The 63,322-nt window shown below is 35.5% G+C and overlaps 3 protein-coding genes across 5 annotated transcripts; 2 read left to right on the top strand and 1 right to left on the bottom strand.

Annotated features, from left to right (window-relative positions):
• The first annotated feature begins 11,694 nt into the window (after positions 1 to 11,694).
• LOC107788138 (DUF21 domain-containing protein At4g14240-like) lies at positions 11,695 to 17,576 on the top strand. Its single transcript, XM_016609798.2, has 13 exons — positions 11,695 to 12,388; positions 12,506 to 12,582; positions 13,329 to 13,412; positions 13,508 to 13,621; positions 14,192 to 14,275; positions 14,464 to 14,535; positions 15,084 to 15,151; positions 15,693 to 15,780; positions 15,877 to 15,950; positions 16,020 to 16,398; positions 16,665 to 16,711; positions 16,853 to 16,925; positions 17,377 to 17,576. Exons 1-13 carry the CDS (start codon positions 12,139 to 12,141, stop codon positions 17,413 to 17,415), a joined length of 1,449 nt encoding a protein of 482 aa, XP_016465284.1. The 5' UTR covers positions 11,695 to 12,138; the 3' UTR covers positions 17,416 to 17,576.
• Positions 17,577 to 19,141: 1,565 nt separating this feature from the next.
• Positions 19,142 to 20,023, bottom strand: LOC142173508 (uncharacterized). Its single transcript, XM_075239113.1, has one exon. The coding sequence runs from the start codon at positions 20,021 to 20,023 to the stop codon at positions 19,142 to 19,144; it is 882 nt and encodes a 293-aa protein (XP_075095214.1).
• Positions 20,024 to 22,473: 2,450 nt separating this feature from the next.
• Positions 22,474 to 28,753, top strand: LOC107788139 (uncharacterized). Of its 3 annotated transcripts, none has more exons than XM_075237791.1 (9): positions 22,474 to 22,608; positions 23,140 to 23,210; positions 23,864 to 24,026; positions 24,184 to 25,025; positions 26,011 to 26,184; positions 26,277 to 26,393; positions 27,218 to 27,397; positions 27,500 to 27,546; positions 28,188 to 28,753. In XM_075237791.1, the coding sequence occupies exons 2-9, from the start codon at positions 23,163 to 23,165 to the stop codon at positions 28,498 to 28,500; spliced, it is 1,884 nt and encodes a 627-aa protein (XP_075093892.1). In that variant the 5' UTR covers positions 22,474 to 22,608; positions 23,140 to 23,162; the 3' UTR covers positions 28,501 to 28,753. The 3 variants fall into 3 exon arrangements, with proteins under 3 accessions (XP_075093892.1, XP_075093893.1, XP_016465285.1); XM_075237792.1 differs by having other exon boundaries at positions 24,190 to 25,025; XM_016609799.2 differs by having other exon boundaries at positions 22,540 to 22,677.
• The last annotated feature ends 34,569 nt before the right edge of the window (positions 28,754 to 63,322 follow it).

Here is a 63,322-nt window from a genome sequence, read left to right on the forward strand (position 1 = left end):
CATACGAATTTCTGACTTCTCCTCCTTTCTTCTGCATTGTTTTAACTACAAACAAAGCATCAGTAAGTGTGATTTGCTACCGATTTTGTGTTCGCTGAAACATTGGTGTTTGAAGTATCGCTACACCAGTGTGTAATTCGTTCAATCCTAAGAGGAAATAATCCACAACCTTGGGTACTAGGAGGGGATTAAATTCCTTAAGGAAACACTGTAAATTCAGTGGGCTCGGATCAAATTCTATTTCATTTACATTTATGTTATTTTATCTTCTCCATAATTATTTTACAAATACAGTTGAACATAAGAAAGTATTACAATTGCATTTTTAACAAGTTCCTTTTCTCCTTTTGTCACTTCCGATAAATATTCAGAAAATGTATATTATACTACCCTCTTTTATTCCTTCACTCTTAGGAAGATGTGATATGTTAATGTTGGCGTCAAATGCATATGTAATATGATTAATTCGCATACTTAACGTTTAGATTCTGTATATACTTATATTTTACTTGAAATAAGATAAGTGCTTTATGTATTTAAGGTTATTTTCCAACTATTGTTTATTATATCGAACTCTTTTTTCTTTGTTCAAGATTTGTGCATGTATCGTCATCTTTTCTCCCTAACTTCCTTTATTTTATTCCTTGGTTTTTACTAGTTTTTTTTGTTTTTTAGAATGATGGACATTTGGTAGAAGAAAATCATAAATATTTGATCAAATCTGTATTGAAATATAATTTGTTGCAAAGAGGTATATATGTGTGTAGAAATTATTTTTTATATCTATAAAGGTTTTTATTTCTAGAGTAAAGAAAACGATTTTGAAATGAAGATTTGAGAAGTGGATACTTCTATTTCATTAATTGTATATTTTAAAATCATCTTTACATATTCTGAAATAACATAAAAGACTGAATATATAATTATTTATAAATTTATGTGAAGATGGTATTAGAATGTGTGGGAGTTACATGTAAAATTTATCATAATTGCACGATTAATGCGCATAAGATTATTTTTTTTTAGTTTTTCTTGGTGGTTCATATTTTTTATATACATCTCTTATTGGTACTTATCTTTTGGGACAATATTTTGCTCAACATTAATCTTTGTAGAAATAATGGAGTATTATTGAGTAATTTTGATGCTTTAGAAAACATCATTAAATCCGGAAGATTAGTCAATCGTTATATGATCTTCAAGGAATAATATTAAATTTTATTTGATTCTATTTTTGTTAATGTTGAAGGCACTTAAAAATTCATTTCTTATTGATAAATTATTTTAATAATTCACACAGGTAATATGTTAAATTCATGTACACAGAGTGAATTAGAAATTATATAGATGCCAAGAGTTCTTGTCATAACAGATTATTCGAAACGTCAGAATTAAATATACACTAAGAACGTCGTCTAAAAGGAAGTATTAGTTGTGCTATGACTGTACCCAGTAACATCAAAATTAATCTCATCCAGCATACCAATGTAACTAAATATAGTTGTTAAAATATAGTTACCAACGACATCTAAATATTTGTGTTCAAATTTCATGTTACACGTCTCATATATTTAATATTATTTACATCATTTTAATAAAATTATACTCATTTATATGGATTACACGTGTAACACACGTATCGAGAAACTAGTACTATATTATAAGCATGAAGACTTTTAGGTAAAGTTAGTTTATTATAATAACCTTCAAAATTGAATGACCAAATTGTCCTCTGCCTAAAATTAAAATTACCTCTTATTAAATTGTATTTTGTACTTAATGCCCTATAAAAATTCATAACATTAATGAAAGAAATAACTCCAATATTGGGCATTACCGTACACTTTTTAGCCGTTATTGTACACTTTTTACCGATATTATTATAGTTCCTTTATATTATTTCCTTCTTCTATTCAATTTTCTCTCCTCTTTTAAATCCTATATCACATAAAGTTTCAGTTATAACACTTTTATATTCTTTCGGTTACAACTTCTTGTATTTGTCACTTAATTATAGAATTTAAAAGGATTGTTCACCATTAAATTTTGAATATTGTACCACTATATAAATAGACCGACCATATACATTCACCATCTTGCTTCCATTGTGACCAAATTCAAATACTGTGTAGTGCGAATGAAGAGAAATAAGTTAGATGCATAGATTGAATGAGGTCAGAGAACAAGGCATTAACAACCAACACTTATTTGTAATTTCATGGCATTATCAATACTACTACTACTATCTTATCAAATAGTATTTCATTAGCATCATATTATATTATATCAATAATTCTTCCTTCACTCATAAAGTCATCAAGCATCGGTCACATGGCATAATAAAAGGTTTCCCCAGGCTTTCTTTGAGGAGTTTAAAATTTCTTAAAGGAGATGAAAACAAACAATGTGGAAAAGGAAAAAGAGATCGAAAAATTACAAGACAAAGAAAGAAAAAGGAAAGGAAATGAAAACAAATAATGTGGAAAAGGAAAATGAAAGGAAAGATTCGATGTACGTGTGAATGTTATTTTCTTCTTCTATCCTCTCTCCCTGTTTCATTCAAGTACTTCAAAATTAAAGGAGAAATGATAAGAAAAATATTTTAAAGGATTTTGCATAAAATTACAAGGAAATTAAATACAAAATGTAGGTATAATGTGGGGAGTAACCGTGGCGGAAAAAAAATAAAAACAAAATGGAAAAGAAAAATTACAAGAAAAGGAAAGACAAGATTCATATAAAGATTCGACCAAAAATTAATATGCAAAGAGTAATTCATTTAGTTTGTTCTATGTATAGAGTCGGCCAAAATGAGAGCTTTGAGTTAATCGAAATTCTCTACCTTTAACTACTTTTTCTTTTATCAAATTTTTTTAAAATAGAACAGAGCACGGAAAAGAAAACGAACATACGTGTCCAAAAGTTAGTTGAAATATAAACTTGTGAGTTGTAAATGAATTATGACAAGTTATTTGGTACACTTATAAAATATTTATTTATTCAAATCCATACTTATTGTGATAGCATATATCTCTTAAAGGTCGATTAATTATCCCGGTTATTATTTCACCTTTTCATATGGATAAAATAACACTACAATCCCGGGATAATTAATCCTGAATTAGTTATACTATGATTTTCTATCTCAACCAAACGTGGAATAAACTCATCTCAAATTTAATTTCGGGATTAATTATCGCTTATTTTTCGCACCAAACAGCCCTTAGTCTATCGGTGTTTAGCACATAAGGGGTTATTATTTTTTTTTATTTTTTATATTAGTTGACTGATTTAAAAAAGGGTGATATAAAGAGGATGTCATTCAAGCTGCTTAAACATACAGGAATATCGGAAGAATTTGTGGGTTTACTAGTATATGCATATGATCTCGATTGTTATTTACGAGAATTTAAAAACTCTTTTAGTGTTTGGGTTGTCCAAGTGTTTTTCTAGTCCAAAGTCTGATTTATGTTATGCTCTTTAATATTTTCTCTAACTATTATTTACAAGTAGAAGATCTAAAGTTGGATTACAATAGATGGATTCAATTAAGATCGACAAAGGTGATGTAATAGTTAGAGCTGCAATCACAATTATTTTAGCTTCTGGGAGTACTAGTAATTTAGCTTGCGAAAATCAAATATCCATATATCACCTTATACCAATAAAGATCAAGAAAGAAAATTTTACATGAAGAGTATATTGAATAGAAGTACTGTTCATTGTGTGAGTCAGATAAAATTAATCCAATATGCGTTTTTTTGAATTGAGTAATGCTCACAGAAGAAATAATTCTTTGCGCTCAATCAAAAATATCCCCGTGCATGAACAACTATTGATTTTCTTAGAAATTGTTGGCTTTAGCGAACAATTTCGCAAGATTATGTCACATTTTTATGGGTCAATTGATGTTTGGTTATAATTACATATTTTTATTGCATTACTTACCTTATATTTTGCGGCTTTAATGCTAAACTATACTATATTTGTGCTTAACTGAGTCTATTTTATGTGTAGGTGAATTGGAGATGAAAGTAGAAGAAAAAGGAGACCTACAAGTTGAAAGCGTGCGCAGGAGCAGTGAATGAGAGAACCTGGCGACGCCAGGCTTGAAGCTGGCTTTAGGCTGGCTTTGCAAGGCTAAAGCCAGGTTGAGGCTGGCGTTAGGCTGGCGACATCAAGCCTGGGGCCAGGTCCAATCCGAGTTTTGAAGACTTAATTCGTTTCCGGATTTGACTAGGACTTGTCCTACACGTTTAGGTCTTTTCCTATACATAAATAGACCTAAAAACGCCATCGGGGAAAAGGAGAGAACATACCGGAGAGAAGACGCGACTTTGAAAGAAAAGGGGAGGCGCCAAACACTCGGGAGCAAGGATTTGATCAATTCTTCCATCCCTTCCCTAGTACTCATTGATTTTATGTTTGAAACTATTATTTTGATGATTGTATGAACATGAGTGGCTAGGAACCCTATTGTTCTAGGGTCATGGGTATACATGAATGTTGACGTTTGAAGTTTAATTTGACGAAGTTGATTTTATCATATTGGGTTGTTTATTTAATTCTGTTTTTAATTATTTTGCTGAGTAGCTAACAGTGAAATACTATCTACGAATCTAGAGTTGAACTCGAAAGTGGGAATTCTAGATTGCATATAGAATTAAATAGAGCAAGTTCTTAAACCCGGGCATCGGGGAACGGATTCGCAATTAGGATAGACATATACCTAATTGCCTTGCTCGGTTGCAATACAGGAATTGTAAATGCGTTCTTGTTAATCTTAATTCCATAGACATATAGGTATTAAGTTAGCTTAAATAGGCGAGTAAGGACTCGACAGATTCTTATGAGTAATATCAACCCTGTCAATCAACAATCCAGATAAATCAATTAGTTATTTTAAGCTAAGAATACAACATGATTGTTAGATAACCCGTGACCCTGAAATATTATCTCCTATTGATTGTTATTCAAAACTATTTAAGTGTTGTGGTTGATTTCTAGTATTTCATTACTTGATAGTTTTTAGATAGTAAATTAGAAAATTATCTATTTTGTAAGAAATCACTTGAATCGATAAGCTATTTAAGTTTGAATTAGCCAAAAGTGAATCATAAGTCTTCGTGGGAACGATACTCTACTCACTACTCTATTACTTGACGACCACGTATACTTGCGTGTGCGTTTGGCCGCAACATCAGTCGAGTCTTTCATCGATGCTTCCACACGGTGCTTCAAATTCAGCGTACAATTATCCAAGGTTTGCATTAAGTAACTGTCACGATCCAAAATCTAACTAACCGTGATGGCACCTAACCTCACCCGCTAGGTAATTCAAATAATAATAATCCGATTCAATTAATATTTAACTGACTCTAATACACTCCCCAAGGACTGGTAGTACAAATCATGAGCTTCTAAGATTAGAATTTACAAAGTTAGTGTGAAATAAAAATACATCATCTGTTTGAAATATATATAAACAGATTAATAATTCTGAAGCTACCATGAACAAGAGGCAGCAATGACTGAAACACAGGTACATCTTCAGATCCAGCTCCCGCCGTACACAGCAAAAGCATCAAAAATTTACACACAAGATGCAGAAGTGTAGTATGAGTACAACCGATCCCATGTACTCAATAAGTAACAAATTTAACCTTAGGTTGAAAGTAGTGACGAGCCGAAACAAAGGTCAGCGTACAATACCAATAACCAGCAACAGTTCATAACAATATAATGAAAGTAACACCAATAATAACTCAATGATAAAATGCTCAGCTCGTATAAAATTCCGAAAAATAAATATTTTCTTTTCAATTATAACAGTAAAACTCAAATCCTTTACCGAAATCACCGAAAATATGAATAAATCTGAAATTTGTGATTTTTCTCAAAAATTTTAACAACAGATAAGAAATTTCATTATCAGATGGCATGAGGAAAAATACTTCTCTATGCTTACATATCAAGTATGCATGTCTAATGCAAATGCAGCACAGTGATGAACTCATGTACTCACACTCTCAGAGTACTCAATCACTCAGTACTGTATATAGCCAATCCAGCTCAGGAAAAATCCATCCCATATATATATATATATATATATATATATATATATATATGACATTCAGTCACTCAGTACTGTACAGGGCCAATCCAGCCCAGGGAATTCCATCCCAAATAAAATAAACGATTCGGGCAAGATCCATGCCCAGGGAAATTATAAATAAATAAGGCAACTCCATGCCCTGGGAAGTCCATCCCAAATATCATATCATCTGCGCTCACTGTGGAGGTGCAGACTCCGGAGGGGCTCCTTCAGCCCAAGCGCTATATAAAGTCGATATGGCATACTACGCCGTATAGTCCGATCCCATAATAATAAAACCTATAAGGCCTGCTGCTTCTGGCCTCCCCGATCTATTTAATAATAACATATATAAAGCCAATATGGCCTGCTGTGGCGTGCAGCTCGATCCCATAAATATCCTCACAATGGACGTATATGACTGAGTGTGAAATGTACATTTTTAAAACAACTAATTCAAAAGTAACACGGCCCCATGGGTCCCAAAATATCGGCATGTAGCCTAAACATGATCTTTAATAAGCCTGAAATGATGATGTGGTGTATCAATAAATAACAACTGAGGATGAGAGATAATATGAAATGAATGAACATGACTGAGTATGAAATTACAATTTAAACAAATAATTCAACAGCAATACGACCTCTGTGGGTCTCAATTATATCGGCATATAGCCTCAGCATGATGTTTAACATGATTCTCAGCTCAATTTCTCTAACACATGAAAGTACATGGAAATGCCAAGATTATTTGACTGCATAATTTCACGGAATCAATTACGTCACAATTTCTACGGTGCACACCCACACGCCCGTCACCTAGCATGTGCGTCACCTCCAAACAAATCACATAACATGTATATTCAGGGTTCATACCCTCAGCCCCAAGTTTAGAAATGTTACTTACCTCGAACAAACTGAATCCAATGCCGAGCAAGATAAACAATACTCCGAAAATTTTATTTCGCGCGTATCAACCTCCGAACGCCTTCATATCTCCGCAATTCCAAGACAAACGATTCGAAACTAGTCAAACAACGTGCAAATTAATCAAACTATACTCCAATGCTTATAATTTATAAAAATTTCCAACTCTGCTAGAAAAGTCGGCAATGGGGCCCACGTCTCGGAATCCGATAACCCATTCAACCACGAGTTCAACCATACCAAAATTACTCAAATTCGACCATAACTCGGCCTTCAAATCCTCAATTAAAGTCTATGAAATTTTCTACCATTTTCAACCCAAAACACTAATTTAATGATATAAACAACAATATATTCATGTAATTTAACCAAAACCGAGATAGAATCACTTACCCCAATTCATATGGTGAAAATCACCTCAAAAATCGCTTCAATCCGAGCTCCATAACTTCGTAGCTCCAAATATATTAAAATGGCCGAAACCTCAAAATATAGCTTCTGTCCAGGTATTTACTCTTCGCGATCGCGAAGCACAAAATTTTTCCTTCGCGATCGCGAAGAACAAACTCTCCAACTCTTCCAGATAGCCTCTAGTATAATAGTCATAACTTTTTGTATATAATTCTAAATGACAAATGGTTTGACTTTATGAAAACTAGACATCAAGGGCTACAACTTTTATTTTTAGATCATCTCCAAATTCCTTATAGATTGCAAGATATAAGCTTCCAAAGTCGGGTCAGTGCAGTAGAGATTTGTTCTACGCGATCGCGGAAGAGCTTCCACGATCACGATTCACAAGGCCCCAAACTGCTGTTTGCTTTTCGCGAACGCGACCAAATGTTCGCGATCGTGATGCACACCTCTGTAGACAAAAACTAACAATTTAAAATGGCATAGAAATGGTCCAAAACCACCCTGAAATTCACCTGAGCCCCTCGAGACCCCGTACGAACATACCAACAAGTCCCAAAATATATTACGGACCTACTCGAGGCCTCAAATCACATACAATAACATCGAAATGACGAATCGTACTACAATTCAAACTTAAATTTTTTTAAATCTTTTGAGTTTCAAAACTCGTGCCGAACCATATCAATTCAACTCGGAATGAACTCAAATTTTGCGCACAAGTCATAAATGACATGACAGACCTATGAAAATTTTCAGAAGTGGATTCCGACCCCGATATCAAAAAGTCAACTCCCCGGTCAAACTTCCAAACTTAAATTTCCTATTTTCGCCATTTCAAGCCTAATTTAACTATGAACTTCCAAATAATTTTTCGGACACATTCCTAAGTCAAAAATCACCATACTGAGCTATTGGAATCATTAAAACTCTATTCTGAAGTCGTTTACACATAAGTCAATATCCGGCCAGCCTTTCAACTTAAGCTTTAAACCTTGAATTTCATTCTTCCAAACTAACTTCGAAATACATGAAAATCAAAACCGACAATTCACATAAGTCATAATATATCATATGAAACTATTCAAAACTTCAAATAGTAGAAAGGAGCGTAAATACCCAAAACGACCGGTCGAGTCATTACAGTAACATTCTAAAATATTTAATTTGTAATTAATTCTTAAACAACAATACATATTATTAACTTTGGGGTTCGTGACCGGAATGCCTCAACAACACAAAATAACTTGATTTCTATTATTTTAATTTGAAGTGCACTTATGTGTTTGCTGGTCGGGAAGGATCTACTCATAACTCGTGTATATAAAATACATTGGAGAAACCACAAGGGTTTCACGTCCCCAAAAGTATGTTATTCGATATAAAGTAGTTTATTGAAAGAAATGAATAAATAATGTATATTAACGTAGGATCTTTGTGATCTACACATCTTTCTATCTTATATTTTTTATTTAATAAAACACTATCACATAAAATGGAAAAAAAAAAAAAGAATAATTGACCAAGTGAAGGTCACTATCCTTTGAAGTGCTTTGTGACTTTTGAAAGGTGGGATATCATCTGATATGTCATCACTAGACAAATCATTTGAAATATTTTGTTATTATTGATATATTAGCTTATCATATCAAATATGAAATGCTAGATAAATAAAACTATCTAAATTAGAAACATTCTTGATCATGTCCCAGACTCACACTTCCATAAGATAAAAATATATAAATACGTTATAAGGATTCATTAAGTCAAAATATTAATGCCAGGGGTGGACATAGTTTGGGCAAATCCAAAATCCAAATTGAAATCCGATTTTTTTGGATTTTAGTTTGGATTTTTGGATTACGGATTGGATTTTGGATTTAGTTTTTAAATTTTTTAGATTTCGTATTGGATATTGGATTTGGTACTTCTGATTTTTGGACATTCGAAAATCCGCAATTTTTATACTTTATATTTAGTCCATTATCCATATGCCAATAGTAATAAGTTCAATACCTCACCCATTAGATATTATCTCATATATTCAATATTAATTACTAAGTTACTGTCAGAATACTTTCTATTTGGACATGATTTTACTATTGCTACTTCTTATTCGCCGTATTAATGTATTTGTTGTATTTTTTATTTATAATAATTTCATTACTTGAATACTTTATTTGGATGATTGAGGCAAGAATGAGGAACTTTTCAACCAATTTAACATGAGTAATTCATCTGGATATTCGTTTTTTTGTAAAAAGTAGAACCATCTCAATTTATACGCTCAAAGCTGAAAATCCACAATATCCAAACCGATTAATCCGAAACCGAACTTAAAAAATCCAATCCAACCCGAACTTATTTGGATTGGATTTGAATTATCATTTCTTCAATCCGAAAATCAAAAATCCAAATCGAAATTTTCATATCCAATCTAAATTGCCCGAACGCCCACTCCTAATTAATGCCTTCATATGTGTCAATTGGGAAAATTCGTCTACAGGATTAGGATGAATATTTTGTATCGCAAAACAGTGTGCCCCTATTAGTCCTCAATAGCTTAATTTTCCTCACGAACTACTTGCAGTAAACTCTCCATTTTTACAATTTATAATAAGCAGTTCAAAATTATTTTAATTTGTCAATATGAGTATTTTGTATAGGTAACGTCCCCACATAACTTTTAAAGTTGAAAAAGTGCAAGTAGCTACTACTCACTGTTTAATTATCACAAGGGAGGCAATTTGCATGACTTGCCAGAATTCGTAAGTAATCTAGTTTTATTTGACTCTTCCTTATTATAAAAAATATTATTACGCTTAAGGTCGTTAACGAGTCATGCCTCTTGTCTAGTAAGTTTTGCCTTTCATATAAACAATATATACATATTTATTTATTTAGAAGAAGAAAACACAAATCGTTTGGACATAAATAATATTTTGCAAAACAACGAAACACAATTTGCTAATCAGTATTTGTTTATAATTTGTTCATTATTTCAACTTGAGAATATAAAATTTGAAAAACTGGTTTGACAAATATTACAAGTGAAATATTTATTTCCACTAAAAATTTATATTCAAATATAATTTCAACTTCACCTTAACTAATGTTATTTCAACTTCTCCTCTCCCAAATACTATTTGGACGAACTTCATCTATGAGTTTAAGCTTTATGCACGATGTAAAAAATATTTACACTATCAAATCACGTATAAGTAATAATAGGTGATAATCTGATATAAATGATTACTAAAATTTAAAGTTAAAAATTACCGATAATGTAAGCAAATATTTATATTGATAATACGTATTACTTTAAATCCCATATTCTATGTAAAATTTATTTCAATATTAGTTAATACTCACAAAAAAATATAAGATAAATATAATCTCAATTTTTTTTTATCAAGATTAGTATTCTTATTGCGGTAACCAAACGACCCCTAACAACTTGTTTGAATGGTTGTTACCCTTTGTATCGTATTATATTGTTATCTCAAAACAATATTTGTTTTGATTGTTTCATTAAAATTAGTTGTATTGTATTGTTAAATCCATTATTCATCAACGATGAAAAGTCCCATTTTTTTAAACAACCGATTTGGTGTGGTGAAATTGTTTCCTATTTTTCTTTTCAAATATGCCCTAACTTATTACTCCATAATTCTATTTTACCCTTTACCTTTTTTTTTTTAATTTTATTTTAACTCCAAATCTCCAACCTATAACATACATTGTCTTAGTCCCTTTTTTTTCCGGAACTTCTGCAGCTTCCAACTCCAACATAAAAGATATATGTTTTGTCTTCTTTTTGTTTCGTTTTTTCTTGTGATTTTAACTCAAATTCTAATTACTTTAACTTCAATTCTTTGTTCTGCCAATTCTCGTCCCTTTCTTTATCATAGCACTTTATTTTTTTTTCTAATGATAGTTAAAGACATATATGGTGATAAATTAGTAGAAATGAATTTTCTTAAATTATTTTTATGCGTAATTCATGATAATTTTAATATTTAAATAATTGAGGGTATTTTAGTAAACTTATCAGTTACAGTACAGTACGATACAATCAAATCAAATAACAAAATGTTATTTAACAATAACAAACAATACAATATATCCAAACGTTGTATTCATAAAACGAAATAATACAATACAATATAATATAATACATTATAAAACTATTTGTAACACCCAAACAAACTAATTGCATTGATGTCTTTATGTCATTATATTTCTTGGTACCAAAAGTGTAATGTACATGAATTTGCCTTGCTTCCTTGACTCAAACAGACGTCTTATTTGGTCCCACCCTCAGATTTTCCTAGTCCTTTTTCTCATGAAAAACTCAATTGCCGTGGTCCCATTTATTTAGCCCAAAAAGTACAAAGTCCTATAATAATAAACCTCACCAAATCCGGTCGCCGTCTACGGTGGCCCTCAGCTCATCCCCACCGTTAATTAACGTAGTGTCATTAAAATAGAAACCATCCAAATAACGTAAAGCTATCGTCACTTCACTCCTATTTTGACATTAATTAAACACCATTATATACTACTCCTTCTTCTTCTTGCCGTTTGTCACCAACTCTATTTCTCTCTGTTTCTATATATTGTTTTGCTGTCACTTCCACACAATAGCAGCAAAGTCCACCGAAAAACAAAAAAATTTCAGCTTCTGAAAAATTTCCATTGTCATGGGTTTGCTAATGAATGTGGTAGCAATAGCCCTAGCTGCTGGCCACAAAACAAAGAGACCCTTTGGTGTAGATGATCAGGACATTGAATTTGGGAACCCCTGGTGGTTTGTTTACGCCGGTGTTTCTTGTTTCCTCGTACTATTCGCCGGAATTATGTCGGGTCTTACGTTGGGGTTAATGTCTATGGGACTTGTTGAGCTTGAAATTCTTCAACGAAGTGGTACTTCTACGGAGAAGAAACAAGCAGGTTTTGTTTTAATTTTTATCCCATTGATTTTGCCTGAATACTTGAATTTCTTTATGTGGGGTATTGATTATTTAAGATATTAATGTGGTGTTTGAGTTGAATATTTGTGTTTTTCAGCTACTATTTTTCCTGTTGTTCAAAAGCAGCATCAGCTTCTTGTGACTTTGCTTTTATGTAATGCGGCTGCAATGGAGGTGAGTGATTTCATAGCAAAACATGCACGGGTTTCTCATAGAGTTTCTTTACTAAAGTTAATTGTAGCTTGTTTAAAATTTCTTTATAAAGTCACAACAACAACATACCAGTGAAATCCCATAAGTTGGGTCTAGGGAGGGGAGTGTATGCAGACCTTACACCTACCCCGTGATAGGTAGAGAGGCTATTTCCGATAGACCTCGGCTCAGGTAAAGCATTTTCAAAACAATGAGTAAAAAATTGTGGTGAAAATACTGTAGAAAGGAAAGGAAAAGTATTGCCATCAAAAGTAGTAAAGATACCCAAATAAAAGAAACAACAATAATGAATTTGAAGAATAAGACGGTAATAGGATAATAATAATGATGCTGACAAGCATAAGGTGGAGCTAATAGGGTAAATGTTTCCACTGGGTGTACTCAGTGACGGATGTAGTGTATTGAATACGCGCTCAACCGAACCCAAAACCAGTAGTTTTTTTTTATGAAATGTATATATTATATGTGAAAAATATTAAAATTTCAACAAATGTTAAATTTTGAAGCCATAATTTTAAAAGTACAACGAGTTCAGTCTTAAAAACCTTAAGGTTGAACCTATTTGTCTCTGAGAGTACTATAAGAAAATCGCACAAAAACATTGCATGTTTATTTTGGCTCTTTTCTGCAATGTATAATGTTGTTTTTTTTATCAGTAACATTTATAAGTGATACTACAATTTCTGTTATGACCATGGACTTTGCAGGCTCTTCCAATATACTTGGACAAAATTTTCCATCCGGTTGTTGCTGTTATTCTCTCTGTTACTTTTGTTTTAGCTTTTGGTGAGGTAAATTGACTTCCATCCACTGTGTATAACTGCAAGACAAATATTTTTGAACTGGGAACTCTAACGATTTCTTTGCTTTTCCCTTGATGATATAGATTATTCCACAAGCTATATGCTCTCGGTATGGGCTTGCCGTAGGTGCAAACTTAGTATGGCTTGTCCGTGTTCTTATGATCATTTGCTATCCCATTGCTTACCCAATTGGAAAGGTAGTTTTCGTTTTTCTGTCGCCACAACTAGTACATGGTGGGTGGTCTTCCCCTGTTTTCCTATTTGGAACTTGCTGCACCTTACTTTGGATCATTTTCAGTTGTGGCATCTGTGATAACATCTCGGGTCATAGTGGTCAAGGTACCATAAAGGAAATGCAAATTTTTCGTTGTTGTTGGTATCAAAGAGTTCTTTTGATCTTTATGTCAGCACAAAATGATATGTGTAACACTTTCAACTCTGTGCCTTTATTAGCATTGCATGTAGATTTCTATCCAAAAAAAGAGAAACTATATTGCATGTAGATCACATCCCTCATAGGCACTAATGTAGTGGTTCAGACTGTGGACTAAGCTGTCATGGAAGATTCAAAATCTTGTATTACTGTGGCTAGAAAAAGATCAGCATTTGCTACTACAGTTAATATACTGTGTCTAATTCAAAGAGGTCAGGCAGTTGATGCCTTTTTTACTATTCAAACAATTTCTTACTGGAATGAGAAGACAAAGAAAACGAAGAACTTCTCTGTGAAATCATCACATTTGAATGTTGAAATTGATATGGCTTAGGTTCTTGACGCTGTATTGGGACATCATGATGCTTTGTTCAGGCGAGCTCAGCTGAAAGCCCTTGTTTCTATCCATGGTCAGGAGGTAATCCCTCTGAACTGGTGTTCATTTTCAGATGCCTGAAGTTGATTTGGCTGATTTTCATTACGAATGTTTCGCCTTCTCAAAACTATCATTATTATGTGACAGTTTCCTGAGTATGGTGACACTTTTCCATTATAAGTTAGTTAATATTGTTATGAAATAACACTATATTTTTATTTCAAGCTTAGGCTGGTAAAGGTGGTGAACTCACACATGATGAAACTACTATCATTAGCGGAGCACTGGATTTAACAGAAAAGGTTTGCAACAGCATACACCTGTCACTTTTTCTTCGTTTTCTTCTGTCCTTTGTCTTTTGATCTATCCAGCTTTTGATAAAGCGTCTGCTACTGGAAAAATAAGACTTGGCAGAAAATGTAAATATTGACCATCTCTGCTTTTAGAGAGTAATTTCGCTTCAAATTGCTACTTCTTGTGCTTCATTTTATATGATGGTGTTTGACTGGGCACATAGTTTAAGAAAGAAGAAAGATTTTTTGCACATACGATAAGTACCCTTAGAACGTTTGGTCTTAAACATGCATGTCATTTATATAGCTAGCTCTAAGAGCATACCATTAAGGGTAAGTGGGAAATCTAAAGTTAAAGAGTTTCCGAATATAGAAAGGTCTCATTTTTTTAGCACACAAAGGAAAGAGCGACATATAAAATGAAACAAAGGGTTATATTCCGACACAAAGGTCTCATGTTACCCTGATGTTTTCTTTTTTGTCTTCTAGTAACTTCAGTCAGGTATATTCCGACAACTTATAACAACAATGGTCTAAGTTTTCTCAGATATGTGCAGACTGCAGAAGAGGCTATGACGCCTATTGAATCAACCTTTTCCCTGGATGTCAACTCAAAGTTGGACTGGTGAGTCTATGACGGATTGAATTCCATTTTCTCATGCTAACTATATTGGGGTGGCAACAATTTTTTTCTTCCAAAAGACTATTTGAGCTAGTTTCGTTTGTGATATGTCAATGCCTCTCATCCTTCATGATTCTTATTCCTTCTTAAATTGTACATTGACAAGGAATTCAAGCATGCTGTTTCACTTCCTTTGCTGCTAAATTCTGCATATATTGTCCAAATGCTTGAAAACTTAGAGATCCATACGTAGAAGCAATTTTATTCTTCTAGAGAGAGAGCGACTGAATATTCTGCTTTGCATGAACTCCAAAGCTATAACTGAAGTTCAAAAGGATTATAAATATAATAGAGATCACTCAAGGTGCTTAAGAAACTACAATCACTTTCTTGGAGGTACAAATTGAAGCTTAAACTAACACCACCACCCCCCCCCCCCCAACCCCCACAAAAAAAAAAAAAAAAAAAAAATTCGGCAAGGAATTATTTGCCTGAGGAGATGCATGCAGATTTTTTTTTAATCTAAGAAGCTCCTCTTATTCAGGGAAGCAATTGGGAAAATCCTAGCACGAGGTCATAGCCGTGTTCCTGTTTACTCTGGACACCCGAAGAACATTATTGGACTTCTACTGGTTTGTGTGAAATCAGATCTCATAATATTTCATTCTCTATATCTGTTGGTGATTTAATAAAGAATCGTCTTTCCTTTGTGCTTCTACGGGATGCAGGTAAAAAGTCTTCTCACGGTGCGCGCAGAGACAGAGACCCCCGTTAGTGCTGTTTCCATCAGGAGAATGCCTAGGTACATTTTCTGTTGATTTTTGATGCGGGGTAGCTGAGAAATATCCATTCTCACACATAAAATTTTCAGGGTACCAGCAGATTTGCCTTTGTATGATATTCTCAATGAATTTCAAAAGGGGAGCAGTCATATGGCAGCTGTAGTGAAAGTAAGCAAGAAAAGCTACAGCCTTTCTTCTGATCCAGCTGTTGAAAATGGCAGAGGAAACAAATTTTGTAATGGGGACTCACAGTTAACTACGCCATTACTGTGCACGCATGATGAAAAATCAGACACCATAATTATAAATGTTGATAAGGTCTCAATACAGAATCAAGAAGCTAAATTACCCTCTTTGCATCAAAATGGTGTAGCAACGTATAAATCAACATATCTACCAGAAGATATTGAAGAGGGGGAAGTCATTGGCATCATTACGCTAGAAGATGTTTTTGAAGAACTCCTGCAGGTAATCTGCTTCTTCAATATCTTTCCAATCGGTATCTTATGCAATAACTAAATGCAAGTTCTCAAGTGAGGCTTCTGAACATCGTGTTCCCACCTTTAAAATGGATTAAATATCATGAATTGTCATTATCTAACTTTACCTTTTTGTAAATAAAAAAAGAATTTTCACTATCCAATTAGACATGCTGAAGCCTTTTTCTCCAACTGTTATCATTTTCAATATCTGAAACCACATTCTACCTTTGACTGGATTCTTCATGGATGCAGGAGGAAATCGTCGATGAGACTGATGTGTATGTTGATGTTCACAAAAGGTCTCAACTGCCATACTTTACTTTCTAAATTGTCTGTTTTTGGGGTGATAAATATCGTTCACTGTTATAATGGTCACTAGTGGCATTGCTGTATGGTTCTAAGTTGTTGACTTTCTCTTTTTGGTACAATCTGTACTTCAGAATACGTGTAGCTGCTGCTTCATCCTTTGCTCGAGCACCTCCTGCTAGGAAAGTGACAGGTCAAAAGGCTTCAGTAAGTCTCAAACAATCTCCTATGTAGAGATGAAGTGTTATTGCATGTTGGGAAAACTATGTCAGATCTCTATCACATTAGTGTCTGTGTTCTGTGATTCAATTTGCATGGTCTAAGATAAAACTATACTGCTATAATATCATAAGTCAAATTCTCAGTGTTGCATTCGTTGATGTCTAAACAAGAATTGTGTATGGAAAATGTATTTATTTCCTTTTCTTTGGATTATGCTGATTGTTGCTGCACAAAATTTCACGCTTTTGTAAGTTTTGGTAGAGAACTTCCATCATCATTACTACTATTTTACACACACACACACACACATATTGATCTTTTTTTTTTACTTGCACTTTTATTTTATTTTGGTAATTATGATGATATGATGATCATCATCATCATCAACTCATACTTGCTACAGCTAACTTGTCATACAATTTATTCAACTTGTCAGGGAGGGCAAGCAAAGCAAGGACGGACGCAAAAGAAGTAAGATAATAGGGAGAGGCCTTTCTCTAGCACTAACATGTGGTTTACGAAGCGTAAACCGAACCATGCAGCTGTAGTCTGTATAAAATTTTTTGTAGTCATTTTCAGTTAATCAGGCAATGTAAATTGTTGCAGTTTCACCTGTAATATACAGCACTTTTTCCATTGATTTTTTTTACACTATTTGATACTCTTATTTTCTCCAGCAAAGATTTAGTTGTGCGATAAGTAAAGGTAAAAAGTGTAAACTAAGCAATGTCTATATTGGAGATGTGGGGTATCGATCCCCGTACTGTTTAACCAAAGAATTTGATTCTCAGTCAAAGTCTATTTTTAGGAGTACTCGGGTTACTTATAATCAAGAAATTCAATATTCTCTCAGAAATTTTCTGAGAAAGGAAATTAGAATAAGAAATGACAAAATTATCGATTGAGAGCACAAGAAAGTAGTTATATTCCAATAATAATTGGAGCCTGTCTTGACAAGTGAAATTCCCTTCACTTATATAGGGATTTACAAATATAATGTTTCTTCCCTTTTATGACCGAATCATTATGAGAATTAATGACATTAATGAAACGTTATAATTGGCAACCGTAACTGTTCATGAAGATTCTGTAACGATTCTGATTCTTCTTCCACATTAATTAGAGGTTCATGAATCTTCCCTCTTTACTGTCTTGATCCATCCTGCATGTGTCTCTTCACTGAGTAATTTAGGCTCGAGCAACTGTACCCTTTCGTCTCGTGAGTGATTTGTTCGTATATGTTGTAAATTGTGAATCTTTTAATGCGACACTCCAGTTGTCATCTTCTTAGTGATCCACACAAACTCTCCATTTACCGTTCTTTTTCGGAACAACCACAGTATTAGCTAGCCAATTAGGATATTTTACCTCGCGTATTGAATCGATCTTTAAGAATTTCTGTACCTCTTCATCGATCACTTGATTTTTGAATGATCCGCGTTAGCTTTTAAATATTCAATTAACTTACCTCTCCTTTCTAGGTTTAACCTTGCTCCGATATGAATTCTTCGATCTTGCCATTGTTCGAAAAGTGGAACAACTTCAAGCTCCTCAATCGTTGTTTTAATATTTTCGTTCTCTTCTGGCTCTTGAATTACATCTGGTCTGGAGTCCACGTCTGTTTGTTTTGATACAGTTTATGTTGAAATTTGATTTACCGCATCTTTCTCACTTACACCCGTATCATTTTGACTTGCACTCGTATCTTTTTGACTTGGCTGTATCAACGAATTGATGCTCTTTGAAGTTTGTTGATCTCCTCGAATTTGTTGAATTCCCCATTTTGAAGGGAATTTGATAACCTAATGTAATGTGGATGGCACAACATCCATATCATGAATCCACGGCCTCCCAAGAATCATATTATAGGCCATATCCGTGTCTATCACTTGAAATTTTGTTTATTTGATGACCCCTTCTGCGTATGTGCTTAGTTCAATCTCGCCCTTTGTAACAACGGTTGAGTTATCAAACCCAGATAAGGAACGTGCTTTTGGAACTACACGATCGCCCATCAGCATTTCGTTCACCACTCGTAATAGAATGATGTTCACGGAGCTACCTGGGTCAATTAAAACTCGTTTTACATTAGTATCATGTATAAGTAAAGATATTACCAGTGCATCGTTGTGAGGAATCATTAATCCATCGGCATCTGCATCATCAAAGGTTATGTTGCCGTCTTCCAGAGTTTGGCGAGTTCACTTCCCGTAAGTTATTGTGAACTTTGTTGTTTTTCTCGCAGCTGTATAGGAAACGCCGTTGACTTCTTCTCCGTCGTTTATCACATTTACTGTTCTCTTTGGAGATGGAGGTTTTGGGGGTTCTTGCCTATTTTTCATGTAAGCTTGTTTGCCTTTCTCGCTGAACAATTCCGTCAGATAGCCCTGCTTCAATAAATGTTCCACCTCACATTGTAATAATCTGCAGTCTGATGTTTTATGGCCGTGGTCATTATGGAACTCGCACCAAAAGTCTGGGTTTCTTCTATTTGGATTTGATCTCATCTTTTTAGGCCATCGTACCTTATCCCCCATGCTTCTTAAAACATCGACCAACTCGGAGGTACTTACGTTGAAATTGTAGTCCCCAATCCTTGCGTTTGTTTTAGCATCTCTATTGTGTTCACCTCGATCTTTGCTGAATTTCGACAATGGCGAACCTGAATCTCTATTTGCGAACCTGTGATCAGCCTGCACGTTTTCGAATTTGGAACGAGCTTCTCGCCCCGAAGGTCCCATATAAGGCTCGTACCTATTCTTATCGTACCTCTTCTCAGATTTCGACCGCCTCGAACCTGTTTTTTCTTCAACCCTTGACTGAGCTACGATATCTTCTTCGATTCGTAATTTGGTGCTGTACTTATTATAGACATCATTCCATGTCGTGGAAGGGAATTCTCGTAGTCTCTCTTTAAGCGTCCTCGTAGGTTCTAAACTTTTCTCGTTTAAATTGCTTGCAAATGCCATGGCTGCCCAATTGTCGGGTACTCTTGGTAGCAATATTCTTTCACGTTGGAATCTGTCTACGAATTCTCGAGGCGATTCTGTATCTCCTTGCTTTACTTTGAATATATCCTCCATTCTCTTTTCAACTTTTTGTGCACCCGAATGAGCTTTTTATAAATAGATCTGCAAGCTCAGCAAAAGAGTCAATAGAATTTTCAGATAAAAGAGAGTACCATGTTAACGCTCCTTTAGTAAGTGTTTCCCCAAACTTTTTGACCAGCACAGATTCAATCTCCTGCTTGGTTAAATCATTGCCTTTTACTCCCGTGGTGAATGCAGTGACGTGGTCACGTGGATCGGTCGTTCCATCGTATTTTGGGATGTCAGGCATTTTGAAATTTTTGGGAATTGGTAATGGAGCTGCGCTTGATTTCCATGGTTGTTGTGAATATTTGTCGAAATCAACTCCTTTGATCACAGGTGGTACGCCGGGTATTTGCTCAATACAGTCGTTTTGTTCTTTCACCTGTTTCTTCAAGGTTAGTATTAAAGTTTGTAAATCAGAATTATTAGACGTACCTGGTCTCCCATCACGTGACTCGTTGGGAGCTCCTCCACTTCCAGAATTAACCAACCCTGATCGTGAAATTTTCACAATTGCAGTATTGTTTGGTGGAGGTGTGGGTGGCACAACTGGTAGTCCCCTCACGAAAGTCGGGAGAGCATCATTCACGTACTCAACAATTAACTGGTTCACAGCATCCTGCTCGACAATTTGTTCATTTCCATGTTGTTTATTGTTATGAGTAGTGGATCTTTCTGGTGATGCTTCTCTTAAATTGCGTGGGGTTCCCTGAGGTGATGGAACTGGAGTTCCTTCCACCCGTTGGTTGTTGTCATTGACATTCGACATGATTCAGTTGAGAGAGAGTGATTTGAAAAGTAAGAGAAGATTATGAGATTCCCGGTAACGGAACCAATTTGTTTAACCAAAAAACTTGATTATCAGTAACTCGAGTACTTCTTAAAATAGATCGAGAATCAAATTCTTTGGTTAAACACATACCTCTCGTATGCTAAGCGAGCGCTCTACCATCTGAGCTACATCCCCACTGCAATCTTGCGTGACTTGTCTGTTACACTTGACTGCTAAGTACGGTGGCAGAATACATATTTGGTATTTTTGTATGGATAAACTGTCCGCTTTTGCGTGTTTCTTCCGCTACAAACAGCCAAGTTTAGATTTTGATTAAATGCGTTTAAAAAGTTTTTCTTTATTTTTTAAATTTCGTATCCAATTAAACATTGAAACATAAATTAAAGCAGAGAAAATATTATCGTCACTACTAATATAATAAAAATATTAAATTAACAATTTCTACTTCATATTAAATAGGACGAAGAAAATATCTTTTACCTCAAGAAAATCACGGTGCAGCCGTTTCTTTTATTTCTTTTACGAGAGTTTCTTTCCTTTTTTCGGGAATAACTAATAAGAGAAAAGACGAGAAAAAAAAATTTGACTAATAGTTAATGGAGTCCGGAACCAAAGTGTGGTTCATTTGAACTCAAGCGATACAAATAGGTTTAAAAAAAATTTTGGGCACCATTTTATATATAGAGCGGTTATTCACCGCGTTATATCTTAATGACAGTTTTGTTCGTAATAATCGCGCTATATATAAAATATGACCCCACCAATATTTCATCTGCACTTAACTGACCCACCAATAAATATTTTTTATAATAACTAATAAAATTAATTATTCATAAAATAACAATTTACCTATTTTACTAATTTTTTACCACAACAATAATCTAATCCGGATAAAAAATAACAAATTAATTAAATCACAAAACAATCACGAAAAAACATAGATCATAGTAAAAAACAACTAATACGCATTTTTTATACATGAGTTTTAACAAAAAGTAAGTCGGAATACCTCGATTTATAATTTTTTGAAAGGTGAAAATTTGATAATTTGGGGGCCGAAACGAGCAATCCACTACGCGATAATGCCTTAGATCCGGTGTAAGCTTGTTATAATACCGAGAAGATATATTTTTTGGGACGGGTGGGCTCCACTGAATTTTTTTTCTTTAAAAATGGAGGGGGACCGCTGGAAGGGGAAAGGAGGAGGGCACTGGTTTCTGGTCGGGGAAGATGGAGACTCGCATTTTTATGTATGTATAGCGCATGTATTCACTGCGCTATACTATAGCGCCTTGTATAAATGCGTTATACATCCCGTCCTTTTTGAATTTAAATATAGCGTAATTATTTTTTAACCTATTTGTGTCGGTTGAATCCAAATTAACCCTGATTCCGCAGTCTAGCTAACGTTACATTTTTGGGATTAATAAACGTTTGTATACTAAGAGCGTACAATCCTGATCACTTATCGATAGCTTCGCACGTCTTTTAGGAGCAAAAAGCGTCAGATAGGGCCCACAGCGGGTGTTATAAAATGGGGCCCAGCATGCATGGAATGGGTCATCAACCCAATCAAAAACCCCGCCACGTCAACTACCTAAAGGTCCAGAGTCGTACGTTAAATGTACAAGATTATCCTCGGATAAATTCTTAATTGACAAAATCATCCTATGTAAGTTCCTTAGCGGCGTAGGTCTCCTCCACTCCTATCGAGGCGGATACTACAAATACAAATAGGACTCGCTCAATTCGCCTTCCCACACTCTCTCTACTCTCCCCTACGGTAAGTTCCACCTCTATATACTCATAATTTTGCCGCTGCTCTATCCCAAATCCCTGAATTTTCCACAAGGTCAGATATTTGACTTTTTTCCCTTATTTTTTGATTAATAGGATAGTCTCTTAGGGTTTAATCTGTTTTTTTTGTACGTTTAATATGTAATCCGAAATTGTGACCTTTTGATTGCTTTTCCCTTTCAATATGTAAGTCTCTTAGGGTTAGGGTTTTTCTTCTCTTTTAAAATTTTGTACTCCTCCTATGCATTAGAGAATTTTATAACACTAGAATATAATGAGCGGTGATAGAGCAGAATGGATGCAGAGGATCTATATAGAGCCGAACTATTTTATGGCTGACGCGTAATCAATTGATCTGATTTTGAAATATTATTTGTTTATTGCCTTTTTATTATCAATTCAGTTATTTGTGTTAAACGGCTTTCTGTTATTTTGAAATCTGTGTGTTTGCTACGTCGGTGAGTAGTACTGATGTTTTCGTGGTCTTTGCACACCTTTTTGTTGTCTTTTTGAGCAGCATTACATCCATTGCTATTGGAGATGGGATTTAAGAAAGTTTATAAGGCATTGCAGGAGATTTTTCCAGAGGTATGATGGTATTTATTTTAGTTTAAGACTCATCATATGCTCAGTTTTTTGTTCGGGCTTACAGTAAAATGGCACAATTTTAGAATGTGTGCTCAGCTCTGCACTATCTTTAGAAAAAATTAAAACATCAATTGTCATTTGAAGACATCGAATGGGCTCTATTATTTATGGGATGAACGTCCAAACTTGTTTTAAATGTCTGTTTCCCTATGATATTATGTTCCGTAATTATACAATTGAATCAATGTTACTCTCTTTTTCCTCGTTTAGTTCCAATTTATATGATACTCGTTTTATTTTGGGATATCCAAAATGTCTGACACTGTTCTACTAATAATACTATCCTATACAACTTTCTCAAGTTTCTAGAATTTAAGTATGTTTAAGAATTTAACCAATCAAATTTGAATGTTATGTTATGTTTCTTCTTCGTACAAAACTTTCAACTATTATTGTTAGAATTTTCTTCTACAACTGCACGATTGGTGTAGCTTAAAATGAGTCAGTGGGAGTGGTTGTAGGAGAAATGTAGCAACATTATCCCTCAGGAGTGTAGTTCCCATTTATCTATGTTGAGTTTAGTTTGAGATTTGTTGCAAAATATGTACCAAAAATAGCTACAGTTTTAACACTCGGTTTCCTTGATTGGTCAGGTTGATTCTCGAATTCTTAGAGCTGTTGCTATTGAGCATTGTAAGGATCCCGATACAGCCGTCGAGGTAGTCCTCAGTGAAATTATCCCCTGTTTGTCTGAAAGAAATAAGCTTCCGTCAGCTTCTTCTGGAGAGACTGGAGTTGCTGTTAAATCATCTGAAGGTAATGCCTAGCTTTGGTGAAACAACCATCTTTTCTCTGGTTTAATTTATACGTAAACTTGGGTTCTTGAAATGGAAGCCCTTTCTGTTCTTTGTTAGTCGCTTATCAGACTGAAGTATTTTTTTGTTTCCATTATACTGATTACTGCCTGCCTCAGCTGCAGTAGATGCTAATGGAGCTCCACAGACCGATGCTGCTTCTCTTCACAACCTAAAGGATTCAGATGAACTGCAAAATGGCTTGTCATTCTATGATGCTAGCTGTGGACATCATCAAACACTTGAAGATATTGATGGTGAATCCCTCCAGTATTATCATGATGCTGTTGGTGGAGATCGTGCAGTGCTTGAAGGCAGTGGAAGTGGTACAGCGGTCTCCAGGGAGAAGTGCGCTAAAACCAATGTCAAAGTTAATGCTGACGAGTCATGCAAAGTTATATCTGTCATGTCAAATGCTGAAGATAGTCCTAGATATGATGTTTATGAGAAGTGTGGACCCTCCCTCATCGAAAATGAGGAACGTGGTCAGTCTGCAAGTCTTGAAGCAAATCCTTTCAAAGTAAAAGATGATGGAACTGAACTTGCATACAATCAGCTTTATCAGCCTACGGAATGTGTTGTTTCGCATAGTACCCTTGAAGTGACGGACAACTCACCTTCTGATGATTCTACTGCACTTATGCACAAAAAAATAGTATCTTCAGTAGACAATCTGGATATGAAAGATCCTGAGAGTCAGCTTGCTTCCTTGAATGCTCAAAATTCTACCTTGAGTGGTTCTGAAAGTAGTATAGAGTTGGTGGTTGCACCAGATGCGTGTGACTATGAGCTAGAGAAAGAACTTAATGATGCCGTCAATGTTACATTTAATAATGATTTGGCTGGTGAAATGCTTGTAGATGAAGTTGAGTCTATGCCAAATCCTGTGGTCACTGCATCTGGTCAAATCTGTAGCGTTGACCTTCTTGAGGATATGATCACGGAAGCCAAAAGTAACAAGGTACTCTTTATATATCTTTTTCACACTCGTTTTCCAAACAATATGGACGATTAACATTGGCTGTGCCAAATGAGTTATTATACCCTAAGGTGTGGCTTAGTGGTCAAGTGGTAGAACCATGAGGTCTTGTGTTCAAATCTAGGTGATTTCTTCCCATATGCCTAAGCCTTGGTAGGAAGAGTCACCCGGTACTTGTGCCGGTGGAAGGTAGCATGTACCGGGTGGAGTATCGAGGTGTGTCAGCTGGCCCGAACACCATCGTCATAAAAAAAACTTTTTATCCCGCTAGTGTAACTTGTTTGTGTTGATGTTGGACACCTTGGTTGTGCGAAGTTGGGAGTATTAGCTTCTTTCAAGTGGAAGTCAAAAGACCTCTTACGCATAGTTCAATTGTGCATACAGGGTTGTTTTTCATGGTATCTGTTGTGGATTATATTTGTTTGTGCTTATCACAGTGAAAATTTGTTGTTTCTGCTTATCTATGTGGAATGTCATCAATCAAGTTTTACTGCTGCAGATGCAACTTGCTGTTCTTTCTGTTACAGCAAACTGTTATCAGGTGTTTAGTTCGCTGGGATAGGCAGCATTAGGTAGTGGTTCATAATGAATGCTTGATCAATTGCTTAGTAGTTTCTGAGATTAGAATCTCTTTGTGATGCAAATAATCTGTGCAATCACGTTCCTACCCCTTGTAATTTGTTAGTCAGTTCCAAGTCCTCTTTAGCTTTGTAATACTTTGGCATGGGGATCAGCTTGGGCTTGTATTTACAGGTCACTGTTGCATAGATGTCCACCATGTCTAGAAACATCTCCGTGTTTACTTTATATTCGGGCCCTGATACATCCCAATCTTATCTAAAATTCATGAACAGAAACAGAATAAGCGACGGCCCTGTTTTCCTGAAATATGTTTGAACTCTAATAGGGGAGGTTAGCAACTTTCTTGGGAAATTTCTGGAAGTCTAATAATTAAAACTTGGTGCAGAAAACATTGTTTTCGGCTGTGGAGTCTGTTATCTGCTTGATGAGAGAAGTTGAACTGCAAGAAGAAGCTGCAGAGCAGGCGAAACAGGAAGCTGCTAAGGGAGGACTGGATATGCTTCAGAGGGTTGAAGATCTGAAAGAAATGCTACAACATGCGAAGGAAGCTAACAATATGGTTGCCTTTCTCTTCTTTGGCCCTTTGATATGATGGTTTAGATCTTTCATCACTCGTAACCTAACAACCACATTGCACATTGTTTTCTGCAGCATGCTGGTGAAGTATATGGCGAGAAAGCCATCTTAGCTACTGAAGTTAAAGAGCTTCAATCTCGGCTTCTCGGCTTGGCAGATGAAAGGGATAAATCTCTTACAGTTCTTGATGAGGTGAGGGAATGTTTTAATCTTTGTTTGTGAAATTGAGGGGTTGTACAAGAGACTCTGTAAGGAGGGAATCTTATACAGTCATCGCGGCCTCTACAAGTTGAATGTGCTGACAGAATTGCTGTATGTGATACAGGAATTGCTAGTTTTAGCGGATGATCTTTGTTGTGTTTCATAGTTGGATTTTCTTTTCCGTTTATTTTCCTTTTCTTCTAACATGATTTTGTTCTACTATTTTGATTTATACCTGCAACATTTAAAGGGCGACTGGGCATGGCCTTTGTCATACAAATATTGCATTTAAATGTACGAGCACATCCTTTTATTCTTCAATAACTGTCACTTTACCTCAATGTAAGGTATACTAGATCTTGATGTCTAGGATATGCTGAATTGTTTCTAAAACATATAGGTCTGGACTGACACAACAAACTTATATATTGGACTTGTTTCTGATAAGCTGGGAGGATATGAGTTAAACACGGGAAATCTAAACATTCCGTTTTAACATTTGTATTTGTACATCTGTTTGCATGTTCAGTGATACCCTTCTCTGTCTGTCAAAGCTTCTGTTATTGTAGTTCGATCCTTTGAAAGGTGTTCTGCCTCCCAGTGGATAGATCGCGTCTTTTGCCTTGTTCTGAACTTCTCTTGTTTCATATTGCTGGTTCTATGGACTTGAGTGGTAGCTTTCACATGGATATCAAGCTGCCAAACCGCAGATGCTTCTCTTGCACTTATGGTTCTCTCCAAATAGAAGAGAGGTGGATGTGAATAGTTGTATGATATTCTTCTTTAACCTGAAATTGGAAGTTTCCTTTGTGTAGATGCATCAGACACTTGAGGTGCGAAAGGCTGCAGCTGAGAAAGTAATGAAAGCTGCTGAGCAAGAAAGACTAGACAAGGAAGGGGTCGCACGCAAAGCACTTACTGACCAGGAAATCATTATGGAAAAAGTTGTGCAAGAGTCAAATATTCTGAAGCAAGAGGCAGAAGAAAATGCTAAGGTAATGAACCTTGTTACTTAAATCGATTTTTACTCTGCATGGATCTTCTGAAAAAAGTTATCGTTTAGTGATTTTATCTTCTTGTTTGTTTGTTGCACACAGTTGAGGGATTTCCTGGTGGACCGCGGGCGTGTTGTAGATATGTTGCAGTAAGTGTTCCTTAAATTCTTTAGGTCTTCTTTAAAAATTTCCTTTGATATTTGTGCTCTTCTAATGGACAATTCTTTTGCTGGAAAAATGTCGAACTGTGCTTGATTGGTGGCATGCCAAGATAAAAAACAGTTGTCTGGTTCAGGCTGGTTTTTACTTAATACATGCAACAGCAAACTAATATTTAACTTGCATTGGGGGAAAAAGCAGCTGTCCAAATAAACTTTTATTCTTGTGTTATGATCTGACTTTGCTGATATACCTTGCCCATCATACAATATCCTCATGCTTTTTTTTCTTTGGTTAATAAATTTGTTAAGCAAAAAAATGAAAAATTCTTCTGAGCATTACTTTTGATGATAGTTTGCATCTATGTTACTCGGACTCTTCAAAAATGTTGTTGGGTGCGTGTCGGATCCTCCAAATTTAGTGCATTTTTGGAGGATCCGACACGGGTGCGGCAGCACTTTTGGAGAGTCCGAGCAAAATAGGTTTGCATTACTTCTCTCTCCGTATTGCCCTTTCTTTTTTTTTTTGTTTTCCCCCTTTACCCAGATCCTACGTCACTGTAGTCGCTGTACTTGCTGCTAATCTTTTAAATCTTTTAAGACTCAATGGATATTGTTGCAATCTTTTGCAGAGGCGAAATCTCTGTTATATGCCAAGATGTGAGGTTGTTGAAAGAGAAGTTTGATGATCGTATTCCTCTAAGCAAGTCTTTATGTTCCAACCAAACTAGCTGCATCTTAGCCTCATCTAGTTCATCTTTGAAGAGTATGGTTCCAGATCAGGTGGCTGACCCTGCAGATTTGTTGGATGCTCCAGAAAAGATGGATACAGCTTCCTATCATGAGGATCACACGGCATCTGAAGATGTAAAGTCGGTGATCCATGACAAGGATCTTCTAGATGATGAATGGGAAATCTGTGACAACCGCGAGTTATGTATGTGAATCAAGTGGTATATGTCGTGACTAGTATAGAAAAACCATTGACTGCTTGCTTTAGTTCCATGCTATCTCTCATCTATTAAATAAGTTTCTTGGTAGAAACTTTTTTTGAATTCAAGTTTGTTATGCCATTTTGCGATGGTGGTTGAGAGCTAATTCAAACCTGAAGTATCTTATCTCGATTTTGAAGTATCTGTACAGAACAAGTATATAATACCAGCTTATATATAGAGAAGTACATCATGTTTTTAGTCAAGTTTAGCTTTATGGTTTCAGCTTGAAAGTGTTGTAGCCTTGTGCCGCTTCCATCTATCAGGAATGCAGGGCTATGGCCTATGAGAGTCAATTTAGAAATTTTCACCTACTTATTGTTTTTCTTTCCATTTTCCTATTTGTCACTGCTGACAAGTGACAACGTTAATTTTACCGGGGCTACATCTGGCATAAATTTCGATCAACTAATGTCATGAGTCCAGATTGTTATTGCGCATGCACACCTAGGGGCGTATCTAGGATAAGGAATATGAGTTCACGTGAATCCATACTTCTCTAATGTTATACTTTTTTAAAATTACTTTTATATATATATATATATATATATATGCACCCATGCTCAAAGACTCCGTGCAGAAAATAAGATCGTTTAGAGTGTGATTTGAACCGTTAATTTCACGTATAAAGGTACACCAAGTAATTATTACACCAAATAATATATAAGTGAGAATCACTAAAATTTCAAAAAGAATATAATTTTGAACCAATATATTTAAAAGTGTAGTGAGTGATTAATAGTAAGAGACTAAAGTTAAACATATCAAATATAAATTGTAAGTCCACCTTTTCAAAATAGTGTACCCATTATCTTAAAATCATTTAATCCCTATAAAATATAAATACCCCGAGTGTTTTACAAAACCGAACTTTGCATGAATTGTTAGGAATCCAACGAGTACGACATTGATTCCTAAGGTGATGGATCTTGTATACAAGAATTCGCAGTGTGCCCTGACAGTCCGCCCAAGGTTTAAATAACTTAATTTTGAACTATTCGTGTCTACTTTTAAGATATATCGGTCAAATAGAGTTGCCTTTCTTGCTCTCTTTTCCTTTAGTTTTCTTCACTTTTATCTCACATCAGTCATCTCCACTCCAGCATTAATCTATTTCCATTAATCATGGAACATCAAATCTTACGCACAAATTCTGCTTCACATATCACTCAATTGCTTATATTATTACTAAAAGATAAATCAATCATTTAACTACCTCTTAGTTCCGGTCCCAGACTAGTTGGGGTTGGTTAAAAAATCTGTTGGATCAGTTTTGTTTGTCTTTTTTTTTTTTTTTTTTTTACATCCCAATACTAAATAATTTGTCTTTTTACAGAAATTAATTAGGTGCTATAAGTTAGAAGTTCTCCTTATCTTGTACTTATCCATATACTTCATATAATTAGTGTCTAGTTTGACATTAATGGTAGAATGTCTTAGGGTGTGTTTGGTACGAAGAAAAATATTTTTCTTGGAAAATGAGTGATATTATCACTTATTTTTAGTATTTTTTAGTTTTTGGTCAGGCAAACACTACGAGATACGAAATGGGTAAGGGCAGAAAAAGGGAGGGGTGTGACAAAAGAAATGTGTGTGTGTGGGGGGGGGGGGGTGGGTGGGTGGGGGGGTAGTGTTAGCTGAAACTTATATTTCATGATTTTATCCATACTTCCATAGTTGGACTTTTTCATTGTGCCTTTGTAAATTTCCAGCTTTTCCATGTCTTTTATTCATACCATAAACACCCTTAGATTGTATTCCTTTCTCTAAACTAGATAGTAAACCTAAACCGCATTGTAAAATAGTGGGACATTATTGGTTCCAGATCATAACATTAAAAATGTAGGAAAAAAAAGCTTGTAGCTCCTTGTCAATTATAATAAGAAAAGTTTCCTTGAGTATTATTCACTCATCGGCTTTTGGTATATATTTTACATTGTACATGTAATTTACTAATTTAGTCTCTACTCCTACGTACATAAAAGTCAGGGCTATACCACCCCTCAAAAAGCTATAAATTGGATCCTTACTCTGAATCATCTGAGTCTTTTGGTACCTTCGAAATCCATTTCTGAAATCCCCAACACGAGAACTTAATCATGCATGATCTATATCGCTACTAAAAATTAGGCTTATTGCAACGGTTTTCCTATCTATTGCAACGATTCTGGAACCATTGTCATAGACCGTGGCGGAGCTACAATACCCCTTCGCCGTAAAATTACACTATATTGCTAGGTAAATCCTGAGCCACTTGTCATAGACCAGATTTCTAGTCTTGCCAACAGAGAAGTAGGACTGTACATCTCCAGATAATGTAAAGTCTTGCCCTCTGCTCTCTAACTTGCTTCGAGCATCTTTGCATCGATTTGATCTTCGAACCTCTTAATGATGACAATGAACTTGCAAGAGCAGCCATATATGGAAGTAACAATTATGTATAGCTCTGAGTTGAAGAAGTTATAATTTAACTGGAGATTAGTTAAGAGGAAAATTGTTTGAGGAGTGTTTAGGACTTGAAAATATATATATAAGGGAAAGAGAAGATATGTGAATGGAAATATGTGGTGAGTGAAACACTTAAGAAATCAAGTTGGTCCTACGAGGAATGCATGGGACATAGGTTTAACAAGGGCTTTGTCTCTTATCCATCCCCACAATGAAAGAGACTTGTTATCAAAATTTAAGCCATGGGATAGTGGGGGGCGCATTTCTGTCTTGTCCCTCTATTGTATGGGTACCCTACCTTAACCTCTCTATCATACAGGTTTGCTGTATCCAGAATAATAATAAGATAACGTTTTTCGTACTCATGTGAAATCATTCGAAAGTCCCATCAACCCGTAAACGATTATTTATTGTCATGTTATAAAAAAAAATTAGTTATTTATACACGTATTTGATGATGTGAAATTGGGCCAGAGATGAGGAAGGCAAAAAGGGACCTATCTTTAGCTTTTGAGGCGCATAAGTAATGGTAAAATCTGGTCTTACCCTTAAGCAAAGCTCAAAACGTGCAGATTGAAGGGCACGATGCCCGACTAGCAATCACTATTTAGGCACGTTCAGCTAGATAAATACTTACTCGCACCGAGTATTTACCATTGAATTAGTTCCATCATAACGGCCATTATTTCACGATTCTCAACGGTTCCCCAGATTCTTGCGATCAATATACAACATAAATCGAGAGGCTGTTACATATAAAATCGGGCTATTTTCAATCCTGTATAAAAGGGGTTCTTTATTAACAACTTGGACAGTTAGACTTTCACTTGATCATACTCTCACAAGCTCTATTGCTTACTTTCTACTCTTTGCATCAACTGCTTCTACTCCTTGTATCAATGCGCATTTAGGATTGTAATTTGATGGGTTCAAAGACCTTCAAAGTTTTTAGTATTAAATTAATCGTGTCTTTAAAAGTAAGGGTTGAGACATAACATTTTTTGAAATGTTAGTGGATTTTTACATATATATTATGAACCCGTTATCAAATTAAAGGGCTAGATCCGCACTTGTATATGTTGAAATATAATAAGGTGGACTCTTCATAATATAATAAGACGCAAAAAGGATGGAAGAGGGAGATAAAGATAAATTAGAAACACTTTTATATATGTAAAAGCTCCGCTCTTAATTTACAAAATTACGTGCAAAGGTGAATTAATATTTTATAAACTGTCCAAGGAAAATTCTTACTCAATACTATTAAATATGCTTGTGAAACCTTCTATATGATCAATTTGGTCAGCTTAAAAACACAAAAGCATGCACCTATCACTACAACAAATATAATTTTTATCCACGAAATTATTAGCTACGACGAAAAATTCGTCACTAATTGTTTATTTTCTGTGACAAAAGTTACATTTCGTATACAAATACACGAGCCACATAGTTTTAGTGACGAAACGTGAATTTTGTAGCAAAGTTTTGTCTACAAAAGTTTCCCTCCAAAAATATGGTGGCGCCATTTTTTTAGGCAATCTTTAGCTACGAAGTAAAATTATTAGTGACGAATTATATTTGTCACTGATCCACCAAATTATTAGTGACAAAAAATTATTCGTCTTGAACAATAGTTACATTTAGATACGAAAATGTTTCGCCACCAAAAATAGATGATTAAATAACGACAAATTGAATTTGTAGTAAAATAAAGTGAACTTTGGCTACGAATTTTTGTACTTAACTGTGACCATTATTTTTGTCACTAATAATCTAAAAAATCAGTGACAATCTTTAAATTATCTCTATGTAATCTGCAATTTAGCTACCGCAAAGTTTTTGTCTTAAAATAATACAATATTTAAAAAGGCTACGAAATATATTCGTCACAAATTATTCAATTTTCAGTGGCAAATCACATTATATATTTAAAAATGTACGAGTCACATGTAATTCGGTAATTAAGTATAATTTTTGTAGGGACAATAAATGTATCATGGATATTCATTAATTTCACTGCGAATGCTTTTTCTTTTGCATCATAAGTTCAATTATTGTTTATAATTGGATTAGTTAATCAGGTCTAATTTATAAATTTAACTAGTTACTATGTATGTACATTCTTAGTTTCGTATATTTTAAAAAAAAAAGTGCAATCGTTCTAAAATATTGATATTCAAGTAAGATGGGATTATATTTAATTTGAAATTTAGAGGCAATTTCATGGAAGAAAGTTTTTATGCTAGTTAATTTCCTATATGAAATTAAATGAACTTGACACTTTTCAATAAAGATTAAAATGTGTTCAAAGTTATAAAAAAAAGTCCTGAAATTCCTAACATAGATAAAAATATATATAATAAGTTATTAATGTTCCTAGCACAAACTAAAAGAGGAAAATACCTATTCTAGAAGGAATCAAATTGTCTTTAATTCCTAAATCTAACATACATTAAAAAGGAAAATACATTTTCTACCATATAATTATAGATAAGAGAACAAGATATATAGAACAAGAATTATAGGATATTATTCTCAAGAATGTAATACAATTGAGGTTAAGGAGTCTCTTATCTCTATATATATATATATATATATATATATATATATATATATATATATATATATATATATATATATATATATATATATATATATATATATATATATATATATATATATATATATATATATATATATATATATATATTAAAAGCACGAACGTCTTTAATGAAATATCGTTCGCCTTTTTTACCCTTTAAAAATCTATTTTATATTGGATAAAATTATAATTTATATTACTCTCCTATATTTAGGGCTTCAAAATCAAGTCAAATTTTGTTTATTAAATCGTTCATTGTTTGAATAGGTAAAAAGTCCTAAACCTTTCCTAAATTTTATGACCTTTTCAATTAACAAAAAAATAATGTTACTATATCAATTTATGGTACATGTTGGGAATAGAGTGATGATAATTTCTTTTCAAATTTTCTCCATATGTGCACGTTAGGTTTGTATATTTCTTTTATTTTTTCCTTAAATATAATTTATCATTTAAATTAGATTTGAATAAATTTATTACTGGTAAATATTTATAAAATTATGAGAAACAAATATATCAGCAACATTCTATGTTAGATATAAACTGCCATCAATAATTTATATGTTGTTATGAAAATAATTATATTGTGGATGTCTATTTATTGCTCCGCTATAGATAATCTTCCTGAAGAAGATTATCCATTTGGTACTCTATTGAAGTTTATCTACAAACAGCCGATGCAGCCAGATTGCAAGCAAATCAATGAAATGATTTGCAGCAGCTTCTTATTAAACAGGCAAGTTGCAAGCAGCTCATGCAGGCAACTTACAAGCAACTCAAGAAAAGCCTCGCAGCTGCTTCCTTTCTTCTCTAAATAGAGGAGTTTTCAGTTCATTATGTACATCAGTTTGAAGTTGAATAATATATCAATCTCTCTCTATACTTGTCTTCATTTTATTTACTTTATAGTATTTATTTTATAACGTATGCTAGATATTACAATTGATTTTCTAAATTTTCAATGAGCTAATATTTTAATTCCTATAATTTAGTATCTTAGTAAAAATAAAAATAAAAATATAGAGAAAGAATAAGTACGAAATTATAACTAAAATCGATAATATTGACCAACACTTCCTTGATTCTCCTTATTCTAAAATGTAGATTTATAACCGGCCATAAAACTAAAAGCAATTAATTCTAGATGATTTAATTATTTTAGCAAAAAAAAATAGAGATTTTTTTTGTGAAAAAATATTTCGATCCTCTGGTATATATAATAGTATGTCCATCACCCTTTAGTCAATCACTACTTTTACTAAATTTATATACCAAAATTTAAATAATTGTGATATGTGATCATTAACAAATTGTGATTCCAAATTATTACGCAATACTAAATACCTAATTAAAGAATTGATTAACTCTAATAATAAGTCGTGATAAACTTATTCAAGTAATTTTCTGTTTAATATTATCTATTTAAAATTTATTATTTATCAATAATAACAATAACCTAGTAGAATCCACTAGTGGGGTATGGGGAGGATAAAGTATACACAGACCTTACCCCTACAAAGGCTGTTTCCGGGAGACCCTCGGCTCAGAGACAATAGATCCGTAACAACAACAGAAACCCAAAAAATAGTATCAGCATCGTAAAAATACAGCAAATAAATAAAAAGGCCAAAATGTGAAAGACAGAAAAAAAATATGAAACACAATAAAAACCGCTAACAGTCCTAGACAAAACACTATGAGACTAGCCGGCGCAGTGAGGAGAAACGCTCGACTACCCCTAACCTACAACCCTAATGCTCGACCTCCACACCTTCCTATCAAAGGTCATGTCCTCAGAAATCTGAAGCCCCGCCATGTCCTGCCTTATCACCTCTCCCCAATACTTCTTAGGACGCCCTCTACCTCTTCTCGTACCTGCCAAAGCCAACCGCTCATACCTCATAACCGGAGCATCTAGGCTCCTCTTACGCACGTGCCCGAACAATCTAAGCCTCGCTTCCTGCATCTTGTCATCCATGGGAGTCACGCCCACCCTCTCCCGAATATCCTCATTCCTAATCTTATCCATCCTAGTATGCCCGCACTTCTATCTCAACATCCTCATTTCTGCTAGTTTTATCTTCTGGTATGTGAAATCTTGACTGGCCAACACTCAGCCCCATACAATATTGACGGTCTAACCACCGCATGTAGAACCTACCTTTAAGTTTCGATGGCACATTCTTATCACACAGGACTCCAGACGCTAACCTTTATTTTATCCACCCCACCCCAATACGGTGTGTGACATCTCCGTCGATCTCCCCATCTCCCTGGATAATAGACCCTAGGTACTTGAAACTCTCTCTCTTAGGGATAACTTGTAAGTCAAGCCTCACTTCCACATCCGCTTCCCCCGACACGTCGATGGACTTACACTCCAAATATTCTATTTTGGTTATACTCAACTTGAAACCTTTAGACTCCAGGGCCTGCCTCAAAATCTCCAGTCTCTCGTTAACATCGACTTGCGTCTCATAAATCAAAACTATATCATCCGCGAACAGCATACACTAAGGCACCTCCCTTTGAATATGGTGTGTCAGCGCGTCTATCGCCAGGGGCAAATAAGAATGGGCTGAGCGCAGATCCTTAGTGTAACCCCATAACCACCGAAAAAGGCTCGGAGTCACCTCCCACAGTCCTAACCCGAGTCTTAGCTCCATCATACATATCTTTAATCACCGTAATATAAGCTACTGGTATACCTTTCACTTTCAGGCATCTCCAAAGAACGTCCCGAGGGACCTTGTCATACGTCTTCTCTAGGTCAATAAACACCATGTGCAAGTCCCTCTTCCTATATCTATACTGTTCTACCAACCTCCTAATTAGGTGGATAGCTTCCGTAGTAGAACGACCCGGCATGAACCTGAACTGATTCTCTGATATAGACATCGCCCTCCTTACCCTCCATTCCACCAACCTCTCCCAAACTTTCATGGTATGACTCAGTAACTTGATACCCCTATAGTTGTTACAATTATGGATACCACCTTTGTTCTTGTACAGCGGAATCATGTACTCCACCTCCACTCATCTGGCATCCTCTTCGTCCCAAAAATAATATTAAATAACCCAGTCAGCCACTCCAAGCTTGCTCTATCCACATACCTCCAAAATTCTACTGGGATCTCGTCTAGTCCGGTCGCTTTGCCCCGACTCATCTTACGCATCGCTCCCACGATCTCCTCAACCTTAATACGCCTACAGTACCTAAAGTCTCGGTGACTCTCAAAGTACCCCAATCCCCCTAACACGATGTTTATGTCCCCCTCTTTGTTCAACAGTTTATGAAAGTACGCCTGCCATCTTTGCTTAATCTAGGCCTCTTCCATCAATACATGACCTTCTTCGTCTTTGATGCACCTAACTTGTTCCAGGTCACGAGCCTTCCTCTCTCTCGCTCTGGCTAGCCGAAATAGCTTTTTGTCCCCACCTTTGGCCCCAATTCCTCATACAATCGATCAAACGCAGCAGTCTTAGCCTCCGTGACCGCTAATTTTGCCTCCCTCCTAGCTTCCTTATATCTCTCTCTGTTCGCTCTCCTCTACTCCTCGTCGGTGCTCTCCACTAACTTATGGTATGCTGCTTTCTTTGCTTCCACTTTACCTTGGACCACGTTATTCCACCACCAGTTGCCTCGGTGCCCGCCAGAGTAGCCCTTCGAGATCTCTAACACCTCCCTTATACAGTCCGTCATCGCCGTCCATATAACGCTAGCATCCTCACCACTCTTCCAGGGCCCCCAAAGCCGTTAACCGCCTCTCTAACTCCTGCGCATTGTCCTTAGTCAAAACTCCCCATCTAATCCTCAGTTGACCCCGTACAGACCTCTTTTTCCTCTTTATCAAGATACCGACGTCCATCACCAGGAGTCTACGTTGTGTCGCGAGGTTCTCCCTCGGGATTACCTTACAATCCTCGCACAAACCCTTATCACACCTTCTGAGGAGGAGATAATCAATCTGAGTCTTAGCCACCATACTCCGGGAAGTAATAAAATGCTCCTCCCTCTTCAGAAAAATAGAGTTCACAATCACCAACTCAAAAGCTCTTAAAATTTATTATTTATTAGCAATATTAATTATCCTTGATTATGAATGCAATTTAATTTGCAATTTTCTCCTTCAAAGATTTTTTTTATAACTTGAGAAATTAACTAATTAGCAAAAGAATACAATTCAGTTTTTCAAATTTATCATATAATTAAAATTACTTAATATTTAAAACTTGGGATGAGATAATACTAAAAATTTGAATCAACAAAAATAATGTTGAGAACAAATAATTAAGTCTTTGAAATAACTTATTAGGTAAAAAATTCAATTGGATTCTTTTCTAAATTCATCATATAAATAGGATTATTTTTAACTTAACGAACTCTTAATATAATATTACGACACATGTTGATAATGGTGCTAATATGAAGCAATATTGATGAAATAGTAGAAAATAAAACGTATCGTAAATCAGTTTTCTTTTTACTTCTTTTTGCCTTCGTTTAAATTATTTCAACATGAGTCATTTTAGAACTTTATGTTGTTACTTATCATTTTTATTCTAGGAGCTACAAGACCAACTTCTCATTCCCAATTTTAAAAGACCAAAAAAATCACTTTATCAATTTGAAGTAAATTAGTTCTATTTCTCAAATAGTAAAAAATAAATAAAAATAAAAGAAAGTTAAATGACAATATTGGACACATCATCCCCAACTTTACTTCACACACCAGGGAGTAATTAGGTAATTCGATTAAATTTTTCAGATCCCCGTTTATTTACCCACGTTCAGAAGTTATGAATATCAATTAGGGCTCAATTCCCGTGCCTCTTAACTCACGAAATCTTTCAGTAGAGCAAGTTGCGGACGCCCTTTCTTCATCATCTTCTCTACAGGGCAAGTCGCCACAATCCGAACAACAAAGGTATGTTCTTCATCATACATTCCCCTTTCCTTTTTTATGATGCTTGGTTTTGTTTGGGTACAAAGAGATTTTCATACACTAATTCGTCATCTTAATCTGGTTCTAAATCCTGAAACAGTTCTGTTTTGTTTCCAATTTGTCAACGAACAGATGGATTATGGTTTCGATTATACAATAATTGAACAGTCCCGAGGTCTGAGGCTGAGAACCTTTTTACTTATTAGAAAAAGTTTATAGGGGTTTCACTTCATTTACATACAATTTCATAATTCCTAATTCTTAATTTTAAAATATCGTTGAATCTCTTGTATCTTATCACTTGCACAGCTCAAGATGGTGGCAAACATATAGGTCTTATATTTGTCTAGGTGAAGCAAATTTCCAACACTTGTTTACTTTGATGATATAATTTCTATAGATGAGTTCAATTTATAATTTTGGGTTTATTTCGAGATCTTTTTGAATGGCATTTTTTTCCTGTATAAAGTAAAATCTGGATGTAGTTTCTCCAACGGGTGCTTATACTTGTATTCTAGATTTTCTCCCGAAATTTCATCTTTATTTCTCTGTTAGAATGCACAGAATTATTTTAATTTTTTTCCTCTTTGTTTTCCTTTTCTTTGCTATAATCTCATTACCACTACACTAGAATCTTTTCTTATATCAAGCGAATTCAGCAATTCATATATACCTAAACTTTTTTTACCCTATTCACGTATTATAATTTTTCGGCAAAGGGGATTAATTTGAATGCCCTTGGCTCCCTTTAGCTCCACTACTGCTCACCACTATAAGATAACAAAACATCATTTACTTTTCTTGTGCTAGACTCTTTAATTTAGCTTTTTGGTGCTTTACGGAGCTCCGACCCTGCTTTGGCATGTAAGGTAACATGACTCTCATTCTTCACATATAATGATTCATGGAATATCTTTAACAAGAAAAATTCTAGAGGATTTCCTAGAACTAGATCATGCTCTCTGTTATAGTACATTTGTTGAAGATAGTTAATATCAATTTGAAATCTACTTTTCAATAATTGAGTTTCCAGCAACCAAGTATGACTAAAATTTTCTGACATTTCTTAACTAGATGGAATGACGGCTTGTTCAGAAGTTAGTATGACTTTGAATATCCAAATTTAGGCTTATGATTTTGAGCCACAATGTGGAAAAAGTCATCTTTTTAATATGGCTTGTAATTTAGATATGGTCTTATATATCTTTCTGGAGAGCGAAGTTGTGAAATCTGTTGTTAAAGTTGTGTGTAGGAACAAGCAAATGGAGAACATTAAGCTATAATCCTAAATCTAAATCTAGGGATAAATAACTTGAGGTGGACTTGTTGTTCCATCTAGCATGTTGGGTAACTCCTTTTCCCTTTTCAATATTCGCTTATACACTTTCCTCTATTACAATACTCCTCTTTGCTAGTTCTTTCTATAGCTTCTCCTTCTATTTGACTCAATTGATCTTTTTAGCAGTTTTATTAAAATTTCTCACCTATACTACTGTTAATCATACGTACTCTATTTGGAGAAAAATTTGAGTGATCTTTTGCTTGTTGGTTTGGCTGATGAAGTTAGAGTGCGAATAATGTAGAACATTAAAATGACATGGTAGTTAGTTGGAACATCATTCCATAATCTCAACTGTAAAGGAGATATTCTATGCAGATGATTCTATGGACCAACAAGGTCTAGGAAGTTTATCCTTGGGTTGTAGGCCATATTTCTCATACTAGAGTAGGCTACAAGTTATAGCTTTGTTAAATTCAGAGGTGGTCTTACTGCTAATCTTGCCATTGCAAGTCTTTCCATTCCAAGATAAAGAGGGTGCTTGGAGGATTTTATATAATGAAATCAAGATAGATAGGATTTTACAAGTTTGTTAAAAGAAAAATATTCAACTAGTATGACAGGCCCATATTCCCGCTTTGTTCCACCTCTGGTTTATGCCTTCATAGTTCATGGGCAGTTAAAAAAAAATAGCCAGTGATTCACCTATATTGTAAGTCAATTATTCCTTATATTCTTTTCTGTGAAAAGATAGACTAATAGAATTTGTCTTCAATACAACTAAACTCTTTTTCTATTTGATTCATTCATCTTTCTTTTTTTTAAAAAACAAAGTTCATATCATGTTGATATTCAATTTTATTGTCATTTCAGGTCATATGCTATGATGTTCAGAAATTTGACATTGTGAAAGACTTCACTATGATAAAGAGTTAGAGAAACTATTATGCGTAATGTATCGTCTAGTATCGTAGTAGCTATTATTAGTTGTTGGACACAAAGTGACACTAGTAACTATTAGATCAGAATAGTTTAATTTTTTTGTTGTTGATACATTTAATGAAATGTATTAGTATTATTTTTGAATGTAAATAGGCATAACTGCTTTAGAAATATTGGGAAAGTCCCTTATTCATTTTTATTGCCAATAAAAAAGTTGTTAAATATAATATTTGTCGTAGAACAGCCTTCTTTTAATAATATATTTCATTATTTGAATACGAATTAACATTGTATTTTATGACAATTGTAAGTGTCACTAATTATGACACTTTATGGTGACAATTTTGTTTTGTCGGTAAAAGCAATACTTTTAGCGACGACATGATAGTTTTTAACTACAAAAATTGTAAATCATTTTTGTAAAAGCAAAGTCGTCACTAATTTAATCATTTAGGGACGTAACATTTTTTTGTATATAAAATGTCATCTTTAGTGACGAAATCACGTTTTTTCAGCTACTAAATACATGTAACTTTAGAGACAATTAACATTGTCAGTAATTGAACTAAATAATTAGTGACAAGGTAGTTTCGTTGGTATTAATAATTTTTTAGTGACGAAAACACAATATCACCTACAAATTTTCAATACTTTTTCTGACAAACAAATTCGTCGTAAATACTATGCATTTGGGGACGAAAAAAGAGTTTCGTAGTTAATCTATCTTTATTTAGCGACAAAACACTAAGTTGTCTTTGTATACTTTTAGTGACCCACTTTTAAGGACGAGTGATTGACAATTTATTTTTCGTCACAAAAGGTTTGTTGTGACGAAATATGATTTTTAAGCGACGAAATAATTTGTAACCGATAACCAAATTTGTTGTAGTGATACAGGGGTGAGGTCTCACGTAGATATTTTTAATACTCACTTGAATAACATTAAAGTACATGCACTTAGTAATTCTAGATTAGAATATTCATAATTACTTTTTCAATAATATTAACCGAAAAAAAGTCTAAATATGTCCTTGTATTATGTTAAATTGAACAGATTTGTCCACTGTTAATACTTTAGCTCACCTATGCTCTTGCCGTTGAATACTTGGTCCAAAAATAAACCCCATTTAACCTAATTACGAGATAAATTAGTGAATTAGCACTAAATCTTGACACGTGTCGTAATCCTAAGAGACTATACTTGCCTGGCCACATACGAAGGGCATATTTGGCCCACCAAAAAAATGCAGCAAGAAGAGAAGAAAAAAAGAACTCTTCCTCTCCATTTTTCTTTCCTCTTGTCACGCCATCAACAAGATCTTTTTAGCAAGGCCGGCTCTAATGTTATACACCTAATAAGGCATGTGCCTTAGGCTTCTAATTTGGAGGGCTCATTTTTTTTTTTTTTTTTTGACATAATAGTTTTATAGGTCTTTAAACTAATAATATTTAGTACTTTTAATACAAAAGTAGATTTTTTCATATAAAAGTATTATTTTTATATATGTAAATAAAGTAACTATTTGACTTACTTATAAATAGGTAGTATTTAATAGTTTTCCTAACGTCTGAATTTGAGTTTGACACTTTTTTAAAATAAAAGTGCTAAGAAAAATAGTACAAACATAAGATAATGCTCTAATCGATATACTCAATCAAATAAAAAGACTTGTTTCTAAATTAAAATTGTTAATATACTCCAATCGATATATTGAATCAAATAAAAAGACTTGATTCTTTTCCAAATGCTTATATTACCTAAGACCGATAGTATCTTAACAAAAATTTAATGTGTTGGCTAAATTATCAATTGAAAAGGAATTATTAGAAGAAAACTATTATTAAAAAAATTATTAAGTAACAATTTTGCATCTCAAAAAACTAGAAAAATAGATTTCAAATAAAAATATATTATAATATTTTCTTGAAAAAATTAGGCTTTATATTAAATATATATATATATTATAACGCATTGCTTAACAAAAATTTAGGTCTAACATTAAACTTTGGCTTTAGGCCACACATATGCTTGAGTCGCCCCTACTTTTTAGCTTTCATTCTTTCTTTTTTTAATTTATTTTTTCAAAACCCCTCCCAAATTAGGAGGATCCATAGTGTTTTTACACTTCCCCTCCAGTGTGACTTGAACCCAGGATCCAACAGTCGTAAGTGGAGGTACTTTTACCAACTAATCAAGTCTCGCTTGTCTTTTTCGTTCTTTAGTTAAATGACTTAGTTTACCATTTGCTTTACGATGACGCTTTTAGTACTATGTTCTTTTTAATTGTTGGTGTTTTATCCTCCGCCTATATAATTATACAACTACTATAAGCTGTCTTCATAACCTAGCTACGAGTACTAGTATTAGTTTTGTTATGCACCAAAAAGACTACCCGTTGCTTGGTTTTTGCTCAAAGAGTGTTCTGAATATTAAAAATATCAGTCACGAACAAATTCCAATAGCTAGAGGGATGTATACAACTCATTCTGTGACTAAAATCTTTGATAAACCAACTCTGTTATTCCTCTATCTTGACGAGCCAGCTAGAGATGGAGATCAATGTTTGATATGATACCAAACATCAGATTCTAGTGTCACTAAGTGTCTTCTTATCAAATAGGGGCAGGTCAAAGTAAACCTCAAGCAATATTTTTTTGACACTCGGTATTTGAAGTCAATATTGTGGCCGACTAATTTTAAATTCGCGCCAGAAAATTTTATATTGGAGGAATAAAATGTTCTATAACAAAGATGACTTCATATACGAAATTCCAACTCAAAATCTTTAATTGAAAAGGAATGAGTTTCACCCACGGCGGCCTGGTTCACCAACCAATATATCAAACGTCAATTTGTAGGGCACATTGCACAATCCCAAGAATCTGCGGTCTCACGTGCATTATGTCTATAGCTATGATATAAAGTGTGACATTTAATTTCAACTTTCAACCAATTGACAAAACCGAAATATAAAGGGAAGGGTGTATGGTCAAATATCAGTTGCCCGCCACTTATCATTGCCGGCCGAGGGGCAAACCAGTTTCATGTCTTTTCAGTCCCCCACTTCTAAATCTGTTCATGAATTATTGGGGGTACGGGATTTTGATCTAATTAATTTCCATTCAAATTTTTTTCTCAAGAGATTGACTTTTAGTGTAAAAATATAAAGATGACCATAAGTGATTCCAATTTTAAACCACCGTCGCCGACCATCAAGCATCAACCAACCGTCGTCGGTCACTACCGCACGAACCACCACAATTTTCCACCACCGTCACCCACGACTACAAACCACCAACATTGTTGCGTTTGATATGTTGCTAAGCACTGGGCTAGTACTAGACATGGTGCGACGTTGTGCTATGGCCATACCCTGCGTCATGCCATGACTGGCATGACGCACGCCCGACGCCGTGCCACGGCCTCGCCCTGCCTCGTTCCATGGCGGTCTGCCACGCCCGACGTCGTACCATGGCCACACCCTGCATCGTACCATGGCCACATACGCCTGACATCGTGCCATGACCACGCTCAAATTTATGTCATAGTGGCCTGTCGTGTCTGACCTTGTGCCATTGATATGCATGCCACAGCCAACCTCAACCCATATTGTCCGCCACGGCCGACCTTGGGCCATTGACATAGGCATGCCATGCCATGCGTCGTGCCATGGCGGCCTGTCATGCCCGACTTCGTATCACTGACATAAGCATGCCATGGCCGACCTCGGGCCATTGACATAGCATGCCACGACTCGCACGCGATACCTCGAAAAACATCTATTTGCGACATTGTCTTTGCATATTGGCATATCACTCTTGACTTGTGCCTGGGCATCGCACACAACACCCCATAAAACCTCTAGGGTTTACCTATATTTACATGACAGTCGATGTTAGTATTTTAGTTAGTGATTGAGCATAGTTAGTGATAAAGATAGTTTTGTCTTGACAGGTATCTAAATGTATTAATTAGACCTTAAAATAATGCATGTAGTAGGATACTAACATGCAAACTAATGTGTGATGACCCAAAATGTCATCTCTAAATTTAATAAGTAATTATGTGTTCTAAGACCTCGAGCACTATTTATCATTCCTCGACTTGCATGCGCAGTCCGTAAAATTTTTCGGAAAGTTTTCATGTGAAAAAAATGGATTAAAATGTGAAATACAGCCTTAAAACTCAACTGAGTTGACTTTGGTCAACATTTTGAGCAAACGGACCCAGATCAATATTTTAACAGTTCCGATAGCTCCGTATCGTGATTTGAAACTTGGGCATATGCCCAAAATTTAATTTGGAGGTCCCTAGCTCAAGTTATGGCCATTTAATGGAAACCGGTAACTTAAAGACTTAAGATTTCCAAGTTTGACCACGGGGTTGACTTTTTGATATCGGGGTCGGAATTTGATTCTGGAAATTGGAATAGCTCTGTTATGTCATTTATGACTTGTGTGTCAAATTTAAAGTCATTCCGGATTCATTTAACATGGTTTGGCACAAGATTTGTAAATTGAAAAGTTTGAAAACTCAAAAGATCGAATTGAGGCATGAATTATAATTTCAGCGTCGTTTGACGTGATATGAGATCCCGAGTAAGTCCGTATGATATTTTAGGACTTGTTGGTATATTTGGTTGAGGTCCCGAGGGCCTCAGGTGGATTTCGGGTGGTCAACGGAATTTAATTTTGGCATTTCAAGAACGTTCGATGTCGTTTCTTCAAGAATAAGTGGTATCCCATTAAGCAAATGAATTCCAAATTCAATTTTGATGGAAGCATTAGATCCGTATTGAAATTTTGGAGCCATAGCAAATGAATTCGATTCTGAAAATTAAAATAGCTATGTTATGTCATTTATGACTTGTGTGCCAAATTTAAAGTCATTCCGGATTCATTTAACATGTTTTCGCACTAGATTTGTAAATTGAAAAGTTTGAAAACTCAAAAGATCGAATCGAGACGTGAATTGTAATTTCAACATCGTTTGACGTGATATGAGACCTCAAGTAAGTCTATATAATTTTTTAGGATTTGGTGGCATATTTGGTTGAGGTCCCGAGGGCCTCGGGTAGATTTCGGGTGGTCAACGGAATTTAATTTTGGCATTTCAAGAACGTTCAACGTCGTTTCTTCAAGAATAAGTGGTATTCCATTAAGCAAATGAATTCCAAATTCAGTTTTGATGGAAGCATTAGATCCGTATTGAAATTTTGGAGCCATAGCAAAAAGAATCGTCGAATTCGGATATAGTATGAGAGAGTTATGCCCATTTTCATGTCGGGAAAGATTTTTCGTAGCCGCCAGCGCCCAGGGTAGCGTGGGGCGCTAGCCCTGGCGCTGAGAATTATTGGTGTTCTGGAAGTGCGCCACAGGCAGCTCCCCACGCTACCTGTGGCGCTCGAAAATGCCAGAAACTCCATAAAACGGGGAGTTTAGCCATTTTGCTCATTTTTGAGTTTGGGGAGCTCGATTTAGGCGATTTTTGGGCGATTTTCACGAAAAAAAATTGGGGTAAGTATTCCTTATCCTATACTGATTATATTTCATGATTCCATACTCATTTACATCATGAATCCATGAATTTATGGAAGAAAAAATTAGATTTTTACAAAACCCTCCAAAAATATAAAACGAAGATTCGAAGGTCAATCAGATGTCGGAATTTGATAATTTTTGTATGGTTGGACTCGTCTCGGAATGGGTGTTCGGATTTCGTAAGTTTTTCCGAGATTTGAGATGTGGGCCCCACTGTCAATTTTTAAAGTGAATTTCGAATTTTTATTCGGAAAATTAGTAAATTCATATGGAATTAATTCCTACGATTTGTATTGAGTATATCGAATTATTTGTGAATAGATTTGAAGCTATTGGAGACAAATTTAAAAGGAAAGGCTGTGGTCGAGTAATTTATTGGAATTTGCATAGCGAGGTAAGTGTCGTGGTTAACCTTGACTTGAGGGAATAGAACCCTTAAATTATTTGTTATATGAAATGCATGTGAACGACGTATAGGCGAGGCGACGAGTGTCTATACGTCGTCAAATTAATTATTTGCATAATTATTTGAAAATCATAAATTGTTCTAAGACATGAAATAATTATTATAATAATTATTTCTTTCATATTCCTTGACAAATATTAATTCTTGAATTCCTGCAATAATTGTTACATGCTATTTGTTTTATGTGTATTAATTGCTACATGACATTTAGCATATTAAATATTAAACTATCTATTTTCTCCCCGATTTTCATAATAGATTGCTAATTGCCATTGCTTGTTTCATAATTTGAATGCTTGTTGTTTTAAAATTTTATATTAATTATTGCATTTAATTGTCATTGCTTGTTTCATAATTAAATCATAACTATTGAATGCTTGTTGTTTTAAAGTTATATATTAATTGTTGCATTTATTGGGGCAATTTATTCTATAAGAATTGGTAAATGAATATATTGGAGGATCGGGTTGCACGCCGCAACAGACTTGTTTAAAAGTCCATATTGGAGGATCGGGTTGCACGCCGCAACAGACTTGTTAAAAAGTTAATATTGGAGGATTGGGTTGCACGCCACAACAAACTTGTTTAAAAGTCCATATTGAAGGATCGGGTTGCACGCCGCAACAGACTTGTTTAAAAGTCCATATTGGATGATCGGGTTGCACACCGCAACAGACTTGTTTAAAAGTTAATATTTGAGTCCGCAACAGACTTGTTAAAAAGTTAATATTGAAGGATCGGGTTGCACGCCGCAATAGACTTATTGAAAAGTCAATATTGGGGGATCGGATTGTACGCCGCAACAGACTTATTTAAAAGTCTATATATATACTTGATTGAAATAAATATATGACATACTTGATTAAAAGGAAAATATTGGGAGAGCGGGTTGCACGCTGCAACAGAATTGAATGTGAATATATTGTGAGAGTGGGTTGCACGCTGCAATAGAATTCATGGAAATGATAATTGGTTATAACTGCTGAGTTGGCTTCAACCATTATAAATGAGTTACTTGATTTATTTCTATTATTGATGTTGTTACTAATATTGCGTACAGATTAATGTAAGTGAATCGCCTTAGCCTCGTCACTACTTCGTCGAGGTTAGGCTTAGCACTTACGGAGTACATGGAATCGGTTGTACTCATACTACGCTCTGCACTTCTTGTGCAGATTTTAGAGTTGGTCCAAGCGGCGTACCATAGACGTGCTCGGATTCAGCTACTCAGAGGAGATTTGAGGTATAACTGCACATCGTTTGAAGTTCTGAAGTCCCCTTCTACTGTACCTTAGCTGTGTGTTTATTTCCAGACAACTTTATTTTATTCAGACCTTTATTTTTATTATTTTAGAAGCTCGTGCACTTGTGACACCAATTCTGGGATGGTATTTAGACGTCGTTATTTTTATGGATTATTCACTATATTTCAAACCTTACTTCCGCATTTGTTTATTTATTATTAATAAATTTAAAAATTGTTTAAAAATTGCTAATATTATTTTAGCGTAGGCTTGCCTAGCAAGTGAAATGTTAGGCGCCATCACGGTCCGAAGGTGGGAATTTCGGGTCGTGATAGTTGGTATCAGAGCACTAGGTTACATAAGTCTCACGAGTCACGAGCAAGCTTAGTAGAGTCTGAAGGATCGGTATAGAGACGTCTGTACTTATCTCTCAGAGGCTATGAAGTTTAGGAACAATATCACCTCTTTCATTCCTTATCGTGCGTCATTGATTTTGCTTGAAACCTATATCTCGCATTCCTTTGTATCTACTCGTGTATGACATTGCGCACTCGGTATTAGTTGTGCATCGATAGTTCGTGATGCCGCAGATGAATTACAAGGGAGCCAGAGATGCTCAAACATTGCCTCAACGTGTGATTCCGACTGAAGATGCGGACATATAAAGAGATCACCCAGTGAATAATGTGGGGGGAAGGGGAGGAGGGCGCAACGTACCTTGGCATCTGGTTGATTCATACGAGTTGTGAAAGTTAATATTGTGGACCATCAGACATGGTGAACTATGACTTCACACCGAGTGGGGGAGTCCACTATCAATGAATGGATTGCGAGTCATGTGTTATATCAGTTTTGGCCTGAAATGTATATATGTGATACTGAAAGGTTCTTCCAAAATTTACATGTGTTTAAGGCCTGAGATCTTGTAGAGAATAAGGTTGGGACTTGCAGTATGTCCGCCTCCATAAAAAATCTTATACTTCAGTACCAAAGGAGTTAGAGAAACAACATTAAATTTACAGAAGGTCTACTCAGCGTGGACATCACAGTTGCGGATTTTGGGGTACTTCGGAGGAAGTACAGTGGTTAACAAGATTATGGTCTAAGAATTGTCTGTATGGAGCTCTACTTTTGTGATCATTGTATATAAATAGGGGTAAAGTTTACCCCCAAAGAAGAATCGAAGAGTATGTTAAGAAATGGGTCAGCTCAACAGTATTGAGTGAGCATAACAAAAGAAGAAATTAGCCTTGGGAGAGATAATTCTCCATAGGTGTCTGTGGCAAGCCTATGAAGATGGCAGACCAGCCAATGCAACACTGCCCACTTGGCTCAATTCTCAGAAACACTTTTGAAAGAGTTTGTTTTCCGGACTCTCCGTAATGCATGGCGCATAGGGTTTGAACGATTGCGTCAGGTCACCATGACGGTGTCATAATATACCATCAGGTTCAATAAGTTAGCCTGTCATAATCCTACTTTGCTTCCTAGAGCCAGAGAGCGAGTCCACAGACTCATTAAAGGACTTAATTATGATCGTAAAATTTTGTATAACTCAGGAGCTACAGGCTGATACTTCATTTCCACTAGTGGTAGAAATTGCCAAGATATTAGAACATGTTCGGGGTGAGGAAAAAGGAAACTAAGGAGACCCAGACGTCTCGAGATTCTGGGAGATTCAGTGGATTCTACTCTTTGAGTATAAATCATTATGGCGGGGGCTCGAGTAGTCGGCCAGCCCAGTTCGCACATCGGACTAATCGAGGTGCTCCAGTAAGTTCTTTTAATGCACCACTGACATGAGTTTCCTGCAATGGTTATCCCAGTTATTTGGCACAGACTCAATATGAGCAGCCAAACCCGCAAAGGGGTTGTTATGAATACGGCGATACTAGGCACATCATGAGAAAAATTATCCCAAACTTGGAAGAGACATATTTCATCAAAGCACTCAGGCTACGTGCCCTATTGCAGTTACTACACCACTCACACGATCAGTTAAGGGTGGAGGACAGGCGGGTAGAAGGCGTCCTAGAGGTAGAGACCCAGCCGTTGTTATATTTGTTTTATGGTATGGTGGAGGTCGTTACATTAGATGGTGTCGTTATAGGTACGACCTCGATTTAATATAAAGGAATAATTTCCTTAACTTGATTTGGTTCTGAGTATCAAGACGAGTCCTCATATTGTGCTCCACTTATGAGTGAGCTTCGTAATTTTATAATCTACTTATATGTTTACTCATGTTGGGAGATTCTATGGAGATAACTACGCCTATCATTCTGTGTTGGTCACTAATAAGAGCTGTGAGGCTAAATGTGGCTTTCTGTTACTCATTTCGGTATTTTCGGATAATTAATTACAAATTATGAATTATATGCCCTACTGGTGTGGGGTTCATTATATGTTGTGATTTTGTTTAACAAAAATTATTTTAAATGAGAGAATGGAAAGTTTCGATTGGCACGATGTGCATATTACTTGTGATTCAGAACTGAGGATAAGATCCTCCCATTTTAATACAAATTGATATATTTAAATCGAGCTATGAGCTGCGGTGGAAGTTATATAAGGACGAGATCCTTGTAATAAAAAAAATTCTTGTGTTTAAATTCTCCCTTGTGAAATTAAATTTGTACTATATTACTAATAAGGAGTCATGCCTGCTAGGCTTATTTAAAAATTTTTTGTATGAAATTCTCTATGCATACTTACCAAATTCGTGTTGTAATATTGAGTTGTAACCTACGAGGTAGGTGCCCGCCCAGACGGCGTTAAATGTGACTCGTTAATTCGGGTAAATAACTATGAGGTCTTCATGCCTCGCACCTCGTTATTAGTATTGTGAAGGTTTAAAACGAGATTTTTGTTAACATGAAGTTAATTGACGATTCTGTAATTGATTATGAACAACTATTAAGATCAGATTGACCTAGAAGGGTGCCCCATTTAGATGGTCAGACGAGTGTGAGTTGAGTTTTCAGAAGCTCAAGATTGCTTTAACTACGACGCCAGTGTTGGTATCACCCACAAGTTCAGGATCTTGTACGGTGTATTGTGATGCATCTCACATTGGGCTTGGTGTAGTATTAATGCAAGATGATAGGGTGATTGCATATGCGTCACGACAATTGAAAGTTCCCGAGAAGAATTATCATGTTCATGACTTAGAACTGGCAACCATTGTTCATGCACTGAAGATTTGGAGGCATTACATTTATGGTGTCTCAGGCGAGATATTTACTGATCATCGTAGCCTTCAATATCTGTTCAAACAAAATGATCATAATTTGAGGCAGAGAAGATGGTTGGAGTTGTTGAAAGACTATGATATCACCATTTTGTATCACCCGGAAAGGCCAATGTGGTGGCAGATGCTTTGAGTAGAAAGGCTGTGAGTATGGGCAGCCTTGCATATATTCTGGTTGGTGAGAGGTCGTTAGCTGCAGATGTTCAGAATTTGGCTAATCAGTTCATGAGGTTGGATGTTTCAGAACCCAGTCGGGTTCTAGCTTTCACAATCGCTCGGTCTTCTTTCTATGAGCATATCAGAGAGCGACAGTATGATGATTCTCATTTACTTATCCTTAAGGACATGGTGCGGCACAGTGATGCCAAACATGTTGTTGTAGGGGAAGATGGAGTTCTGCGAATGCAGGGTCGTATTTATGTGCCTAATGTGGATGGGCTTCATGGAATAATTCTTGAAAAGGCACACAGTTCCAGGTATTCTATTCATCTAGGTACCGCCAAAATATATCAAGATTTGCGGAAACATTATTGGTGGAGGAGAATAAAAAAGGATATAGTTTCATATGCAGCTCGGTGTCTGAATTGTCAGCAAGTTAAGTACGAGCATCAGAGACCTGGTGGTTTGCTTTAGAAGTTAGAAATTCCTGAGTGGAAATGGGAGCGTATCACTATGAATTTTGTTGTTGGACTCTCACGGACTTAGAGGAAATTTGACGCAGTTGGGTCATTGTGGACAGGTTGATCAAGTCAGCCCATTTCATTCCAGTGGCAGTTACCTATTCTTCAGAGAGGTTAGCTGAAATTTACATTAGTGAGATTGTCTGCCTTCACGGTGTGCCCGTGTCTATTATTTCAGATCGAGGTACGCAGTTTACCTCACATTTTTGGAGGACTGTACAGCTTGAGTTAGGCACGCAGGTGGAGTTGAGTACAATATTTCATCCATAGATAGACGGACAGTCAGAGCACACTATTCAGATATTGGAAGATATGCTTCGCACTTGTGTTATAGACTTTGGGGGTTCTTAGGATCATTTCTTTCCACTTGCGGAGTTTGCTTATAATAACAGCTACCAGTCGAGCATTCAGATGGCTCCATATGAGGCATTATACGGAAGGCGATACTGATCGCCAGTTGGTTGGTTTGAACCGGGAGAGGCTCGGTTGTTGGGTACCACTTTGGTGCAGGATGCCTTGGATAAGGTCAAGATTATTCAGGATCGACTTCGCACTGCTCAGTCTAGGCAAAAGAGTTATGCCGACCGTAAAGTACGTGATATTGCATTCATGGTTGGAGAACGAATATTGCTTCGGGTTTCACCTATGAAAGGTGTAATGAGGTTCGGAAAGAAGGGCAAGTTGAGCCCTAGGTATATCGGACCCTTTGAAATTCTTGAAAGGGTGGGTGAAGTAGCCTACAGGCTTGCATTACCACCTAGTTTATCAGCGGTTCATCCGGTGTTCCATGTCTATGCTCCGAAAATATCATGGTGATCCGTCCCATGTGTTAGATTTCAACTCAGTCCAATTGGACAAAGATTTGACTTATGAGGAGGAGCCGGTGGATTTTCTAGCTCGGCAGGTCCGACAGTTGAGGTCTAAGAGTTATCCTTCAATTCGGGTGCAATGGAGAGGTTAGCCGGTAGAGGCATCTACCTGGGAGTCCGATTCGAACATGTGGAGATAATATCCAGACCTTTTCCCCAGCATAGGTATTTTTTATCTAACTCCGTTCGAGGACAAACGTTTGTTTTAGAGGTGGAGAATGTGATGACCCAAAATGTCATCTCTAAATTTAATAAGTAATTATGTGTTCTAAGACCTCGAGCACCATTTATCATTCCTCGACTTGCATGCGCAGTCCATAAAATTTTTCGGAAAGTTTACATGTGAAAAAAAATGGATTAAAATGTGAAATAGAGCCTTAAAACTTAACTGAGTTGACTTTGGTCAACACTTTGAGCAAACAGACCCAGATCAATATTTTGACAGTACCGGTAGCTCCGTATCATGATTTAAAAATTGGGCATATGCCCGAAATTTAATTTGGAGGTCCCTAGCTCAAGTTATGGCCATTTAACGGAAACTAGTAATTTAAAGACTAAAGATTTCCAAGTTTGACCACGGGGTTGACTTTTTGATATCGGGGTCGGAATTCAATTCTGAAAATTAGAATAGCTCCGTTTTGTCATTTATGACTTGTGTGCAAAATTTAAAGTCATTCCGGATTTATTTAACATGTTTTCGCACAAGATTTGTAAATTGAAAAGTTTGAAAACTCAAAAGATCGAATCGAGGCGTGAATTGTAATTTCAACATCGTTTGACGTGATATGAGACCCCGAGTAAGTCTGTATAATTTTTTAGGACTTGGTGGTATATTTGGTTGAGGTCCCGAGGGCCTCGGGTAGATTTTGGGTGGTCAACGGAATTTAATTTTGGCATTTCAAGAACGTTCGACGTCGTTTCTTCAAGAATAAGTGGTATCCCATTAAGCAAGTAAATTCCAAATTCAGTTTTTATGGAAGCATTAGATCCGTATTGAAATTTTGGAGCCATAGCAAAAAGAATCGTCGAATTCGGACATCGTATGAGAGAGTTATGCCCATTTTCGTATCGGAAAAGATTTTTCGTAGCCGCCAGCGCCCAGGGTAGCGTGGGGCGCTAGCCCTGGCGCTGGAAATTATTGGTGTTCTGGAAGTGCGCCACAGGCAGCTCCCCACGCTACCTGTGGCGCTCGAAAATGCCAGAAACCCCATAAAACGGGGAGTTTAGCCATTTTGTTCATTTTTGAGTTTGGGGAGCTCGATTTAGGCGATTTTTGGGCGATTTTCACGGGAAAAAATTGGGGTAAGTATTTCTTATCCTATACTGATTATATTTCATGATTCCATACTCATTTACATCATGAATCTATGAATTTATGGAAGAAAAATTAGATTTTTACAAAACCCTCCAAAAATGTAAAACGAAGATTCGAAGGTCAATCAGATGTCGGAATTTGATAATTTTTGTATGGTTAGACTCGTCTCGGAATGGGTATTCGAATTTCGTAAGTTTTTTCGAGATTTGAGATGTGGGCCCTACTGTCAATTTTTAAAGTGAATTTTGAATTTTTATTCGGAAAATTAGTAAATTCATATGGAATTAATTCCTACGATTTGTATTGAGCATATCGAATTATTTGTGAATAGATTTGAAGCTATTGGAGACAAATTTAAAAGGAAAAGCTGTGGTCGAGTAATTTATTGGAATTTGCATGGCGAGGTAAGTGTCGTGGTTAACCTTGACTTGAGGGAATAGAACCCTTAAATTATTTGTTATGTGAAATGCATGTGAACGACGTATAGGCGAGGCGACGAGTGTCTATACGTCGTCAAATTAATTATTTGCATAATTATTTGAAAATCATAAATTGTTCTAAGACACGAATTAATTGTTATAATATTTATTTCTTTCATATTCCTTGACAAATATTAATTCTTGAATTCCTACAATAATTGTTACATGCTATTTGTTTTATGTGTATTAATTGCTACATGACATTTAGCATATTAAATATTAAACTATCTATTTTCTCCCCGATTTTCATAATAGATTGCTAATTGCCATTGCTTGTTTCAAAATTTGAATGCTTGTTGTTTTAAAATTTTATATTAATTGTTGCATTTATTGGGGCAATTTATTCTATAAGAATTGGTAAATGGATATATTGGAGGAGCGGATTGCGCGCCGCAACAGAGTTGATTGAAATGAATATATTGGAGGATCGGGTTGTACGCCGCAACAGACTTGTTTAAAAGTCCATATTGGAGGATCGGGTTGCACGCCGCAACAGACTTGTTTAAAAGTCCATATTGGAGGATCGGGTTGCACGCCGCAATAGACATGTTAAAAAGTTAATATTGGAGGATCGGGTTGCACGCCGCTACAGACTTGTTTAAAAGTCCATATTGGAGGATCGGGTTGCACGCCGCAACAGACTTGTTTAAAAGTCCATATTGGAGGATCGGGTTGCACGCCGCAATAGACTTATTGAAAAGTCAATATTGGGGGATCGGATTGCACGCCGTAACAGACTTATTTAAAAGTCTATATATATACTTGATTGAAATAAATATATGACATACTTGATTAAAAGAAAAATATTGGGAGAGCGGGTTGCACGCTGCAATAAAATTGAATGTGAATATATTGTGAGAGTGGGTTGCACGATGCAACAAAATTTATGAAAATGATAATTGGTTATAACTGCTGAGTTGGCTTCAACCATTATAAATGAGTTACTTGATTTATTTCTATTATTGATGTTGTTACTAATATTGCGTACAGATTAATGTAAGTGAATCGCCTTACCCTCGTCACTACTTCGTCGAGGTTAGGCTTAGCACTTACCAGTACATGGAGTCGGTTGTACTGATGCTACACTCTGCACTTCTTGTGCAGATTTCGGAATTGGTCCCAGCGGCGTACCATAGACTTGCTCGGATTTCAGCTACTCAGAGGAGACTTGAGGTATAACTGCACGGCGTTCGCAGTTCTGAAGTCCCCGTCTACTGTACCTTTGCTGTGTGTTTATTTCCAGACAACTTTAATTTATTTAGACCTTTATTTTTATTATTTTAGAAACTCGTGCACTTGTGACACCAATTCTGGGATGGTATTTAAATGCCGTTATTTTTATGGATTATTCACTATATTTCAGACCTTACTTCCGCATTTGTTTCTTTATTATTAATAAATTTAAAAATTATTTTAAAATGGGTAATATTATTTTAACATTGGCTTGCCTAGCAAGTGAAATGTTAGGTGCTATCACGGTTCGAAAGTTGGAATTTTGGGTCGTGACATTATGTTAGCTTGCTTTTCATAAATAAATGTGAGATTTGGACAGGAAAAAATCCCATCAATCTGATATCTAACCAACCAAATGTTTGTTTAATGCCTGTAATTTATTAATATGAATTCACTTCAATACTAAATCTGACTCCGACTGGAAAAATAAAATAAAATTCTTATCAAACTAATAATTAATTCTTTAATTTGACTAACCATTTCAAGAAGAAATTCTTAACGAGATTATCGTTGCAGTCTAATGGTTATAATTGCATCATGTATACAATAAAAATGTACGAGTCTTATCAAAAACCTTTCCACAGCTTACTTTCTCTCTCCGTCATGGCTCACCCATCTCCCAAAACATTTAAAAGGTTGGTAGTTTCCATAATATACAGAGTTAACTAATTATATTGTGACAGTGGAAATGTTAGAAGGCCGTATGCATTTAAGGTGTGACTTTGGTGATTATTGATGTGAGTTAAAAATCATAAGGTTTCATGTTTAATTGGTAAAAATATTAAGTGATTTTTCTCATTTGTCAAAATCTTATTGAGTAATGTGGGAGATAACAAGTACCTCATAAAATTAGTTGCGGAGTCACATGTATTCAAGGGGTGTCAATAAATACTGTTAGGATCGGGAATTCGGGTAGCGCAGAATTTAGCCAAACAACGTTATAATAACAATAACAAAGACAATGGAAGTTGATAACAACGACAATTTAAGCAGATAAAGAAGACACCAATTTAGCGTGGTTCGGTTAGTGTGACCTACGTCCACAAGCGGAGAGAAGCAATTTTACTATAACAATAAGAGAGAGTACAAAATTAGAGTAAATACTCTAATTAATCCCAAATACCCTAAGAGAATAACCTCACAAGATCACCTCCAAAGTAAGGGTTCACACAAATGCTTTCCAACACTTAACTCTCATACAAAACACTCTTAATAAAGGAGAAAATGAAGAAACAAGAAATGAAAACTCAAGTCTTGTTGGTGTGTGTAAAATGAACTAATGACCTTCCCTTTTATAGGAAAAAAAGTCTTGGCCTCTTAGGTGTAAAAGAAGAGATACAACTTGTGCAAATTATATCCATCACACAATGCAATATTTTTGGGTCCCAAAAAATATTGCCAACAAAGTCTACACTTTGCAAAGATGCTTATGCTTATGTAAGATGGACCCCATTAGCCAAAATATTGGCCATAATTACAAATCTCCACATTGGCCTAATTTTGGCTGATATAGTAAGTTTGCTCCACCTTCTCTGCAAAAGTCCCAGTCAAAATTTAATGCCATCAAAATCAGACAAGTTGTCTGATACTGAAACTGTAGTATGGCCTATAACAGTGGAGCCCAATAAAGTATACAACGAATCAGATCTGTGTGCTTTCATGATCACAAGAGTACCTTGAAAATTTTTTAGAACTCCACCTTCACCAGTGAATTTGCACCCAAGGGATTCTAAAGTGCCCAAAGATATGAGATTTTTCTTCAACTCAGGAACATATCTAACATCGGTGAGAGTTCTCACCACACCATCGTGCATTCTGATCCTAATTGTACCTTTGCCAATAACGTTACAAGTAACATTGTTACCCAATTGGACAACTCCACCTGCAACTGAATCATATGTAGAAAACAAGTCCTTGCCATGACACATATGATATGAACAACCGGAATCTAAAATCCACTCATTATCTAATATGAAACTAGTTTCAGTTGCTAAAAATATAGTTCCCTCAATCTCATCAGTTGCTACGCTAGCTTCGGCGGTGTCAGTACTTTTGTGCTCATTTTTTTTCTTTATGCTTTTCTTTATTTTTCAGTTTATAGCATTAAGAGATAATGTGACATTTCTTATGGCAATAGCGACACTCTAAATTTTTGTATCTGGATATGGAGTCGGATTTGCCCCTAACAAATAAGCCAACTTCCGCTTGAGTTCCACTAGCTTCCCCAGTAATATCACTATCTATATGTTCTTTTGATTTTAAGATAGATTTAATATCCTTATAAGAGATATTATCCTTTGCATAAAGTATAGTATCTCTTATATGCTTAAAAGATGGGGGTAGAGAACAAAGCAGTAACACGACTTGATCCTCATTTTTAATTTTAACATCTATATTACTCAAATCCATAAGAATGGAATCAAAGGTGTCAAGATGAGAGAGAATAGAGGTACCTTCACCCATACGAATTGTATAAAGCTTCTGCTTCAGCTAAAATCTATTTTTCACCGTCCTCTTCATATATAAGGTTTTTAATTTTTCTCACATGCCTTTGGCTGTGGTTTCTACAGAAACTTCACGTAAAACCTCATTTGACAGATTTAAGATGATACCTGATTTTGCTTTTTTATCTATGATGGCAAACTCCTCGTCATGTCATTTTATCTGGTTTCTTCTCCTTTCCTTGCAACGCCCAGTCTAAGCCATCCTGAATTAGGATATCTTCCATCTTTAATTGCCACATTCCAAAGTTTGCAATTCGGTCAAATTTCTCAACATAGGTCTTTGTTAGAGTCATTTTGGCTATTGAAACTAACCCGGTTAGATCCAGCTCTGATACTAATTTGTTAGAATCGGGAACCCGGGTAGTGCGGAATTTAGCCAAATAATATTATAATAACAATAACAAAGACAATGGAAGTTGATAACAACGACAATTAAAGCAGATAAAGAAGACACCAATTTAACGTGGTTCGGTTAGTGTGACCTACGTCGACAAGCGGAGAGAAGCAATTTCACTATAACAATAAGAGAGAGTACCAAATTAGAGTAAATACTCTAATTAATCCCAAATACCCTAAGAGAATAACCTCACAAGATCACTCCAAAGAAAGGGTTCACACAAGTGTTTCTCAACACTTAACTCTCATATAAAACACTCTTAATAAAGGAGGAAAGGAAAAAACAAGAAATGAAGACTCAAGTCTTGTTGGTACGTGTAAAATGAACTAATGACCTTCCCTTTTATAGGCAAAAAAGTCTTGGCATCTTAGGTGTAAAAGAAGAGATACAACTTGTGCAAATGATGTTCATCACACAATGCAATATTTTTGGGTCCCAAAGAATATTGTCAACAAAGTCTACACTTTGCAAAGATACTTATGCTTATGTGAGATGGATTCCATTAACCAAAATATTGGCCATAATTACAGATACCAAAATCGCACTAAATAGTTAAATAATTTTTTTCTTTATGATTATATATTGACACTCGTTAAATTTTTTATTAATTTATTTTTTTATATTTTGACATCTCTTATTAAAAATTTTGACATGCTACTGTATGAAATTAATGGAGATATGTGGAAGCCCGCCTAACCACTACTATTTATAAAACATATGTAGAAAGCCGTGCCAGAAGGAGCTTATAAATAAGCTAACAGGGAACATGAACGTCACTTTCACGTACAATGCAATATTTTTGGATCCCAAAGAATATTGTCAACAAAGTCTACACTTTGCAAAGATACTTATGCTTATGTGAGATGGATTCCATTAGCCAAAATATTGGCCATAATTACAGATACCAAAATCGCACTAAATAGTTAAATAATTTTTTTCTTTATGATTATATATTGACACTCGTTAAATTTTTTATTAATTTATTTTTTTATATTTTGACATCTCTTATTAAAAATTTTGACATGCTACTGTATGAAATTAATGGAGATATGTGGAAGCCCGCCTAACCACTACTATTTATAAAACATATGTAGAAAGCCGTGCCAGAAGGAGCTTATAAATAAGCTAACAGGGAACATGAACGTCACTTTCACGTGGCCTTAGGGTATAATGTGACCCATCAATAGCAGGCAAACATTGGCCACAATTCTAAAGTCTAAAGATGATAAGTAATTGGGTTTGGGCCTTTGGGGGCATAACATCTGTTTTAAAACATTCCTATAACAGTAACTTTCCAACAAGCCCACGAGCTCAGGCACTTCTCCCTCTTGTTGAATGTTAAATCAGGTAAAGACAAACGTAAGAAACATCCAGACCTTATCTGTTTGGTTAGGGTAAACTCTTCCACTTGATTTTTTGATTAGATGTGACATTGTGTGCAGCCTGGCCTCTTGTTGTATTAACCTCTATATGAATGACTAGTGATGAATTCTCAAAATATTCTAGTCAGTATATATTGATTCTATATAATACAGTTTAACTTGTGATAACAGGCTGTTCAACTTAGGACTTAATAGTCATCAATATAGGAGTTTACTTATAGTTACTTTAAACTAAAGTCAACCTCATTAAGACTTAAACTCACTTTCAACAACTGCCTTATAGAGTATTGAGTTGGACATAAACTACTCGTAGTTAAATATTTGAACTACACAATGAACCGATCTTAATATCTTTACTAAGTTACTAATTAGTACTCTATCAGTTCCAATTTATGTGATCGTTTGGATTTTAAGAGTTAAACAAATTTTATTTACCGTACTTTTTATTTATCTTTTAATATTTTAAATTATTAATTATTATGACTCATAATACTTTTTATGAATTTCTAAATTCGAACTTGCAATTAAAATTAAAATTTAAGTCTCAAAATTCGAACTGTGTCAGGTAAATTTTGACAGAGTAATGGAAGAGTGCAGGCAAGGCAGGCTTGGAGTGACTCACTAGGTTATTTAATGTCATTTTTAGAACAAAGAAGATGCCCGAAGAGTGGAGGTGGAGCACGATGGTTCGTATATACAAGAACAATGGGTGATATCCAATATTGCAATAACTATCGGGGTATCAAGCTACTTAGCCATACTATGAAAGTGTGGGAGAGAGTGGTAGAGCTAAGGGTGAGGAGGAGTAGTATGTCTATTTTCGAGAACCAGTTTGGGTTTATGCCGGGGCGTTCGACTACAGAAGCCATCTACCTTGTTAGGAGATTGATGGAGCAGTATAGGGAAAAAAAAAAGGACTTGCATATGATGTTCATCGACGTAGAAAAGGCGTACGATAACGTTCCGAGGGAGGTTTTGTGGAGATGTTTGGAAGCTAGAGGTTTACATGTTGCCTATGTTAGGTTGATTAAGGACATGTATGATGGAGTAAAGACCCGAGTGAGGATGGTGGGTGGGGACTCGGACCATTTTCCGATTATGATGGGGTTGCATCAGGGGTCGGCACTCAGCCTTTTTTTTTTGCTCTGGCAATGGACGTACTGCCATGCCATATCCAAAGGGAAGTGCCATGGCACATACTATTTGCAGATGATATTGTATTAATTGACGAGACGCGAAACAGTGTGAACGCGCAATTAGAGGTATGGAGGCAGACCCTGAAATCTAAAGGTTTCAAGTTGAGCAGGACCAAGACAGAATACTTGGAGTGTAAGTTCAGTGGCGAGACTCAAGGAGGGGAATGGGGGTGAGGCTGGACTCGCAAGTCATCCTTAGAAGAGGAAGTTTTAAGTACCTTGGGTCTATTATTCAGGGGGTGGGGAGAAGATGAAGATGTCACACATCGTATTGGGGTGGGATGAATGAAATGGAGACTCGCTTCCGGTGTTTTGTGTGACAAGAAGGTGCCACCAAAACTTAAGGGTAAGTTCTACAGATTAGTGGTCAGACCAACGATGTTGTATGGGGCTGAGTGTTGGCCAGTCAAGATCGCTCATGTCCAGAAGATGAAGGTAGCAGAGATGAGGATGTTAAGATGGATGTGCGGGCACACCAGGCTAGATAGGATCAGAAATGAGGTTATTCGCGACAAGGTGGGTGTGGCCCCTATTGAGGACAAGATGCTGGAAACGCGGCTTAGGTGGTTTGGTCATGTGAGGGGGAGGAGAACAGACTCCCCGGTGAGGAGGTGTGAGAGGTTGACATTGGAGGGCCTACGGAGAGGTAGAGGTAGGCCAAAGAAGAGGTGGGGAGAGGTGATTAGGCAAGACATGGCGCAAGTTCAGCTGACAGAGGACATGACCATTGATAGGAAGGTATGAAGGTCGAGGATTAGGGTAGCAGAGTAGGTAGTCTAGAGTGTTCATAACAGTAGTATTCGCACACAGTCTCGCTTTCTGTTGGTAATAGATTTTTATGACTAATCGTTGTTTTCTTTCATTGTTGATCACCTTACTATCTTGTTATTTTTATTCTGCTTTTATATGGCTTTTTGGTACTGTCTCTCCTTGTCTATATTTTCATTAATATGGTGCTTATACTTTTCTGAGCCGAGGGTCTACTGGAAACAACCTCTCTATTTTCACATGGTAGGGGTAAGGTATTCGTACCAGAGGCGGATCTAGGATTTGAAGGTGGCGGGTGCCACAATTTCCTGTAATGTACACATTGTAATAACCAATATAGAGTTTGTTCGAAATATTTGTTAGGTTCATTTTGTTTAGTTTATTCGGCCAATTTAATAGGTATTTTTTATTTGCAAATATAAAAATTACATCTCTTTTTCAGACCCTAATTGTGAGATTTCACTTGGTAAGTTATTTTTTTGTATGAAAATTACATCTAAGCAAATGTAATAAGCATTTTAAAGAAGGAATCATACATTTATTATTAAAAATACAAGTAAAATCAATATTTTCACTAAGAAAATGCATCTTTTTTGTATGCTAAAAATAAATGTGGACAAGTAAAATAACATCTTCATAAGGGAATTCCATCAATCAGAATAAGAAAAATAAGAAAATATTTTCAATAGATAAATTATTCCCCATAGGTAAATACAGAACTAGATAAACTACAAGCTCCCAAAACTTAAAATCATAAATCTCATATTTTTTTAGGCAATGCTTGAAATATTAATCATAATTTAATAGTAAAGGGATTTAAGTTGTATTTGAGAATCATAGAATAGCACAAATTTATATGTTATAATAGAAAAAAGAAATTACAAAAATTAAATTTTATCTCAATCCAAAATTCCGATCAAGACCCAAGTTTTTTGATTTTGAAAGAAAAAAACTAAAATATTTGTGATTAAGAGTTATTTTATGAAATTTTTAAATTTTGGAGGCTCTCTTTTGAGTGTTCTTGCTAAAGATCACAGATAAAATAATAGAATAGAGGGAAAAAATATAAAAAATAATAAACAATAAATAGAAAATTAGGAGGTAGCCAAAAATAATAATAACTGGGACAAAGAAAATAAAAAGTACAAAAGAAAAAGTCAAATAAGGTTCAAGATAAATTCGAATTTGAATTTTCCACACGAGAAAAGTTTTTAAAAAGGTCTACCAGCCA

The sequence above is a fragment of the Nicotiana tabacum genome, chromosome 19, assembly GCF_000715075.1.
Source record: "Nicotiana tabacum cultivar K326 chromosome 19, ASM71507v2, whole genome shotgun sequence".
Lineage (NCBI taxonomy): Eukaryota > Viridiplantae > Streptophyta > Magnoliopsida > Solanales > Solanaceae > Nicotiana > Nicotiana tabacum.

What these genes read in the sequence shown, in the direction of transcription:
- LOC142173508 (XM_075239113.1), bottom strand. Translation starts at nt 20,023, where the DNA reads ATGGAGGATATATTCAAAGTAAAGCAAGGAGATACAGAATCGCCTCGA.
- LOC107788138 (XM_016609798.2), top strand. Translation starts at nt 12,139, where the DNA reads ATGGGTTTGCTAATGAATGTGGTAGCAATAGCCCTAGCTGCTGGCCAC. An exon ending in CACTGGATTTAACAGAAAAG is followed by an intron (nt 14,536 to 15,083) that starts GTTTGCAACAGC and finishes AGATATGTGCAG; the next exon opens with ACTGCAGAAGAGGCTATGAC. An exon ending in ACATTATTGGACTTCTACTG is followed by an intron (nt 15,781 to 15,876) that starts GTTTGTGTGAAA and finishes TACGGGATGCAG; the next exon opens with GTAAAAAGTCTTCTCACGGT.
- LOC107788139 (XM_075237791.1), top strand. Translation starts at nt 23,163, where the DNA reads ATGGGATTTAAGAAAGTTTATAAGGCATTGCAGGAGATTTTTCCAGAG. An exon ending in TGCTGTTAAATCATCTGAAG is followed by an intron (nt 24,027 to 24,183) that starts GTAATGCCTAGC and finishes TGCCTGCCTCAG; the next exon opens with CTGCAGTAGATGCTAATGGA. An exon ending in CTCTTACAGTTCTTGATGAG is followed by an intron (nt 26,394 to 27,217) that starts GTGAGGGAATGT and finishes TCCTTTGTGTAG; the next exon opens with ATGCATCAGACACTTGAGGT.